Here is a 72,089-nt window from a genome sequence, read left to right as displayed (position 1 = left end):
CTTGTCGGGGCCCGCTTAGGGCCGGTGCTGGTCCCGCTGAGGCCCGAGATGGGGGCCAGATGGTCGAGATACTTGCAAGAACATATGAGAGTGCACAGGAAGAAAGGAAAATAGAAAAAATAAATAAATAAATATATAAATACATCTGATAGAGTCCAACTTATATACAGAACGTCTAAGGCCCAACGACCCAAAAGACGAAAACCGAGTCAATCTAAAAAAAAAAAACAAAGACTATATGGTCATACTAACCCAACACGCATAAAAAGAAAACCAAGAAGATAACATCATGCCTCCAAAAAGCTACCACCTGGCACCGATACCCGTCACTCTTGGCTCTCAATCTACAGTGGTAAAACAATAGAATGAGCTACAAGGCCTAGCAAGCAGAAATTCAATGTATTGATTTCATGCATTCCAATACATGTTATTAGACATATTCATTTTTAATCTTCACATATCATGTATTCCTTATTGGACAAATAAAATAAGCATGATACATAAACCATATACACATGATTCATATCAAGATCAACAATAATCTAAATTTAGTAGTTTAAAACATTACTGCAATTAAGTATCAGATATGGTCAAATAATCATGCAACCTACAGAAACGCCACCACTAGGGTTTTCTGATGCGCAGCGCTCCTACCTTACTCTCGTAGGACAGATGCCACCATCACGGTAGTCCGATGCGTAGCGCCTCATATACACACAACACCCCAGCGCGCTTAAGGTTTTTGATAGGCACTTGCATTGCAAGATACGGCCCTCTCATGTTCCCTTATGATGAGAGAGAGCTACACTACCAAAGGAGTCCCAATGAGTAGTGTCGCACATAAGTTTTTGGGGGTGAGACCTCCCAAACACACACACTCCTAACTCTCATCCTATCATAGATAGCAGGGAAATATCACAGCTGCCAGCATGTATATCTCATCAGATCAAAGCAGTAGCATGTTTTCATGCGCATATATCTTATCAGAAGCATGTTACCATGCATCGATTATATAACAGAAACATGTCTCCATGCACACATATCTTATCAGAAGCATGTCTCCATGTACATGTATCTTATCAGAAGCATGTCTCCATGCACATGTATCTTATCAAAAGCATATCTCCATCCACACATATCTTATCAAAAGTATGTTACCATGTATATATCATAAAACAGAAACATATCTCCATACACACATATCTTATCAGAAGCATATCATACATAATCACCATAAACATCAACATGTCCAAAGCATGTTATACATATAATCATAATAAACACCAACATGTCTAGAGCATGTTATACATATAATTACAAGAGACATCACTAGGTCATATTATCATGACTTTTCAATTCAAGTGACATTATCACGTCAATAGCACTCTACATATCAATGTAATAGACATCACTATGTCATTTTATCATGCTTATCTATTCAACAGACCTTATCATGTCAATAGTATGCTACATATCGATGTAATCTAACAAGAAACAAATTGCATAACAAGCAGTGGAGTAACAATCATGAACTTCTCATAACAAGACGTGTGTCATCAAGTTTTCAAATTACACTCATGACTGAGTAAGTGATCAGGGTAGATAAAGATCAGGGTAGATAAAGAAATTATAGGCCACCGCTCAACAATACAAGTTCATGGATTCAGTCCGAAAGCTTTCGCTTGAGATGGGACACGTTTAGGGTCCGAAAACAATATTTTTCTGGTTTTCTAAGGCGACCTTTGCCCACTAAAATGAACTTAACTTCAAAAATACACAACATTAGGTCATGGGACCTATTTTTAGAGAAGCTAGGCCCAGAAATGCACAACTTTCATTTAGAAAGTGAAGCCAAATAAAAGACCCAAGTTAGTCAAACTACCTAATTCTATAGGGGTAACTTCTGTTTCATGCAGCATAAAATATGGACTGATACTCCATTAGAAAAATGACTATAACTTTCAAACTATAGGGGATTTTATCATGAGGATAAAACCAACTTTAAACTAGACTCATTTTTTTGACATTACAAAGCGATTTCATCTCTTTCTAATAAGTTTTGGTCAGTTCAAAGCACCACATAAAAACATGTAAAATCCCTGGAATTTAATTCTCAAATCCATCATACTCTTATACAAGGTATAAGACACTCTAATAATTCATTCTAAATACTAAAAAATTCTCAGTGAAGATTGTGATGTTTTCAATATTACCAATCATCAAAACAATTTTGATATTTCTACTTCATATGAAAGCGACCGTCGAACACCGCCACGCGAGAACACTGTCCAATGAAGAGGAGAAGCGAGCCTAGAGGGCGAGAGGGGGAGCCTAAGACAAGGAAGGGGTGATCACCTAGTGCACTAAGGGAGAGAAAATGAACTAGCCAAAGTACAAGGGTGAGGGTGAGATTGATTAAAAGAGATATAAGACTAAATGAAGGGGTTTAAATACAATTGAGGATGATCATGCCCATTTTTAAGGGAGAAATTGCCACATGTCAATCGTGCATATAGGGTCGCGTTTATATGCATGCATGTGTCCATAGCATAGATGCATGAGGGTTCATATAAATATGCATGAAATGGGTATGAGGGTGCCACATGGCACACATGCACATAATGTAGAGATTTCATTATGTATGCATGCATGTGGCCATGGGTATGTATGCATATGAACATCATAGTGCATGTGGGTGTGTGTGGGTGCCACATGGCACTCATGCATGTGTGTGATCATCATTAAGCATGGATGTGTGTGTACATGTGTGTAATGATGGTGCATGGGTGTGAGTGTGCATGAGTATAATGATGGTGCATGGGTGTGTGTGCAAGAGTGTAATGATGGTGCATGGGTGTTGATTGACTAATCATAAGCATTGGAAAGCGTTTCCACATGCCTAGGGATATGCACTGGCGCGACGCGGGGGTTCAAATTTTAAGTCCATAGGGTGGTCAGACTACACAGACCATAACTTTCTAGCGCTAACTTGGAATCAAGCGTGTCGCATACCACTGAAAAGTTTGAGGTCTCCTCTATGACAAAGACCTAAGCGGATCCAAAATGGTGAGTTCTACACCAGCCGAGATTTTTAGGCCCCTACAGAGTCTGACAAGGTCCGAAATCAAGATCGGGCAAAAATTTTAATTGGTACAAAAAACATGAGGACAAAATACATAAATAAAGCACGATAAAAAATCTCAATCCTTACATCACCTTAGGTACAATCTCTAGCTGTTAGTAAGAGAAAGTGTTAAGGAAACTAGGGTGGGTTTATGGAAGGCACCTAAAGAGGGATGGGTCTAATTGAACTTCCACGGAAGTTCGTTGGGGAATCCAGGCCCAGCTAGAATTGGAGGTATTGTTCGAGACTATATAGGGAATGTTTTTCTTAAATATTTTGGGCGAGGGAGGATCACAGTCAATGAAGCAAAATTGAGATCCATGCTCCAAGGTGTTAAATTGCTCAAACAATTTAACAAACCTATGGTGGTGGAAGATGACTCGTTGAATGTTATTAGGTGGATCAAGAAAGAGACGGAATTACCGTAAAGACTACATGAATTGATTAGGGATGTGATTGAGGAGTGCTATAGTATGACAATAGCTATGATGCATGTATATAGAGAATCTAACATGCAGGCAGATCATTTAGCGAAAGCTGGAGTTGATGCTGAAGAATTAAGGAAAAATTGCATACCCTAACTCCCCACCTTATTTCATGGTAAATCCTATTTTTATTTTTCTTTCATGAAGCATAAAAAAATCCCTAAAGATTTCACCGTACCACCTCATCTTTTATCTCCCTCATTTATTCACTTTTAACCATAAAAATTAGTCCCAATAAACTTTTTATACAATTTCAACCTAATATGAGAGAGAGAGAAAAGAAAAAGAGAGAGAGAGAGATAGGGAGCCCTCCACGTGGTATTGAGGAGCTGAAAAGGTAAAAAATATAATAAAAAAATATTTTTGAAACGTTTTTGGGTTAAAAGATATAATGGGGTGGGTTAAAAAAGTTTTTGAAACTTTTTTGGAACGTTTTTTTGTTGAAATGGTATAAAAAAGTTTGTTGAGGCTAATTTTTATGGTCAAAAGTGAATAAATGAGGGGGATAAATGATGAGGGGGTATGGTGAAATCTTTAGGGATTTTTTTTTGACGCTTGAAAGAAAATGGAAGGAGGATCTACCATGAAATAAGATGGAGAATTAGGGTTCTGTACGAAATTTTCTCAAGAATTAAATGTTGTAATTCTTTAGATTTTTTACCGCTTTCTTAATTTCTCATATGTAATGATGTATTGTAAAGGTTGTTGATAACTCTTGTTTGGTGTACTAGTTAATGTTGGTGCAATAAATTTGTTATTGGTTCCAAAAAAAAAAAAAAATTCATGTGAAGTATATTTCCCATAAAATAAATTTTTGTTGCTATGAGAGCATATGGATGTACTTCGGAAGATACATTTCTATCATGAAATAGGGCTAAATGCAGTGAATCTCAAGAGAGGAAAACATGATGGAGATAAAAAGAAAAATATAGTGAATCTCAAGAGAGGAAAACATGATGGAGATAAAAAGAAAAATATAGTGAATCTCAAGAGAGGAAAACATGATGGAGATAAAAAGAAAAATATAGTGAATCTCAAGAGAGAAAAACATGATGGAGATAAAAAGAAAAAGATAATAAGGATTTCAGAGAGACAGAGAATGAGCTGGGTCAGGGAAGTTGGTTTAGTGAGGAGAGAGAGAGTTGGGTTAGAAAGGAGAGAGAGGAGGAGGGGTGAAGGAGACAAATAGGAAGACATTGCCCTCTGTGCGGGTCACAACTTGATGTACGCTTGTTTTATTTATCACTTGGCCTTATAAGAAAATCAGCCTGTGAAATTAATTTTTTAGCTTGTAAGACAAAAATAATTTTTTTGTTTCGGGCCTCAAATTAGATGAGACGATTTTTGGAAAAAACATTTTCGCCATAAGTTTTGGATCCAAATAGCGAAAATCAGCAATTTCCTAAGAAAATTATTTCTAAAATAGTTTGCCAGGGATCCAAATGGGGAAAATAAGGCATGGTGTTGGAAAAAAACTTATGACAACTTGAAAATCTGTTTTCAATATGGAGTGGAGAATTTGAAACTCAAGAAATAGTGCATGTTTGGCGGATATGTGAAGAGTTTGGTTTTTCTAGAAAAAAAACTTACTAAAGCATGAAAATCTAATATTACCTTGAATGTTGAATTTTTTGAAGCTCCAAAATATTATATGTTTGGCACATGTGAATATTTGAGATGGAACACCTAGAAAAATGGTTACAAAATAGGTCCTTTTAGAGCGTAAAATCTATTTTTCCACAAAAATATTTTCCATCTCACCAACGTCCATCTTTAAAATGTACCCTTTTTAACCTAGGTCATGAATCTCTAAAATTTTAGATTAAAAAATTCATTTTTTTGATGTTTTAATGGTGGCCCGCATATGTACAGTATGAGTCGGCTGACTCAAAGAAATCCCATCCTCTAAAAAGCGTTTCATGTTTTTGGAGCATTTTCCAGTGAGATCTAATTTTTTTTAGGCTTTGTTTCTCATTTTAATTCATTATACATATGTATGTGTGTGTCTGGGTGGGGGGAGGGGGGGTGGGGGTGGGGGTGGGGGAGGGTTGGTGGTGAATAATATCATGTCATTATGCCATTATAATACAATGAAACCATTATTTTAGAAAACCATATATGTGGTATTTGTGTGATCTAAAATTTTACATACACTCTCTTCATTTCAATAATCAATCTAAAAAAAAAAACGAATGTATCTAAACCGTCCATTAGGTGAATTTTAAGATTTAGGCATATATGGATTCAAAATCAAAATTTTCTTTTTTAACGTTGTTAATCTAATGATAATAAAGTAATCTAAAAAATTTAAGAAGAAAAAACATTATTCTAGGGCTTAGATCTATGAATCTCACCAAAATGGATATTGTATGTTAATTGGGCTAAAAAAAACTCTTTTTAGGTTTTTTTTTAATTTTATTTTATTTGTAATTGTTCATTACAACGGAAAAAAGTGTGTATTTCAAAATTTGGGTCAAATAAATGACCTTAGTATCGTTTTTGAATATTGTTTCATTATATTACTATACAACCTTTGCATGAAATCACTTTTATTTTTATATATATATATATATATATAATCCATGTAGGAAAGGTCTTCCCAACGCCTGTAGGCGAAAATGAACAGTGATTTAGCCTACCCTCATCACCATCCAAAGTTCATCGCATGGTCACGATTGTTCGATAGTGTTTCATTTTTCATTTTTTTTTTACAAATCAGAATGATTTGAAATTTGGAGCGTGTGTGTGTGTGTATATATATATATATATATATATATATATATATATATATATATATATATATGTTTGTCTAGCGTTAACAACTCTTAAAAATATAAAAGTTCAAATTAGAAGGGGTTATGATGGGTGTATTTATCAAAACAATCATTATTTTTATAAAAAAATTATTTAAATAGGTAATTTTACCATTAAGTAAGAGCAAATTTGAAATTTTTATAAAAGTACAATGTCAGTATGGAAGTTAGTATCTTGAAACTTTATTTGTAAAGTGCCTTTGCCCTTTAGCGAAAATTTAATTTTACCCTAGATGAAGATAACAAAAGTATCTTTTATCTTACAATAATATTTACAAAATTATCTCACAAAACTAACTTTTTAAAAAAAATAAAATACAAAATTAATAAATCCACTCTTCACAACTTACTCTATCTTAAACCTTTGTAATTTGAAGAGTAGTGAAGTTTCGAATATATATATATATATATATATATATATATATATATATATATATATATATATATAAAGATAGAATAGGCCCATTCGCGTATTTGGATGTGGCACGCTAACGGCCCGGATTGACGGGGTTAAAATGAAGGGTCACCATTCAAAAGTTGAAACTCTAGCTGCAGAAGGGAAACTCCATTGGAAATGGGGACAGCTTAGACTTGCAAACTCCCGCCTACACTCCGCCTACTGTGCAGAGATGGCAAGCAGAGATGGCAAGCAGAGATGGCAAGCCTACCTGCCTCAAACCCTTTTCATACTCCATCTCTCTCTCTCTTTCTCTCTACCGATGCATCTACTTCCTCTCTCTCTCTCTCTAAACCACACGAAATCAACTATCATTCCCTTTCTCTCTCTAAAACCAGACGAGCCCTATCTCTCCCTCGCGCCCTCTCTCTCTCTCTAAACCAGGAATGCAGAAGTCTCTCTCTCTCTCTCCATTTTTCTCTCTATATTTCTCAAACTATAGGAGCCGTAATATACCCTCGTGCCCTCTCTCTCTCTAAACCAGAAATATAGGGGAGGCCCTACCAAACTGACATATCCCTCTCTCTGCGCCTCTCATACGAGAACAGAAGTGAAAGCCCTATCTTAATCGCAGTCACAGAGGTACGAATAGAACGGATTATTTATGTATATTTGGTTTGAAAACCCCGTGATGGGTTTGTAGTTATGGATTACTGGTTTGAAAACTCTATGATGGGTTTGCATATCACGTATTTCACTACTGTGATGGGTTTGTTCTAATGTTGTAAATCTGCGCTTTTTGCTATGAAAAACAGGATATGGGTTTGTTCTAATGCTGTAAATCTGTTTTTTGCTTTGCAAAATAGGAGATGGGTTTGTTCTAATGCTGTAAATCTGCGTTTTTTGCTATGAAAAATAGGATATGGGTTTGTATTAGTACTGCATTTTCAAAATATCAAGCCCAAAGATCGTAAATTTTCTATATCTACACAAAACGTGGCTTTAATCCAAATAATTGAACCAGAAATATAATTCTTTAATGAATAATGAATCCAATGAACCAGATTTCACAAAAATCAAAGATTTAATCTTCAATTGGAGGCCTGTGACCAAATGCCCAATATAAAATTGAAAAAAAAATACATGTTTCAGATTCAATTGGAGGGCTATTTCTTTTTCAATGGCATTTTTTTTTTTTTTTAATACATTAGTTGTCCCATTATCATTGTTATTTCAATGGAAATGCTTACTGTTAAAGTTCATATTATCCTTGATATTTCAATGGAAAAGTATACTGATGGGCCTGAATTTGACTCATATGTGCTCATCTTATTTAACTTTCATCACAATTTTTTAGGGCTATTTCTTTTTCAATGACATTGTTTTTTTAATTTATTAGTTGTCCCATTATCATTGTTATTTCAATGGAAAAGGTTATTGATGAAGTTCCTATTATCCTTGATATTTCAATGGAAAAGTCTACTGATAGGTTTGAATTTGATTTATATGTGAAGAATTTTGAGTATGTTGGGTACTTTATGCACAATGTGTGCTGTGATGGGCTGATGAACTTGTGAATTTTGGGTTATCTTAATGCCTGCTTTGGGGACTACGGGTTGTGGTTCCTAAAAGTGATTCTTGAGGTAAGGAGACACAGTAACATGCGCTTGATTAGCTATATCCCATAATGTGTAGGTATGCACTTGATAAGCTATGTGACATAATGTTTCCTCTAACATTGCTTTCTATGAGTGTACGAAGCAAGTCTAGGTTGTCTTTTAGTTTGTCTTCAACCTTCCCACATGGCTCTCTTATGTTACCGTCTTGTGCGAAGAGTGAGCTTACTCTATATCGCAATTCCCATAATATCCTGAAAGGAGATCAGGAGAATATACTCTCGGCTATCATATTTCTTATATTAGCATGGTTATATAAGTTGACATCCAAAATTATTTGGTTTGGTCACATATCCTTAATCTTTTTGTCCCACTAAAAATTACAGAAAACTAATAGAACATTTCTTAGTTGACTCGGGATTGTAAATTTTGGGTTATCTCACTGCTTGGTTTGGGGACTATGGTTTGTAGTTCCTAAAAGTGATTCTTGCGGTAAGGAGACACAATAGCATGTACTAAAATTTGCCAACCAAAAAGATTTGCTAATGAGCATGTCCATAGCAGTCTCACTAGTAAAACTCCTTAATCTGTTAGGCATGATCAACTTGTTGAAACATTTTTTCAAATAGATACATGAGTTCTGTGTCTTGACACTATTAATGTCATTTGTGAACTACAAAAGCACAAGGCCAATGATGTCTAATCTAGTGTTTAATGCTCATACACATTACTTTAGGAGTTAAGTTCAAATTAATAAGAGTGCACCCCTATTGTCTACAATTGCTTTGAATATAGTTGATCCTATAATGGAAGTAAGATTATTCAAATAGTTAACTAGGAGTGTTGTTATGTTTATATAAACGTTTGAATACATATATTTATGTAGTTCGTTTTTCTATGTAGGGTCAGTTGAAAAAATTAGGTGAATCACACCGTTTCAGACTGTGTGTCATCTCCCCCTTGCGCAATTGGAGACAACATGGGTGACACCAATTAGCCCATGGAGCAGGTTCCTTATCTTGTAACCCCTCCTAGAAAAGTTACAGAAATGCAAAATGGAGAACTTAACTCCTCAACCAAAGGCCTAGAAACAAATGTACCCCGTGTAGGAATGAATCTTTCTTCAGAGGAAGATGTAATTGACTATTATAAGGCTTATGCATTGGCCAAAGGCTTTGGTATCAGGTTGGGCACTACCCATAAAAAAGGTGAAAGGATTAATAGAGAAATTAATTGCTTTAAAGGAAGGATTTTGCAAAATGAAAGAGCAGGTCTGTGTAAAGAAACTCCCTGAATCAAGGTGTGGGTGTAAGGCTAAGCTAGGACTCAGTAGAAAAACGGATAATGAGTGGGTTGTGACTAGGTTTATTGATGATCACAGTCACAATCTAGTTATTCCAAGAAAAGCTTGTCTAACTCAGCTACTGAACATTGTCTAGTGCCACAAAGTTGATGATAAATTCAATGAGTACGGCAATGGTTAGGCCAAGACATATTCATAGAGCTAGCTGGAGGGATGGAGAATGTTACATATACACAAAAAGACATCGAAAATGAAATTACTAATGCCAGAAGAAAACTAAGAGGAGAAGATGGTAGTCTAGTTATGCAATGACTCTATAAATTGAAAAAATCGAACCCATCTTTTTTCTATAGATTGAAATTAGAAGAAGACGATCACATTCTCAGCATCTTATGAGTAGATGCCACATGTAAAGTTTCCTATCGATACTTCTCTGATGTGGTTACATCTGATACCACATACAAACCAAACACTTTTAGTATGTCATTTGCTTCCGTACTTGGTGTAAATTACCATTGCAATACAACCTTTTTTGGATTTGCATCATATTTGATGAGAAGGTAGAATCATTTGTTTGGGTATTTGAAAATTGGTTAGAAGCAATAGGTGAATAACAACCTAGTGTTATTATCACTTATCAAGACCTTGCAATTTCAGCTACAGTGAGACAAGTTTTTTACCAGAGTGAGCATCATTACTGTAAGTGGCATATGCTATCGAAAGGTAAAGAAAACTATGCCATGTCATGGGCATGCATCCTTCTTTTTCATGTACCTTTAGGAGTTGTATAGCTAGACCAACAGTAGAAGAATTTGAAAATGGATGGAAATTGATGATTGAGAAATATGAGTTGGAATGCAATGAATGGCTAAATAGGGTATATGGTTGTCACATGCAATGAGTAGATGCATACTTGATTGGCAGGTTCACAGCGGGTATTACTTTTACCCCAAGAAGTGAAGGGATGTACTTGACCTCCAAAACAAGCCTACGTTCATTATTGGAAATATGTGCCAAGGTGCAAGATAAGAAAGTACGAAAAGAAAAGGAACTCGACTTAAAAGACATTACAACAACTCCAATCTTAAAAGCAACTTCTTTATTTGAGTCACATGCATCAAAAATCTATACTCAAAAGATTTTTAAGATATTTGTGGAAGAGGTTGCCAATTGTATGAATTTGATGAGTGAGTTAGTTGATGAAAATGGACAACTTGCCACTGTTAAGGTGTCAAATATGGGAACCAGATCTAGATCATACTTAGTGGAATTCAATCCCCATGAGAAGAGGGCTAATTGCAATTGTCACTTATATGAGACGATGGGTCTTCTTTGCAGGCATGTGTTGAAGATTTTAATGATGAAAAATATTTTTGAAATCCCTCCACAATACATAATGAGACATTGGTCAAATAACGTAAAGAGGGGGGTTTTTGTTGATGAAAGAGGCAAAGAACTTCATGATACATCTGCACTACCACGCTCCATTCGATAAAGTGACATCATGCAGGCTGTTCGATACCTTGCTCAGCGTGTGTCAAAAAGTGTGGAGGTTCAAGAATTTGTAATATCTTTAATACACGATGATATCATAGAGGTTAACAGTAAATTCGGTTTTAAGCGACACCCACAGGTTGACATTATGAGCCATGTCAATAATGAGAAGAGTGATACTAGTTGTAGTGACACTCCAAATGGAAGTTACAATTGTCAGAATGTTCTTGATCCTCTACGAGCACGGGCAAAGGGACGGCCGACAAATGCAAGAAAAAAAGCTCGAACAGAGGGATGGAAGCCAACGGAGAAGTCTAGGAAATGGGCAGTTTGCCTGGGCAGTGGGCATGACATAAGAAATTATCCATCATTCGCTATTGAAATGTAGTAATCCATACATTTAGATTCTTTTGATTTTTAATTGTATAAGCTTTTCAATCTAGATGTATTAGCATTTCCATATGATGTTAGTCATTATGAATACATTATGAAATGCTAATATTGCAATTTCTTTTCTTACTATAGGGTTATTTCCAAGGTCCGTCGTAAGATTCAGTCTCATAAGAACGTGGGACATGAGCATTGATGGTAAGCAACATTATGTATTATGCATGTATGTATGAATTAGTTTTAAATATTTTATGTACTCATGGTAAGCAACATTATGGTAGGCAGCATTAGAATTTTCTGGTACGCATGGCTCATAATGGATCTTCATAACTCCACACGATATCAAGTATAAACTAAAATTTGTATGTCTATCATTCTTATGTATTTTAATCTATGTTTGACCTCTCCCTCTTTCTTAAGAATTTAATCATTGTAACCTTTCTCTCTAAAGATTTATCTCTCTCTCTCTAAATACCCAACAGGTCCTCAGTCTCTCTCCATGTGTTCCATGCTATTATCATTGTGCATTTTGGTAAACGATCAACACTATTCTCTTTTATTTTAGTTTGTAATAGATCAAGAATATACTTATTATTGTAGGTTGAAAAGATGCTCAACAGAAGATGCGGAAAATTTTTGCCAAAGATTCAAGAGTCTTTTTTTGTTACACGCTCCTTGCTATAGTTCAAGAGCTATTTTTTTTTACATGCTCCATAGTTGTGATAAATGTGGTGATTGTGTTGTATAAAAATGGGGCAGTAAAAAGTCATTTTTTTGGTAAAATTGAGTTTTGTAATGGATATGTGTGGTGAATATGGTGATTGTGTTGTATGGAAAAGGGTACAGCACAGAATCATTTTTTTGGCAAAATTCAGTATTGTAATGGACATGTGTGGTGACTGTGGTGATTGTGTTGTATGAAAATGGGGCAGTAAAGAGTCATTTTTTTGGTAAAATTAAATTTTGCAATGGATATGTGAGGTGAATATTGTCACAGTCAAATATGAACTTCATCTAAAAATACTACATTTTGCAAATTGATATTCTTTCAAAGCTCCATTTATTTGGATGCCCTATACATGTCCGAAATTTATGAAATTTTTAATGAGCTCCCCAAGAAAACAATAGCCTACTGCAAATTGCAACAGCTGAGACACTCCTTGTTTTGGATTTATTTAGCCCCCTTAATGTCATCAAAATTGCTTAAAATGTATACATAAGATGCCAAAACATTCTTGTATTCACATGAAAAAATTGGTTTGGAATGGAGACCATGAAGGTAACCGCTTCAAAAACAGGGTTTTGGTATAATCCAATATTCTTATACAATATGTGGTGAATAAGGTGAATTTCATAAAATACAGGAATATGTAAGCATGGACTTGTAGTTCTTTTACAATGGTCATGGTTTCTTTTTTCAGTAAAAAAAAGAAATGAGGATTGGGCCCCTTAACAACAGCCGCCACAGAGAGAAAGAGAGAGATAGAGAGAGATGGAGAGAGAGATAGAGAGATATTCCATTGCATTCACCTACCCCGCTGGTGTTAGAAAATTGCATATCAATTGCAAAATAAGTACAATAAATTCTAGTTTCAAAGCAATTGCATGATACCATTACATAATTAACAATACCATGTAATGTTCGTTGCCTCAGTTTTACTGGATGAGTGATTATGGATTTGGTTGTTCCTTGATAAATATGTGATCCAATATTGTTTAGACTATAGCCATTACAACACTATTTCAAACCAAATCACATTTCAAGGTCATTGCAGCAATGTTTCAAACCAAATCACATTTCAAGGTAGTCTTCTTCAAGCAGACAAATCATATTGACTTTAATTTACTCTAATGTAAATCCAATATCAACACCAATAATTGTTTCATGGGTTGTGACACCATCTAGTGATATCAAACACTTTTCAACAAAGGTAATACAAACATAATCGCATTCACTACACACAAGAAAAATATAAATTGTTGCATATGTCCTAAAGTATCAACAATTTGTTATTGAATGACCATCGGTTCAGGCTTGACCATAATATGCTCTTGCAATTCTTGTAACTGATTGTTTTGGTGTATATCACGACGCCACAACTTTACATCATAATTCATCCCTTCCATATATACATCATACCTTTGGAAAAAAGTACAATTTGGACACCAGTAGTACATTCTTCCTAGGTTAGATCGGGAGCTTGATATACATCAGTTACATTGTAAGCTGCATCGTGGACAGGTTCGCCGTGGATATCCTTCAGCACTAGTGGAAATTGATGAAATGCTGCCTAGTTCAAAGGTCTAGACCTGCATCCCAATTTCATAAGAAGTAAACAAATGAAATTAATTATTTACCCCAGATAGCATGAAACAATGGAAAAAAAATTCTCACACTGAGTGCTTTTCTTTCAAGTCAAACAATAACAATGTGCAGATTAAAGAAATAAGCTTATTCAAATCAGATATGTTTGCAAGCAAACAATAACAATTTATACATGATGGGCATAGTACGAATGAGTAGGTACAAAAGAAATCATGAAATCATGTGGTATGGTTTGGTGATCCAATGGAAAGGCTAGTAGACAATACAAATGAGCAGCACAGAAATAGCTCAAGGTTTTGGAGAGAAACCAATGATGATATACATTTAATTAATATAGATATATACCTTCAAAAATAAGCTATAATCTCCTTATATATAACATACATAAGACGATGAATAAAATAAAGAGATTTCAATCACTAACAGATACATTCAAGCTAACTAGCAGCTAGAGCTAAGACAATAGCAATGGATGCTCCCATGGAGGGAATTGGTGAAGACATCAACACATGGTGAAACAGAAGTTACATGGTACGACATGATATCCAATTGCTAACATATTTTCCTCTTTAATACATAGCCTTCATTGACAACGAGAAAGAGTAGACACAAAAGATAAACAAACAATGTCGAAACAAATAATAGATCCAGAACATAGTCAAGATTATTCACTAGAACAAAAAGACTCTTTGAGAAATCCATTTATGGCTGGCAAGTCATTGCCTCATGCCAACTAATGCCTGAATGAGATTCCAAACAAGCAACTGAGATCAATAATGAATCTTGTAGTTTGCAATCACCTATGAGTATAGCATCTACCTTCATGCATGTCTAAGCTAGCACTTATTGAATGAAATGGCAGCTTCAATGAGATTGCTATGAGCACTAAACACTAGATTAGACACCATAGGCCTTGTGTTTTTGTAGTTCACATATGACATTAATAGCCTCAAGAAACTGATGTATCTATAAGAAAAAATGTCTCAACAAGTTGACCATGCCTAATTGATTTAGGAGTTTTACTAGTGAGACTGCTGTGGACATGTTCATTAGTAAATCTTTCTGGTTGGTAAATTTTGGTGCATGCTATTGTGTGTCCTTACCACAAGAATCACTTCTAGGGACCACAACCCATAGTCCCCAAACCACGCATTAAGATAACCCAAAATTCGCAAGTCTTATATAACTTACGAATATCCTCCAAAAAATCAGCCCATCACATCACACATTGTGCATAAAGTACATAACATACTCAAAATTCTTCACGTATGAATCAAATTCAAGCCCACATATGAATCAAATACTTTTCCATTGAAATATCAAGGATAATGTGAACTTCAACAGTAGACTTTTCCATTGAATAACAATGATAATGGGACAGCTAAGGCGTTAAAAAAAAATTCCATTGAAAAAGAAATAGCACGCCAATTGAATCTGAAACATGTATTTTTTTTTCAATTTTATTTTGGCCATTCGGTCACAGTTCAATTGAAGATTAAATCGTTGATTTTTGTGAAATCTGGTTCATTTGATTCATTATTCGTCAAAGAATTATATTTTTGGTTCAATTATTTGGATTAAAACCTAGTTTTGTGTAAATCTAGCCCCAAAATTTAGGATCTTTGGGCTCGATATTTTGAAAATCCAATACTAATAAAAATCCATCTCCAATTTTTCATAGCAAAAAACATATATTTATAGCATTAGAACAAAGCCATCTCCTATTTTTCATAGCAAAAAACGCAGATTTACAGCATTAGAACAAACCCATCCCCTATTTTTCATAACAAAAAACGCAGATTTACAGCATTAGAACAAACCCATCCCCTATTTTTCATAACAAAAAACGCAGATTTACAGCATTAGAACAAACCCATCTCCTATTTTTCAAAGCTAAAAAAATAGATTTAGAGCATTAGAATAAACCCATCTCCTATTTTTCATAGGCAAAAACGCAGATTTACAGCATTAGAACAAACCCATCACAGGGTTTTCAAACCAATAACCCAGAACTACAAACCCATCACAGGGTTTTCAAACCAAAAATACATGAATAATTCGTTCTATTCGTACCTCTGTGACTACGATTAAGATAGGGCTTTCACTTTTGTTCTCGTATGAGAGGCGCAGAGAGAGGGAGACGTCAGTTTGGTAGGGCCTCCCCTATACTTCTGGTTTAGAGAGAGAGAGGGCATGAGGGTGCATTAGGGCTCCTGTAGTTTGTGAATGATAGAGAGGAAAATGGAGAGAGAGACTGTATTTCTGGTTTAGAGAGAGAGACGGCACGAGGGAGAGATAGGGCTCATCTGGTTTTTGAGAGAGAAAGTGAATGGTAGTTGATTTCGTGTGGTTTAGAGAGAGAGAGGGAGTGGATGCATCGGTAGAGAGAGAGATGGAATATGAAAAGGGTTTTAAGCAGATAGGCCCGCCACAGTAGGTGGAGTGTAGGCGGGAGTTTGCAGGCCTAAGCTGTCTCCATTTCAAATGAAGTTCCCTTCTGCAATTAGAGTTTCATTTTTGAAATGGTGACCCTTCATTTTAACCCCGTCTATCCGGGCCGTTGGCGTACCCCAACCAAATACGCGAATGGGCGTAGTCCATCTTCTCCCATCTCATATATATATATATATATATATATATATATATATATATATATATATATATATATATATATATATATATATATATATATGGAGCGCCTAGTCTCTAAACAATCAAATTAAACTATATTTCTTTGGGGTCCTACTCGCATGGGTGTGGGAGAGTGCTTAGTCTCTAAACAATCAAAGTAAACCATATTCCTTTAGAGTCATACTCGCGGGAGAGTCTCGTAGTATCATTACTCATATATATATATATATATATATATATATATATATATATATATCGTGTTCCCCTAAACGGCTCTTCCTGGCCTTGGCGGGTACTTTGCCTAGACTTGTCCTTTCGTCTCTTATCTTAACTCTAGGACCAACTTTCTTAGATGCAAATTTAAGTAGGTTTCTACAGTAATAATGCAACTCAAACTCAGACATTAAGAGTTAAAAATAAGAAACAGATTATTATAAATGATATTGAAGATCATATCCAAAATTGGAATATTCCTAAGGTACCAATAAAAGATATTTATAAAAAAGGATCATTTAAATTCAAATTAGGTTATGCTATAAAAACCGTAAAAGAAATTCTTTCCGTAACTCAAAACCAAGAAGACTTTCAAGTATTATCAAAAAAAATTATTGAAAAACATAAAGAGAATAATTATAAATATTTGCACATTGGGTTAATACAAATAGCTATTAAACCTTTAACTCGACTAGAGTTAAATACCTCAGTGCTTGTATGCCTAAGAGATACAAGACACAATAACTTCGCAGATTCACTCCTAGGTATGGTAGAATCCAGCCTATGTAGTGGACCAATATATTTTAATTGCTTTCCAAATTTTTCTGTTTCTTTAACAGACCCAAACATATTAGATATATTATTTATAAATTTGAAAACTCATGGCTTTAATATGACACATGGTTCTCAGAATTTAACAATAGTATATAGAATTTATTATAAAGTAATAAATACCTTTTGTCCTAATATTATGCAAGTTGATAAAAAAGATCAAACTATATTATTTCAAACAAATATAAAAAAATCACATACAATTGTACCCAAAACAATTACTCGGTCCGATATTATTTTACCTCAATCTTGGGCATTACAACATGCAAACCAACCTCAAGAAGCACCTAAAAATAATATTCCAAACCAAATAATCGAATATCCCGATGGAAATATTGAAATAAAATTCCAACAATCTAGGGTCAAAGATGATATCGATATTAATAAGAAAAGAAATAAAAAACCATTAATACCTCCTAGAAAATCCTGTCATACTACTCTTGATGTCATCATACTTCCTTCTGCTTCACAACCTACACCATCTTCAAATTTCCAACTACAAGGAGTAAGAAGAACGGCTGATCATGTAGTTCTTCCTACATATATTCCGGAACCTAATATAGAGGAATTTCAAATACTTACATTACAAATAGAAGATGATACATAAGAAGAGATAAATACTAATAATACATATGATGATGAATATCTAACAACATATTTAGCCTCTAAATTAGAACGAAAAAAGAGGAAAATTAATATTGATTATCTTAAAAAAGATTATCTTTCTTTAGAAAATCAAAATATTAGGAAATGGTATCTTCAAACCTTCCAACCTAAGTTAATAGAATTACTTCATAAAAAATACAATAAATTTCTCAAAAAAGAAAGAGAAACAAAAGGATTTTTTATCTGGTTAAGAGAAATATGTATGCAATATAAAATTAATATTCCTTCATTCGATAATCTTCAAACTTTAAAAGAAAAAACATATATCAACACGGATGGTACTACTACTGCTAGTACACACCTTCCTGAAAAAAATATAATACTCAAAGGAGTAACCCCATCAAGTAAAGGAGAACCACCACAATCTTTATATGATATAATAGCCACACCATATAAAGTCTTACCCAAAGAAATAGATAAAAAGCAAGAGCTTATTTCCCATATTGTGGAACAAAACAATTATACTAATTTATATATGCAGTATTTAGGAAAACAAGCAGAACGTATAAAAAGATTAGTTTCGAATGAGGTAACTCCTTCCCTTCCTAAAGCAGTCCTGTTTAAACCACCTCTAGAACTTAATAAAAATAAATTTCATATTGGTGACAATAATAAAACCTTAATAGATCAGTTAATAGCCAAATTAGCTCAATTAGACATAAAAGGAATTCCTTCTCCCAAACTCAGTATTCTTATGCCAAATATACCTGTTCCATTACCAGAATCTTCAGATAAAGGAAAATAAAAAATACCAGAGCATGAAACAATGATGCTCCAGGAAGAACCAATTATCGAAGACACCATACAAAACCAAGAAAATGCTTTTATGGATACTACACCTATTGATATAAATCGAATAATCTATGGTAAAACTTGGAAACCAATTACCGCTTTACCATATTATAAAAGACCTACACCTGTTGATGTCCAGCTTGAAGAAGATGTCATACAACAAGTTGTTTCTTATTCAAGAAGATCAATAGTTAATTGGACAATAGATGGTTTATCTGAATTAAAAATATTAGATGTCATGAGACACATGACAATGTTTGCTTCTGCAAACAAAATGGCAGGCAATCCAGATCAAGAGGTTGCTAAAGCAATAGTCAATGGATTCACTGGCTGGTTAAGAGGATGGTGGGATTTCTATGTCGATGATGAAACCAAAAATAGAATTCTTACCAATACAAGACAATGGACCGCCAGGAATGAACAAAATCAAGAATAATTTATACTGAAAGTGATGCAGTAAACACCTTAATATATACCATTACACTTCATTTTGTAGGCAGTACGGCATTATTAGCAGCAAGATCAGAAGATCTGCTATCTAATCTTCGTTGTCCTACATTATCCCATTATAAATGGTATAAGAATGTCTTTTTCTCAAGATTATTAATACGGGAAGATTGTCAATCAGACCATTGGAAAGAAAAGTTTATTGCTGGTCTATCCTACTTATTTGCAGAAAAAGTCAAAGACAGACTTAGAAAGAAACACAATGGAATTATAGTATATTCCGCCTATACACTTGGAGAACTCTCAGCAGAAATATGTGCTGAAGGATTAGCTTTATGTACTGATCTTAAACTCAAAAGACAGTTAGATAAACAACAAATTATCAAGCGTAAAGAACTTGGTGATTTCTGTAAACAATTTGGATACCATATAGATAGGAAAAATACACATGAAAAGTTATATAAGAAAAAGAAAAAATATAAAAAAGATAAATATAAATCCAAATCAAATAAAGTACATAAACAATATAAAAAGTCTAAATAGAAATTTATAAACAAATTTTCTCCAAATACAAAAAATAAAAAGAAACTTCCAGTATGTTATAAATGTGGAAAAATTGGTCATTACAAACACCAATGCAAATTAAAAAAGAAAATAGAATCATTGCAATTAAATGATTCGATCAAAGCAAAATAATATAATATAATCAATTATGATTCAATATCTTCAGATTCTACTGAATCACATATAGAACATATTCAGGATGATGACTTATTATGGACAGAATCGTCTGATTCTTCGACAGATACAGAAACATCCAATTCCATGGAAGATGCTAATTGTACTTGCCTTATACCTACACATAATCTTCATATGCTTAATCAAGAAGATAATTTAATATTAGATATTATTGAGAAAATTACAGATCCAGAAGAAAAAAGATCTGTAATCACTAAATTTATTACATTAACTAAAACAAAAGCAAAAATACCTCCAATTAGTAAAACACCTGATGAATACAATTTTGCTTCTATTATGAAAAGAGTAAGTGAACAACATACTTCTCAACATAAAGAACTTTCTATTTCAAACTTAAAGCAAGAAATCAAAGAAGTCAAAAAAGAAGTATATCAATTAAAAAATAGAATTAAGACTTTAGAATTACAAAATCTATCTCAACCAGAGACAGATATAGATGAACTAGAATTCGATCAGCTTATGACGTATGATCCTGATCCACCAGAAGATACACCAGAAACTTCAAAAGCCAAACCTCATCTGGTAACAATTCCCTCTGTTAATTTAATAGATAAAATTATGATTAAAAAATGGTTTGTTCAAGTCAAGATAATTGTAGCAAAAGATTATAGCTTTCAAACCTCAGCCTTAATAGATTCAGGGGCTGACCTTAATTGCATCAATGAAGGTTTAGTACCTTCAAAATATTTTGACAAAACAACTCAAATCTTAAATACAGCAGATGGTAGTAGACTCTTTATCAATTATAAATTATCTAATGCTTCTGTCTGTAATAACCATCAATGTATTAATACACCATTTATTATGGTTAAAGGATTAAGTCAAGCAGTTATACTTGGAGTCCCATTTCTTGCACTCTTATATCCTTTATCAATAGATCAAACAGGAATATCTTCGAATTATCAAAATGTACCAATACACTTTGACTTTATTCATAAACCAAAATTAAAAGAAATCAATAATGTCAAAAGCCAGTTACAGAATAAAGAAAAATTTCTTTGTACTTTAAAACAAGAAATTAAATATAAATATATAGAGAACAAATACGAGATCTTTTGATCCAACAAAAGATTCAATCAATCCAACAACAAATAGAAACCTCCATATGCAGTGAACATCCCAATGCTTTTTGGGAAAGGAAAAAGCACAGTATTAGTTTACCATATGAATAAGGATTTGATGAAAAACAAATACCTACAAAAGCTAGACCAATACAAATGAACACTACTTTAATAGACATGTGTAGAAAAGAAATTGATGACCTCCAAACAAAAAAGTTAATACGACCAAGCTCATCACCTTGGAGTTGTGCAGCTTTTTATGTCAATAAAAATGCTGAGAAAGAACGAGGAGTCCCTCGATTAGTTATTAACTATAAACCTCTTAATAAAGTTTTAAGATGGATTAGATATCCTATCCCTAATAAAAAAGATTTATTAGATAGAGTAGCCAATGCTTGTATCTTTTCCAAATTTGATATGAAATCTGGATATTGGCAAATACAAATTCAAGAACAAGATAAATATAAAACAGCATTTAATGTGCCATTTGGACAATATGAATGGAATGTAATGCCATTTGGTTTAAAAAATGCTCCATCAGAATTTCAGAAAATAATGAATGATGTATTTAATGCTTATTATCAATTCATGATAGTTTATATTGATGATGTCTTGATCTTCTCTGAATCTATAGATCAACATATCAAACATATTAATACTTTTATTCATGTAGTCCAGAATACTGGATTATTTGTATCGGCAAAAAAGATAACTTTATTTAAAACCAATATTAGGTTTCTAGGGCATATAATTCATCATGGCACCATTATTCCAATAGATAGATCCATACAATTTGCTGATAAATTCCCTGATCAAATACTCGATAAGAAAGAACTTCAAAGGTTCTTAGGATGTTTAAACTATGTAAGTGATTTTTATCCTAATCTTGCCATAGATGCTAAACCTTTACATGATAGATTAAAAAAGCATCCTTTACCATGGACAAATATTCATACTAAAGCAGTTCAACTAATTAAACAAAAGGTAAAAACTCTTGTTTGCCTTTCTCTTCCTCATCCTACTACTTTCATGATAATAGAGTGTGATGCCTCCGAAATAGGCTTGGGTGGTATTCTCAAGCAACGCATTGATAATCAGGAACAACTACTCAGGTATACTTCTAAAGCCTGGAACCCAATCCAGAAAAACTATTCTATGGTCAAAAAGGAATTACTGGCCATTGTTCATTGTGTTATAAAATTTCAGAGTGATATTCTCAATCAACCATTTCTCATACGAACTGATTGTAAAGCAGCTAAAGATATTCTGTAAAAAGATGTTCAAAACCTTGTTGGTAAACAAATATTTGCCCGTTGGCAGGCTATCCTGTCCGCCTTTGATTTTACCATTGAACACCTTCCCGGGTCTTCCAATTCTCCTCCTGATTTTCTTACCCGTGAATTTTTGCCGGGGGGGCAACACTGACGCCAACGACGAAGAATCACCACTTTCACTTGCACTACAACTCTTTGCAGCTAATAAAAATAATACTACTCTATCACATCCACCTACTCTCATGGGTTCTCGTAGCAATTCTCGCAACGAAAAACGCCCACTGAATATAATACCATTTGAAGGTGAATTCCCCCCTTTGGCAACCCTTTCACCTTCCAATTCTCCTATTCACCAAATAACCTACCCAGAGGCTAATACATCGACTCCTTCTTATTCTCAAGCACAATCCAAATCAAATCAGAAGCTTAATTTTCCTAGGTCTTCATACATTGAAAGAGCCTATCTTATGGACATCACCATTAATGATCACCATATAAATATGGACCCTATCAAACTTGCTCCATTATACTTGATAAACCATTTAAACCCAACCAATGGAGTCAAAACCAGAGAATATTATGAAGTAATTCTCATGGAAGCAGGATCCATATCTGTTGTCCATTACTACCAACAAAATACTAGAGTCATTGCTTACTCCAAAGTCCAGATTAAGAAACTACTATCTTATGATGAGTGGGGTTGCAATCTTGCTCAAGGAAAGAAATTACATAATCCTGATTTTTCATACAAATATTATAAATATGCCGAATACATAGAAGCTTGGCATAAAATGTTTTATTATCAAAATCCAAACAATACTCATAGTTGATATATCCAGTTCAGATTACCTATTTTCGAACGATTCCCTAACTGGTTTAAAAATTGGTTTTTAGTTTGGGGATCAACTACTTCAATTTTACCTCCTGCTTTCCAAAAAGTGCAGGAACAATTTGTGCAGTTCAATAATAGTGATAATAATACTGACAATCATCTATACTTTGTGGCACTATATCAACTCCCATGGATTATGAAATGAGAATATACCATCTCTGTTAATAATACAGCCGACCATACCTACATTCCAAGACTGGGCAAAACCATCTCAATCAAGTGGTGAGACATCTTTAATATGGATCCCACAACCATAGTTCCCAAAAGAATACCTCCACAAAAACCTATATATAATCCCAGTCCAAGTGACCATAATACAGCCAATACTTCATTTGACTTTTCTACGTATTTACGAAATATGCTCCAAGCAAACCCAAATGCTTTCAAAGAAATGCTAGAATAACAAATGAAGGAGATCTTTACAGAAGCAGGAAGAAAACCGGTCTCATTAGATGAAACCGTACAATCTTCACCATTACACACCAATAAATATTTCCCACTTGAAGAAGCAGACCCAGAAGAAGAAGAAACAGACCTAGAAGAGGAAGACCCCAATGAATTCAGCCAAAGACCATAAAGATGCTACACAGTACCAGGTCACCTCAAAGATACTATATGCCCTTCACATACGACAAAAGAATGATGCCTTTCACTGTGCTGCCGACATATACGACAAATGATTGATGCCCTTCACTGTAGTCGCCAACATAAGAAGACAAAATGCCACTATTCAAAGATGCTTTTTCACTGTAGCCACCGACATAAGAAGACAAAATGTCACTGTACAAAGATGCCTCTTTAAGCATCTTCTTTTCCTTTTTTTGTCTTTTTCTTTTTTTGCTTTTTTTCTTTATGTCTTTTCCTCTTCCTTTTAGTCTCATCAAGTCATCTCACTTATTTACTTCCTTACGAAGTAACCTCCTCCTGCCTATAAAAGGGAAGCCTCTCCCTCATTCTAAGCAGGTCTCTCTCCGAGCTTCTTCCCTCTCATACTCCGCTCTGCTCTCTCTCTCTGCTCTCCCTCTCTCTCTCTCTCTCTTTGCTCTCTCTTCATCTGCAAGCTCTCTTCATCCCTTTGCTCTCTCATATCCTTGCTCTCTACTCAATACCATCACAGCTGTCCCAACCTCACAGCAAGAACCTGCTTCATGCTATCCAGGTTTTCCCTATCTTTTTGATACATCAAACCAGGTTCTCACCTATCTTATTATCTCAGTTTTAGTAGTTTACAAATGTGTGAATGTAACTTCCATACACTCCCATCATATTGTCCCCACAACTGGAAGTTATTCTCCAGTTATTGTATCTGTAAACAGTAAGTATTTGTTATATTTCAGTCAGTTTACTTATATTTCAATCAGATTATGTTTGAGTTGGTTTGATTATAAGTTGTAATTTATACTGTGATACATATATAAGATGATCTAATGCAGTTTAAACTTGTCTTCAGTATTAAAATAGGTGAACACACACACACATCATGGTTTGTGATTGATATTTCCGTTATCCCTTTTTATTCTAATAATCTTATTTTGCCTTAATTATATTCATATATTACAAGAACTAATCAAATATAATGGTATGCTATTTGCTTACTTGTTATAAAATAGTTGGTTCAAATTCACTGTAGATCTTGGCGCGTTTTGGTATCAGTATATATATATATATATATATATATATATATATATATATATATATATATATATATATATATATATATAGAGGTTATGTTAAGATGTTCACATTATGGAGTAATTTATCATTGTACTCAACAAATTTTGGACATTTTTATATTCTTGTTTCGTATATGAAGCATTTTTTTAATAAAAAGTATTTTTTGTCATTAGAAAGGGTGTGACGTTATCCACATGAGATGTTACATCACCCACATAAAGCACACTAGTGGCATTTAATTATCTATGTGGGTGATATCACTCCTCATATAAATGAGGCCACATCCCTCTAATGACCAAAAATACTCTTACTAAAAAAATCTTAATATACAAAACAATAGCATATATATGTCTAAATTTGTTTAATATAATGATAAATTACTTCATAGTATGAGGACCATAATATAACCATATATATATATATATATATATATATATATATATATATATATAGGAAAAGTCTTCCTAACACTTATAGGCGAAAATAAACAGTATTTCACCTACTTTCATCACCGTCTAAAATTCTTCGCACGGTCACGATTTTCCGGTAGTGTTTCATTTTTCATTTTTTTTTACAAATCCAAATGATCTCAAATTTAGAATATATGTACATCTTATTGAGTCGCACCTAATAAAAGTATGTTAAAAAAATATTTCGTGAAATAAATTGATCAAAATACGCCTGAAACATTTCGGGATTATTTTGGTTAATTTTTTCATGTAAATATTTTTTTGATATGTTTTGTATTTGGTTACTATGCATCGGTTGCAGGAAATCATTGCCATATATATATATATATATATATATATATATATATATATATATATATATATATATATATATGCAACAATGTTAAAAATCCATCTAATGGCCATTTGGTTGATAACTTTGATCCAAATTTTGAAATATACACTCCTTTCATTCTAATGAACAATCACAAAAAAAAAAAAAAAAATTGAAAACACAACCTAGAAAGTATTTTTTTAGGCCAATTAACATAGGCTGTTCATTTTAGTGAGATGCTTAGATCTGGGCTTTAGAAGGATTTCTTCATTTCTAATTTTTTTATATGGCTTTATTATCATTAGATGAACAATGTTAAAAAATAAATAAAACAATAAAATAAAATGATTTTGAGTTTATAAGACTACGATATTGAAATTCACAAAATGAATGGTTTAGATTCGTCTTTGATGATGACTCATTTTGACCATATCTAGGGTTCAAATTGAACTTTTTTTTTTTGGGTATAGATTATTGAGATGAAGAGAGTGTGTGTGCAAAATTTGGGGTCATACAAATACCACAAACATAGTTTTCTAGAAGTGTCATATATATATATATATATATATATATATATATATATATATATATATATATATATATATATATATATATATATATATATAGAGAGAGAGAGAGAGAGAAAGAGAGAGAGAGAGAGAGACAGCCTAGGCTCTAAACAATCAAATTAGACCCTATCTTCAAATAGTATCGAGAAATGTAGTTTTAATATTGAAAATATTTGTGATAGTCTTAAAATATATTTTCATCTTTATTTATGAAGTTTAAAGTTTCAAAATTAGTGTAGATCGATAGATCTATGAAAATCTTGAAAATTGATGGCACAAAAATGCATTACAAAATACACTATTTCAAATCCTTAAATCTCTTTTTTTCTCATGTCCATGCATCTTGATGTCTAGATGATCAATTTGATGATATTTGGGCATCAAAACAACGTCTTCTAGTAAACATTTTTAGGTAGGCTCTATATTAACTTTTTCATAATATATTTGTAGGTTCCACCTATCAGGTAACCTAATTTCATTCAAAGTGATAGTCTTGGGAGTAATTAAATTAGATTTTTCAATATTAGTATGGAAAAATACTATTTGCCCCTTTTCATCAATCCTTTTAACATCTAGACAAAGAGTAGTCATAGCCTTACAAGATATTCTATAGACTATGGTTAGATTTTGGAATCCAATTTTTATTTGTTAGAGAGACTGAAAGTTTGAAAAACAATTAAAATAAATACGTCCTTCATTGAGACATGATTCTACAATTCCTAACTAGGAATCAGTGAATTTCTTGTGCCTACAATCTCTTAAACATAAGAGTACAGAATTATTTAACCATGTTCTGATTAAAGGTTTAATAGCAATGTGGATTAAACAGATATGCAAATAGTTGTACCTTTTGTTCTTATGATATTCAATTAGAGATTTGGACATCAACTCGAATCTATTTTGAGATTCGTTAACAGGGATGGTTTTCTCGACAATCTTTATAGTATAGTCACTTTTAAATTCAAAATATCACTTTTTATAGACATCACATAATGGAACTTTAGCGATATTCCAATTTTGAAGTTGTTTTTCTATATTGTTTATTACTACTTCTTCACCATTATTTATTCTAAGCTTACTACTAGTAGTAGAAGACTATTATCAGGGGTATTTCGGTTATTTTATGTTTTGAAAAATATTTATTTTATATTTTTTATTGTGCGATCAATTTTTTAGTAAACACGCCCCAAATTTCATTACGATCTGATTTTTAGAAAAAAATATTAAAATTCAAAGAGTGATATGTATTTTGAATCAATTGATGAAGATCTGACAACTGAGATTCCACTTACACTTATTATTCACTATTTGTTGCCAATTGTTTGTTAGCTTTTTCTATATATATATGGGCAAGCTTTCTATGCTTTCCCTACAACAGAAAACTTATATACTTCCCTTTATCCAACCGTCCATTTTGAATGGAGGGCTAAGATTAGCCCAATCAAAATGTCACATCTCCACACTATTTTATTTTTAATATTTTTTTATAAACTATTTTGACATCAAATTTTGTACGTCCAATCCTCAATTAAACTCGCACTAGTGAAAAAAAGAAAAAATATTTTCAATAAAAAAAAGACCAAAATACAGCTGAAAGTTTCAAGGGGTATTTTGGTCATTATATTTTATCAAAAATTTATTTTTAATATGTGTGCCCTAATGAGAAGATGGCACGTACAAAATTTTATATTCATACAATTTGTATAAAACAAACTAAAAATAAGATGTCGGATCTAAGATCAAACAGTGAGGGACTCTCTTGGATGGCTAGATGGTAGGGGAAGCATAGATCTTCTATGTTGTAAGGGAAGTATAGAAACATTTCCCTATATATATATATATATATAAAAGAAGATGCTAGGATCAGCCCACTAGCTAATAGAATAATATAAGCCCAATAGCCCAGATTGAATCTGGGTCGATTTGACAGTCAGAACTGTATTTCGATAATATCATTTTAATATTTTTATATAAATTCAAATAATATGAAATTTTTTGCATTAAATATTCTTATTAAGATACACCTAATAAAAATATCAAAAAAATAATTCGTAAAAAATAAATTGACTAAAATACGCCTAAAATTTTCAGAGGTATTTTGGTCAATTTATTTTTTAAGAAATATTTTTTTGATATTTTTATTAGATTACAAAATTTTTTAAAAATAGACACTCCAAATCTCAAGTTCTTTGGACTTTTATAAAAAAAATTAATATTCAATTACAAAATACAATAGTGATCACTAGATCGGCCCAGATTTAATCTCAGTCGTTGGGTTTATACTATTCCATCAGCCCATGGGCTGACAGGAGCCTTATCCATATATATATATATATATATATATATATATATATATATATATATATATATATATATATATATATATATATATACCATTTTCGCCCAAAATCTACCCTAAGTAACAACGTATCAGTAATATGAAAAATTACAGTAAATATGAAAAGATTGCTGAATTATAAACTACTAACTGTTGAAGAATAGTGATATAATATAAAAACATAAATAAAATGATTAAGATCGGAAGTACAGAAATATCAAATATGATCCACGACGTATGCGTATAATCACAAGATTTAAATGTAAAGACAAATTTAAATTGCATAACTTACTGGTTACATATACAGAGACTTACAAATTTCTTCCACTCAGGAGGATAATAAGAGGGTAAAGAAGATAGATTACAATCACACATATTATATTTTTATCTAAAAGAAGTCATGGAAGTTACCGACTTTGATGATGTACAAATGTCGATGACTTGAATAAAATCTAACCTACTGTCTATAGATACTGTCTTACAGAATGGAGAAGAAGGTAAGAAGAAGAGAAAAGATAGTATGAGAAGAGATAGTATGAGAAGCTATGCTTGCTTTTCTTCTTGCTTGGAGAGGCTTGGTCTTTCCTTGAATGCAGTCTGCTCTTTCTCTGGCCGAGGTGGTTATTTATAGGGGACTTCTGATGGGGAGTATGTGGTTGGCAGTGATTGCTTCGAGGTGAAGGAAATTCATGTGGCTCCTATGAGTTCCTTGTGGAGGAAGGAATCTGAAGATAAGGTTGCTGATGGCGAAGGTGGATACGTGGCGGAAGCAGGAAGGCTTTGAGCGTCGGTGATGGCGACCGGCGAATCTTTAGTACTGTGCGAGTGGTGCTTGTGGGGCAGCTTGAGAGAGAAGGAGACAAGCTCGTGACGTTTTATTTTGTCTTATTAGTGAATAGTACGGAAGGGGAATCTTTACTGTGCTTCTGGATGTGACATCAAATGAGTTGCTTCAATCTTTTACTGTTGGGAAAGAATTTTGCACTATTTTTCTGTCTTGTAGTGGTCGGACGAAGGGCAGCTTTACTTATTGCTCTGTTGTCGTTTTATGCAGAAGGATAAAATGGAATCTTTATGCTGTAGCAGTCATATCAGTGTTGGAAAGGGGAATCGAACCGTCGGGTTAGAAGAAGGAAATCGGACCGTCGGGTCGGGCTATTCAGTCTGTGGGCCTCTGGCTAAAATCTTCCAATAGGGGATTCCCGGATTGGACTGTTTCTTCTGAAGTTACTGGCCTGGTTGTATCAGGAGCAAAGACATGGAGTAGTGTTTGCTCTATTTCTTCAAATGTAGCATTAGGATGTGTTTGCTTTAGTTTTTTTAGGTAAGCTGAAAAGGTAGGAAGACTGACTGTATTATTTGACACTGGTTTGAGGGTTTCAGGTTGTGGAGGCATTCTTTTCAAAGGAAGTGTGGTAGGATTAGTACTAAAAATGTCCCACCATTTAACTTTTACAGTTTTGCCTAATTGGGGAATATATTCATAGTTGTTGGTATTATTTTCAGAAATTGAGTATTCCCACTTAAGAATCCAAGGGATTTGATATATTGCCATAAAGTAGAGATGATAATCATCTAGGTCGGTGCAAGTATTATGTTGAGCAAATTTTGTTTGTAGGTTCTGAAAAGCATCAGGCAATATTTGGGTTTGAGATCCCCATATCAGAAACCAGTGGCGAAACCAACTGGGGAATCTTTCTAAGACAGGAAGTTTGAATTGGATATACCAAGAATGAGTATTATTTGGATTTTGGTAGGCAAATACTTTATGCCATGCCTCAATATATTCAGAATATTTATAAGATTTATATGGAAATTCTGGATTTAGTAACCTTTTTCCTTGGAGGTGATTACAACCCCAATCTTCGTAGGAAAGCAATTTTTTGATTTGGAATTTTGAATAGGCGTATAATTTGGTAGTTCCTTGGTAGAAGTGAACAATGGATACAGAACCAGTTTCCATGAGAATGGCTTCATACCATTCACGGGTTTTAATGCCATAGGATGAATTCATGTGATTTGAAAGGTAGAGGGGAGCTATTTTATATGGGTCGAGCAGGGCATGATCATCAGAAATGATTGTCTCTGGTAAAAAAGCAGTGTCTATATAAATGGATTTGGCAGAGGATGAAGTTTGTTTTTGTGGGTATGATGCCGGGGAAAATGCCGGGCTTGGAGTGGATAATGGACTTTGTGGAGGAGTCTGTATGAGATATTCTGGTACATTAGTGGATCGAAGGGGTGACATAGGTGTTAGGTTGAGAGAGGAATGGATGGGCATAAGAGGCCCATACCTATTACTTGGGACTAACTCCATTGGATGTTTTCCTTTGGGATCTGAAGAATGAGGATTCATATTTGTATTGCTATTCTTATTTGAGAAAAAGAGTTGCAAACCGTAGGAGGAAAAACCGTAAGATGAGATGGTATTGTCCTTAGGTTGTAGTATATGGTCCCCCCTGCAAAAATTCACGGGTTAAGAAGTCAGGCAGAGAATTTGAAGAACCGTGAAGATGTTCAATAGAAAAGTCAAAAGCAGATAAGATAGCTTGCCAGCGGGCAAATATTTGTTTTGATACAAGGTTTTGGACATCCTTTTGCAGAATGTCTTTGGCGGCCTTGCAGTCAGTGCGAATTAAAAAGTGTTGATTAAGAATATCAGTTTGAAATTTACATACGCAATGAATAATAGTAAGTAATTCTTTTTTGACAGTAGAATAATTCTTTTGGGTAGGATTCCATGCTTTAGAGGTAAAACGTATTAATTGTTCTTTAGAAGCAATTGATTGTTTTAATATTCCTCCTAACCCTATTTCAGAAGCATCGCATTCAATAATTTTAAACGCTGTTGGGTCAGATAAATTTAAACATGGAAGTTCTTTAGCTTTGAGCTTAAGTTTCTGTACAGCTAAAGTATGAATATTAGTCCATGGTGGAGGATTCTTTTTTAACCGATCATACAAAGGTTTAGCATCTAAAGCCAGATTTTGATAAAAATCACTTATGTAATTAAGACATCCTAAAAATCGTTGTAATTCAGTTTTATCCAGGATTTTATCAGGAAATTTATCAGCAAAAAGTATTGATCGATCAATTGGAATGATTGTTCCCTGATTAATGTTATGTCCTAGGAATCTTATTTTTGTTTGGAACAAATTTATCTTTTTAGCAGAAACAACTAATCCAGCTGTTTTAACTGTGTGAATAAAAGTATGAAGATGTTTAAAATGTTGGTCTATTGATTCAGAAAAGACTAAAACATCATCAATATAAACAATCATAAATTTATAAAAGGGATTAAAGATCTCATTCATTATCTTTTGAAATTCAGATGGAGCATTTTTAAGACCGAAAGGCATAACGTTCCACTCATATTGTCCGAAAGGGACATTGGAGGCTGTTTTATATTTATCTTTTTCTTTTATCTGGATTTGCCAAAACCCGGATTTTAAATCGAATTTGGAGAAGATTACAGCATGCAATAATCTATCAAGTAAATCTTTTTTATTTGGAATGGGATATCTAATCCATTTTAAGACTTTGTTAAGAGGTTTATAATTGATGACTAACCGAGGAACTCCTCGTTCCTGCTCAGCATTTTTATTGACATAATAGGCAGAACAACTCCAAGGAGATGAACTAGGACGTATTAATTTTTTTTGGAGTAGGTCATTTATTTCTATTTGACATGTTTGCAATAATTCGGTATTCATCTGAATTGGTCTAGCTTTTGTTGGTATTTTTGTTTCACTAAAACTAGGTTCATATGGTAACCCTACAATATGTTGTTTTCTATGCCAAAAAGCATTTGGTAATTCATTGCATATTTCTTTTCAATAAAGCTTTTGAGATGTTGTATTTTTTGTATTATCTCAGGAGATTGGAGCTTTTCGCTAGTGAGCTTATGTTTGATTTCAAGTTGTAAAGATCCTAAGAAATTTTCTTTGTATTTCATATTCTGTTTAACAGTATTGATTTCTTTAATCTTTGGTTTATCAAGAAATTCAAATCTAATAGGTGTACCATGTGTATTTGTTTCAAGACCAGTATGAGAAACTGTGACAGGATATAACAGAGTAAGAAAAGGGACGCCAAGGATCACAGCTTGACTGAGTCCTTTGACCATTATGAATGGAGTTGGAAAACAATGTCCTTCAGTGCAGATTTTGGCATTGGATAATTTGTATTTGATAAAGAGTCTACTACCGTCAGCGGTATTGAGGATTTGAGTAGTCTTATCAAAGTATTTTGTAGGGACTAATCCCTCATTAAGGCAATTCAAATCAGCACCTGAATCGACCAATGCTAAAGATTGGAATTCATATTCATCATTTATGACTATGGTTATTAATACAAACCATTTTTGTGTTATTACTCTATTTAAAACATTTACCGAATGTCTATTTGATGATTCGACATGATTCATTTGATCTAAATAATCATTGGGATGATATGATTTGAGTAAATGATTGAATTCTACTATGTCTTCTTCAGTATGTATTTCGGAAGTATTATTATGAAGTTCAAGGATTTGAATCCTTGTTTTTAATTGGGATAATTCTAGTTTTACTGTATTGACTTCGGCTTTGAGGTCAGCAATAGTAGGTTCTTTTTGGGTAGCTTCATGCTGACTGATTCTTTTCATGATATCAGAAAAATTATAATTATCAGGAGGTTTAACCAATGGTGTATGTTTTGTTTTTGTTTTGGTTAAATTGATAAACTGAGTAATTACTTCTCTTTTCTCATTAGGGTCGGATATTTTTTCTATTAAATCTAGAATAAGATTATCTTCTTTTGTTAATGTATGAATATCAGAGGATGTAATAGGGCATCTACATATTTCATTTTCTGTATCTGAACTATTATCTGACCAATCATTATGTATTGTGCCTATAAAAGAAGTATCACTACTAGAAGAAGTAGTATCTGAATCTGAACTTGACGAATCATATAATTGAATAATATCATAGATTTTGTTTCTGATGGATTCATCCAAAGTAATAGAGTCTAATTTTTGTTTAACTTTGCATTGGCTTTTATAATGGCCTATTTTGCCACATTTATAACAAACAGCTAATTTCTTCTTATTTTGAGATGATTTAGAAGCAAAACGTTTTGTAAACTTCTTATATTTTTTCTGCTTGGTTGGAAAAGACTTATAGGTTTTATCTGGTTTATTTCGATGTTTTTTCTTTTTATATACTTTATGGATTTTATACGGTTTGGTTTTATCTATATGACCTTGATCCATATGATAGCCAAATTGTTGGCAAAACGGTTTGGTTTTATCTATATGACCTTGATCCATATGATAGCCAAATTGTTGGCAAAAATCTCCTAATTCCTTTTTGCCACTTAGATTCTGTTTATCAAGTTGCTTCTTGAGTTTCAGATCTGTGCATAAGGCCAGGCCTTCAGCACAAATTTCTTAAGATAATTCTCCTAATGTATATTGGGAATAGTTTATGACACCACTGTTTTTATTTTTGAGACGTTCTTTAACTTTTTCAGCAAATAGATAAGGTCGTCTTGCTACAAATTTTTCTTTCCAATGATCAAGGTGACTATCTTCTCGTATAAGTAATCGGGAGAAAAAGACGTCTTTATACCATTTATAGTGTGATAAGGTAGGACATCGTAAATTAGATAAAAGATCAGCAGTTCTTGCTACAAGTATTGAAGTGTTTCCTATGAAATGAAGAGCAATTGTATATATCAAGGAATTGACAGCATCACTTTCAGAATATACCATATCTTGGTTGTGTTCATTCTTTGCTGTCCATTGTCGGGTATTAGTTAATATTTGTTGTTTTGTTTGCTCATTAAGGTATGAATCCCACCATCCTCTAAGCCATCCGGTGAATCTTGAAACTATGGCTTTAGCTATTTCTTGATCATGACTACCAGCCATTTTACATGCCGATGCATACATAGTCATGTGTTTCATTGTATCTAATATTCTGTGATCAGAATTTCCATCTATATTCCAATCTATAATTGTTCGACCTGTGTATGTAGAAGTATGACTTGTCAGGTCTTCTTCTAATTGGATATCAACTGGGGTTGGTCTTTTATAATATGGTCGAGCATTTATGGGTTGCCAGTGTTTACTATAATTGATACGATTTATATTATCAGGAGTAAGTTGTATTTCAGAAAAAGCTTCTTGCATATTTTGTATTGTATTGGCAATGGGTGGTTCTACAATTTCATTGGTTTGAAGGAGTATTTCTTCTTGTAGAGTCATGTTATCGTGTTCAGGGATTTTTGCTTTTCCTTTATCATTATCAGGGAGAGCTGGGAGAACTATTGTAGGTTTGGGATCTTTTATTTCCAATTTAGATAACTTAGAAATTAGTTGTCCCATAAGTGTTGTATTATCATCTCCAATATGAAACTTATCTTTATTTAAGTCAGGAGGTGGTTTAAAGAATAATTGTTTTTTCTCTTTGTGAGTGGGAATGGCAGGTTGTTATAGATTTTCTAATCTATTTGTTTGTTGTCCTAATGTATGAAGACAAAGGTTTGTATAATTATTCTGTTCAATTATGTGTGGAAGTAATTCTATTCGAGCTATATTTGCATTATTGAGCTTATAAGGTGTGGCTACTGTTTCATAAACAACTATTTGGGTTGATGAAGATTCTACAGTTTGTTCTGGAGTTTTTGTAGTTGGTATTGTAGTAGCAACTCGTTGGATTTTCAGGGTTTGTTCAGGTGGATGTATAGATTTGATAGTAGTCCCTTCTGTGGTATTAAATACTGTATATTGAGTTTCTAACGTATTTATTTAGAAAATATTGAGTTCAGAAAATCTATTACAACCTGCCATTCCCACTCACAAAGAGAAAAAACAATTATTCTTTAAACCACCTCCTGACTTAAATAAAGATAAGTTTCATATTGGGGATGATAATACAACACTTATGGAACAACTAATTTCTAAGTTATCTAAATTGGAAATAAAAGATCCCAAACCTACAATAGTTCTCCCAGCTCTCCCTGATAATGATAAAGGAAAAGCAAAAATCCCTGAACACGATAACATGACTCTACAATAAGAAATACTCCTTCAAACCAATGAAATTGTAGAACCACCCATTGCCAATACAATACAAAATATGCAAGAAGCATTTTCTGAAATACAACTTACTCTTGATAATATAAATCGTATCAATTATAGTAAACACTGGCAACCCATAAATGCTCGACCATATTATAAAAGACCAACCCCAGTTGATATCCAATTAGAAGAAGACCTGACAAGTCATACTTCTACATACACAGGTTGAACAATTATAGATTGGAATATAGATGAAAATTCTGATCACAGAATATTAGATACAATGAAACACATGACTATGTATGCATCGGCATGTAAAATGGCTGGTAGTCATGATCAAGAAATAGCTAAAGCCATAGTTTCAGGATTCACCGGATGGCTTAGAGGATGGTGGGATTCATACCTTAATGAGCAAACAAAACAACAAATATTAACCAATACCCGACAATGGACAGCAAAGAATGAACACAACCAAGATATGGTATATTTTGAAAGTGATGCTGTCAATTCCTTGATATATACAATTGCTCTTCATTTCATAGGAAACACTTCAATACTTGCAGCAAGAACTGCTGATCTTTTATCTAATTTACGATGTCCTACCTTATCACACTATAAATGGTATAAAGACGTCTTTTTCTCCCGATTACTTATACGAGAAGATAGTCACCTTGATCATTGGAAAGAAAAATTTGTAGCAAGACGACCTTATCTATTTGCTGAAAAAGTTAAAGAACGTCTCAAAAATAAAAACAGTGGTGTCATAAACTATTCCCAATATACATTAGGAGAATTATCTTAAGAAATTTGTGCTGAAGGCCTGGCCCTATGCACAGATCTGAAACTCAAGAAGCAACTTGATAAACAGAATCTAAGTGGCAAAAAGGAATTAGGAGATTTTTGCCAACAATTTGGCTATCATATGGATCAAGGTCATATAGATAAAACCAAACCGTATAAAATCCATAAAGTATATAAAAAGAAAAAACATCGAAATAAACCAGATAAAACCTATAAGTCTTTTCCAACCAAGTAGAAAAAATATAAGAAGTTTACAAAACGTTTTGCTTCTAAATCATCTCAAAATAAGAAGAAATTACCTGTTTGTTATAAATGTGGCAAAATAGGCCATTATAAAAGCCAATGCAAAGTTAAACAAAAATTAGACTCTATTACTTTGGATGAATCCATTAGAAACAAAATCTATGATATTATTCAATTATATGATTCGTCAAGTTCAGATTCAGATACTACTTCTTTTAGTAGTGATACTTCTTTTATAAGCACAATACATAATGATTGGTCAGATAATAGTTCAGATACAGAAAATGAAATATGTAGATGCCCTATTACATCCTCTGATATTCATACATTAACAAAAGAAGATAATCTTATTCTAGATTTAATAGAAAAAATATCCGACCCTAATGAGAAAAGAGAAGTAATTACTCAGTTTATCAATTTAACCAAAACAAAAACAAAACATACACCATTGGTTAAACCTCCTGATAATTATAATTTTTTTGATATCATGAAAAGAATCAGTCAGCATGAAGCTACCCAAAAAGAACCTACTATTGCTGACCTCAAAGCCGAAGTCAATACAATAAAACTAGAATTATCCCAATTAAAAACAAGGATTCAAATCCTCGAACTTCATAATAATACTTCCGAAATACATACTGAAGAAGACATAGTAGAATTCAATCATTAACTCAAATCATATCATCCCAATGATTATTTAGATCAAATGAATCATGTCGAATCATCAAATAGACATTCGGTAAATGTTTTAAATAGAGTAATAACACAAAAATGGTTTGTATTAATAACCATAGTCATAAATGATGAATATGAATTCCAATCTTTAGCATTGGTCGATTCAGGTGCTGATTTGAATTGCCTTAATGAGGGATTAGTCCCTACAAAATATTTTGATAAGACTACTCAAATCCTCAATACCGCTGACGGTAGTAGACTCTTTATCAAATACAAATTATCCAATGCCAAAATCTGCACTGAAGGACATTGTTTTCCAACTCCATTCATAATGGTCAAAGGACTCAGTCAAGCTGTGATCCTTGGCGTCCCTTTTCTTACTCTGTTATATCCTGTCACAGTTTCTCATACTGGTCTTGAAACAAATACACATGGTACACCTATTAGATTTGAATTTCTTGATAAACCAAAGATTAAAGAAATCAATACTGTTAAACAGAATATGAAATACAAAGAAAATTTCTTAGGATCTTTACAACTTGAAATCAAACATAAGCTCACTAGCGAAAAGCTCCAATCTCCTGAGATAATACAAAAAATACAACATCTCAAAAGCTTTATTGAAAAAGAAATATGCAATGAATTACCAAATGCTTTTTGGCATAGAAAACAACATATTGTAGGGTTACCATATGAACCTAGTTTTAGTGAAACAAAAATACCAACAAAAGCTAGACCAATTCAGATGAATACCGAATTATTGCAAACATGTCAAATAGAAATAAATGACCTACTCCAAAAAAAATTAATACGTCCTAGTTCATCTCCTTGGAGTTGTTCTGCCTTTTATGTCAATAAAAATGCTGAGCAGGAACGAGGAGTTCCTCGGTTAGTCATCAATTATAAACCTCTTAACAAAGTCTTAAAATGGATTAGATATCCCATTCCAAATAAAAAAGATTTACTTGATAGATTATTGCATGCTGTAATCTTCTCCAAATTCGATTTAAAATCCAGGTTTTGGCAAATCCAGATAAAAGAAGAAGATAAATATAAAACAGCCTTCAATGTCCCTTTCGGACAATATGAGTGGAACGTTATGCCTTTCGGTCTTAAAAATGCTCCATCTGAATTTCAAAAGATAATGAATGAGATCTTTAATCCCTTTTATAAATTTATGATTGTTTATATTGATGATGTTTTAGTCTTTTCTGAATCAATAGACCAACATTTTAAACATCTTCATACTTTTATTCACACAGTTAAAACAGCTGGATTAGTTGTTTCTGCTAAAAAGATAAATTTGTTCCAAACAAAAATAAGATTCCTAGGACATAACATTAATCAGGGAACAATCATTCCAATTGATCGATCAAAACTTTTTGCTGATAAATTTCCTGATAAAATCCTGGATAAAACTGAATTACAACGATTTTTAGGATGTCTTAATTACATAAGTGATTTTTATCAAAATCTGGCTTTAGATGCTAAACCTTTGTATGATCGGTTAAAAAAGAATCCTCCACCATGGACTAATATTCATACTTTAGCTGTACAGAAACTTAAGCTCAAAGCTAAAGAACTTCCATGTTTAAATTTATCTGACCCAACAGCGTTTAAAATTATTGAATGCGATGCTTCTGAAATAGGGTTAGGAGGAATATTAAAACAATCAATTGCTTCTAAAGAACAATTAATACGTTTTACCTCTAAAGCATGGAATCCTACCCAAAAGAATTATTCTACTGTCAAAAAAGAATTACTTGCTATTATTCATTGCGTATGTAAATTTCAAACTGATATTCTTAATCAACACTTTTTAATTCGCACTGACTGCAAGGCGGCCAAAGACATTCTGCAAAAGGATGTCCAAAACCTTGTATCAAAACAAATATTTGCCCGCTGGCAAGCTATCTTATCTGCTTTTTACTTTTCTATTGAACATCTTCACGGTTCTTCCAATTCTCTGCCTGACTTCTTAACCCGTGAATTTTTGCAGGGGGGACCATATACTACAACCTAAGGACAATACCATCTCATCTTACGGCTTTTCCTCCTACGGTTTGCAACTCTTTTTCTCAAATAAGAATAGCAATACAAATATGAATCCTCATTCTTCAGATCCCAAAGGAAATCATCCAATGGAGTTAGTCCCAAGTAATAGGTATGGGCCTCTTATGCCCATCCATTCCTCTCTCAACCTAACACCTATGTCACCCCTTCGATCCACTAATGTACCAGAATATCTCATACAGACTCCTCCACAAAGTCCATTATCCACTCCAAGCCCGGCATTTTCCCCGGCATCATACCCACAAAAACAAACTTCATCCTCTGCCAAATCCATTTATATAGACACTGCTTTTTTACCAGAGACAATCATTTCTGATGATCATGCCCTGCTCGACCCATATAAAATAGCTCCCCTCTACCTTTCAAATCACATGAATTCATCCTATGGCATTAAAACCCGTGAATGGTATGAAGCCATTCTCATGGAAACTGGTTCCGTATCCATTGTTCACTTCTACCAAGGAACTACCAAATTATATGCCTATTCAAAATTCCAAATCAAAAAATTGCTTTCCTACGAAGATTGGGGTTGTAATCCCCTCCAAGGAAAAAGGTTACTAAATCCAGAATTTCCATATAAATCTTATAAATATTCTGAATATATTGAGGCATGGCATAAAGTATTTGCCTACCAAAATCCAAATAATACTCATTCCTGGTATATCCAATTCAAACTTCCTGTCTTAGAAAGATTCCCCAGTTGGTTTCGCCACTGGTTTCTGATATGGGGATCTCAAACCCAAATATTGCCTGATGCTTTTCAGAACCTACAAACAAAATTTGCTCAACATAATACTTGCATCGACCTAGATGATTATCATCTCTACTTTATGGCAATATATCAAATCCCTTGGATTCTTAAGTGGGAATACTCAATTTCTGAAAATAATACCAACAACTATGAATATATTCCCCAATTAGGCAAAACTGTAAAAGTTAAATGGTGGGACATTTTTAGTACTAATCCTACCACACTTCCTTTCAAAAGAATGCCTCCACAACCTGAAACCCTCAAACCGGTGTCAAATAATACAGTCAGTCTTCCTACCTTTTCAGCTTACCTCAAAAAACTAAAGGAAACACATCCTAATGCTACATTTGAAGAAATAGAGCAAACACTACTCCATGTCTTTGCTCTTGATACAACCAGGCCAGCAACTTCAGAAGAAACAGTCCAATCCGGGAATCCCCTATTGGAAGATTTTAGCCAGAGGCCCACAGACCGAATAGCCCGACCCAACTGTCCGATTTCCTTCTTCTAACCCGACGGTTCGATTCCCCTTTCCAGCACTGATATGACTGCTACAGCATAAAGATTCCATTTTATCCTTCTGCATAAAACGACAACAGAGCAATAAGTAAAGCTGCCCTTCGTCCGACCACTACAAGACCGAAAAATAGTGCAAAATTCTTTCCCAACAGTAAAAGATTGAAGCAACTCATTTGATGTCACATCCAGAAGCACAGTAAAGATTCCCCTTCCGTACTATTCACTAATAAGGCAAAATAAAACGTCACGAGCTTGTCTCCTTCTCTCTCAAGCTGCCCCACAAGCACCACTCGCACAGTACTAAAGATTCGCCGGTCGCCATCACCGACGCTCAAAGCCTTCCTGCTTCCGCCACGTATCCACCTTCGCCATCAGCAACCTTATCTTCAGATTTTTTCCTCCACAAGGAACTCATAGAAGCCACATGAATTTCCTTCACCTCGAAGCAATCACTGCCAACCACATACTCCCCATCAGAAGTCCCCTATAAATAACCACCTCGGCCAGAGAAAGAGCAGACTGCATTCAAGGAAAGACCAAGCCTCTCCAAGCAAGAAGAAAAGCAAGCATAGCTTCTCATACTATCTCTTCTCATACTATCTTTTCTCTTCTTCTTACCTTCTTCTCCATTCTGTAAGACAGTATCTGTAGACAGTAGGTTAGATTTTATTCAAGTCATCGACATTTGTACATCATCAAAGTCGGTAACTTCCATGACTTCTTTTAGATAAAAATATAATATGTGTGATTGTAATCTATCTTCTTTACCCTCTTATTATCCTCCTGAGTGGAAGAAATTTGTAAGTCTCTGTATATGTAACCAGTAAGTTATGCAATTTAAATTTGTCTTTACATTTAAAATTTGTGATTATACGCATACGTCGTGGATCATATTTGATATTTCTGTACTTCCGATCTTAATCATTTTATTTATGTTTTTATATTATATCACTATTCTTCAACAGTTAGTAGTTTATAATTCGGCAATCTTTTCATATTTACTGTAATTTTTCATATTACTGATACGTTGTTACTTAGGGTAGATTTTGGGCGAAAATGGTATATGTTGTTTTCTATGCCAAAAAGCATTTGGTAATTCATTGCATATTTCTTTTTCAATAAAGCTTTTGAGATGTTGTATTTTTTGTATTATCTCAGGAGATTGGAGCTTTTCGCTAGTGAGCTTATGTTTGATTTCAAGTTGTAAAGATCCTAAGAAATTTTCTTTGTATTTCATATTCTGTTTAACAGTATTGATTTCTTTAATCTTTGGTTTATCAAGAAATTCAAATCTAATAGGTGTACCATGTGTATTTGTTTCAAGACCAGTATGAGAAACTGTGACAGGATAAAACAGAGTAAGAAAAGGGACGCCAAGGATCACAGCTTGACTGAGTCCTTTGACCATTATGAATGGAGTTGGAAAACAATGTCCTTCAGTGCAGATTTTGGCATTGGATAATTTGTATTTGATAAAGAGTCTACTACCGTCAGCGGTATTGAGGATTTGAGTAGTCTTATCAAAGTATTTTGTAGGGACTAATCCCTCATTAAGGCAATTCAAATCAGCACCTGAATCGACCAATGCTAAAGATTGGAATTCATATTCATCATTTATGACTATGGTTATTAATACAAACCATTTTTGTGTTATTACTCTATTTAAAACATTTACCGAATGTCTATTTGATGATTCGACATGATTCATTTGATCTAAATAATCATTGGGATGATATGATTTGAGTAAATGATTGAATTCTACTATGTCTTCTTCAGTATGTATTTCGGAAGTATTATTATGAAGTTCGAGGATTTGAATCCTTGTTTTTAATTGGGATAATTCTAGTTTTACTGTATTGACTTCGGCTTTGAGGTCAGCAATAGTAGGTTCTTTTTGGGTAGCTTCATAATGACTGATTCTTTTCATGATATCAGAAAAATTATAATTATCAGGAGGTTTAACCAATGGTGTATGTTTTGTTTTTGTTTTGGTTAAATTGATAAACTGAGTAATTACTTCTCTTTTCTCATTAGGGTCGGATATTTTTTCTATTAAATCTAGAATAAGATTATCTTCTTTTGTTAATGTATGAATATCAGAGGATGTAATAGGGCATCTACATATTTCATTTTCTGTATCTGAACTATTATCTGACCAATCATTATGTATTGTGCTTATAAAAGAAGTATCACTACTAGAAGAAGTAGTATCTGAATCTGAACTTGACGAATCATATAATTGAATAATATCATAGATTTTGTTTCTGATGGATTCATCCAAAGTAATAGAGTCTAATTTTTGTTTAACTTTGCATTGGCTTTTATAATGGCCTTTTTTGCCACATTTATAACAAACAGGTAATTTCTTCTTATTTTGAGATGATTTAGAAGCAAAACGTTTTGTAAACTTCTTACATTTTTTCTGCTTGGTTGGAAAAGACTTATAGGTTTTATCTGGTTTATTTCGATGTTTTTTCTTTTTATATACTTTATGGATTTTATACGGTTTGGTTTTATCTATATGACCTTGATCCATATGATAGCCAAATTGTTGGCAAAAATCTCATAATTCCTTTTTGCCACTTAGATTCTGTTTATCAAGTTGCTTCTTGAGTTTCAGATCTGTGCATAGGGCCAGGCCTTCAGCACAAATTTCTTAAGATAATTCTCTTAATGTATATTGGGAATAGTTTATGACACCACTGTTTTTATTTTTGAGACGTTCTTTAACTTTTTCAGCAAATAGATAAGGTAGTCCTGCTACAAGTTTTTCTTTCCAATGATCAAGGTGACTATCTTCTCATATAAGTAATCGGGAGAAAAAAACGTCTTTATACCATTTATAGTGTGATAAGGTAGGACATCGTAAATTAGATAAAAGATCAGCAGTTCTTGCTGCAAGTATTGAAGTGTTTCCTATGAAATGAAGAGCAATTGTATATATCAAGGAATTGACAGCATCACTTTCAGAATATACCATATCTTGGTTGTGTTCATTCTTTGCTGTCCATTGTCGGGAATTAGTTAATATTTGTTGTTTTGTTTGCTCATTAAGGTATGAATCCCACCATCCTCTAAGCCATCCGGTGAATCCTGAAACTATGGCTTTAGCTATTTCTTGATCATGACTACCAGCCATTTTACATGCCGATGCATACATAGTCATGTGTTTCATTGTATCTAATATTCTGTGATCAGAATTTCCATCTATATTCCAATCTATAATTGTTCGACCTGTGTATGTAGAAGTATGACTTGTCAGGTCTTCTTCTAATTGGATATCAACTGGGGTTGGTCTTTTATAATATGGTCGAGCATTTATGGGTTGCCAGTGTTTACTATAAAATATACGATTTATATTATCCGGAGTAGGTTGTATTTCAGAAAATGCTTCTTGCATATTTTGTATTGTATTGGCAATGGGTGGTTCTACAATTTCATTGGTTTGAAGGAGTATTTCTTCTTGTAGAGTCATGTTATCGTGTTCAGGGATTTTTGCTTTTCCTTTATCATTATCAGGGAGAGCTGGGAGAACTATTGTAGGTTTGGGATCTTTTATTTCCAATTTAGATAACTTAGAAATTAGTTGTCCCATAAGTGTTGTATTATCATCAAAATAGAAATTATAAATATCTACATATAGGATTAATACAAATAGCAGTCAAACCCTTGACTCGATTAGGATTAAATAATTCTATCTTAGTTTGTCTAAGAGATACTAGGCATAATAGATTTTCAGATTCGTTATTAGGAATGATTGAATCTAGTTTATGTAGTGGACCAATATATTTCAACTGCTTTCCAAATTATTCTGTATCATTAACAGACCCAAATATTTTAAATGTTTTATCTTTAAATCTTAAAACACAAGGATTTGATATGGTGACAGGTTCTCAAAATATAGCTATTGTTTATAGAATATATTATAAAGTAATGACTACATTATGTCCAAATGTACTTCAAATAGATACTAGAGGACAAACAATATTTTTTCAAACTAATATGGAAAAATCAAATACAATTATACCAAAAACAATATCATGGTCAGATGTTGTTCTACCCCAAACATTGGCTATCCATAATGAAAACCAACCATCACAAAACCCTATTCAAAATATTCCAGACAAGATTAATGAATACACAGATGGAAATATTGAAATACAATTTACTACAAATAATAGAATCTGGATAATACATCAATCCCAGATGCATCCATCTCAAATACCTCGCGAAACCATTCTTTTCGAAATCCAGAACCTCCAAGAAAATCTATTACCAATTATACTAGAATCCCTCCTATAATAAACATTCCATCAACACCAAAACCACAGATTGAGGGACTTCTGCGAACATCTGATAATATCATTATACCCCAATATAGACAAGCTGAAAAAGAACTTGCTGAGGCAGAATTTATTCAAGTATTACAGCTTGAAGAAACATTCACCCTAGATGATATTATCAAAGATTTTTTATCTCCGGAAAATAAAAATATTAGAGAATGGTATGTGAAAGAATTTAAACCCAGGCTAGTAGAATTATTTCATTCTCAATTTAACAAATGGAGCAAAAAGGGAAATAAAGGAAAATGCTTTTTTGACTGGTTAAGAGACACCTTAAACCAGCACAATATTCCTATTCCTGACTTTGAAATAAATACGTTAGAAACTCAATATACAGTATTTAATACCAAAGAAGGGACTACTATCAAATCTATACATCCTCCTGAACAAAGCCTGAAAATCCAACGAGTTGCTACTACAATACCAACTACAAAAACTCCAGAACAAACTGTAGAATCTTCATCAACCCAAATAGTTGTTTATGAAACAGTAGCCACACCTTATAAGCTCAATAATGCAAATATAGCTCGAATAGAATTACTTCCACACATAATTGAACAGAATAATTATACAAACCTTTGTCTTCATACATTAGGACAACAAACAAATAGATTAGAAAATCTATTACAACCTGCCATTCCCACTCACAAAGAGAAAAAACAATTATTCTTTAAACCACCTCCTGAGGTTGCGGATAATGACAACTCAGGACGACCAAAAGTCCAGCGTTTTCCCTAAGCGGCTCTTCCTGGCCTTGGCGGTACTTTGCATAAGACTTTTTCGTCTCGTGTCTTAACTCTCGGACCAACTTTCTTTAATGGATTAATTTATGAAGAATCTGACAGATACCACAACTAGTAAAACTAATAGAACTCTAAGGATTAAAAACAAAGAAGAAATCATCATTAATGATATTGAAAACCAAATACAGATTTGGAACATTCCCAAGGTTCCGATATCAGATATTTACAAAAAAGGTACATTCGACCTTAAAATCGGATATGCCATAAAAACAGTAGAAGAAACTCTCTCTGTTACTAGTAACCAAGAAGATTTTCAGTTATTATCTCAAAAAATCTTACAAGTTCATCAAAATAGAAATTATAAATATCTACATATAGGATTAATACAAATAGCAGTCAAACCCTTGACTCGACTAGGATTAAATACTTCTATCTTAGTTTGTCTAAGAGATACTAGGCATAATAGATTTTCAGATTGGTTATTAGGAATGGTCGAATCTAGTTTATGTAGTGGACCAATATATTTCAACTGCTTTCCAAATTATTCTGTATCATTAACAGACCCAAATATTTTAAATGTTTTATCTTTAAATCTTAAAACACAAGGATTTGATATGATGACAGGTTCCCAAAACATAGCTATAGTTTATAGAATATATTATAAAGTAATGACTACATTATGTCCAAATGTACTTCAAATAGATACTAGAGGACAAACAATATTTTTCCAAACTAATATGGAAAAACAATTATACCAAAAACAATATCATGGTCAGATGTTGTTCTACCCCAAACATGGGCTATCCATAATGAAAACCAACCATCACAAAACCCTATTCAAAATATTCCAGACAAGATTATTGAATACACAGATGGAAATATTGAAATACAATTTACTACAAATAATAGAATTCTGGATAATACATCAATCCCAGATGCATCCATCTCAAATACCTCGCGAAACCATTCTTTTCGAAATCCAGAACCTCCAAGAAAATCTATTACCAATTATACTAGAATCCCTCCTATAATAAACATTCCATCAACACCAAAACCACAGATTGAGGGACTTCTGCGAACATCTGATAATATCATTATACCCCAATATAGACAAGCTGAAAAAGAACCTGCTGAGGCAGAATTTATTCAAGTATTACAGCTTGAAGAAACATTAACCCGAGATGATATTATCAAAGATTTTTTATCTCCGGAAAATAAAAATATTAGAGAATGGTATGTGAAAGAATTTAAACCCAGGCTAGTAGAATTATTTCATTCTCAATTTAACAAATGGAGAAAAAAGGGAAATAAAGGAAAATGCTTTTTTGACTGGTTAAGAGACACCTTAAACAAGCACAATATTCATATTCCTGACTTTGAAATAAATACGTTAGAAACTCAATATACAGTATTTAATACCACAGAAGGGACTACTATCAAATCTATACATCCTCCTGAACAAAGCCTGAAAATCCAACGAGTTGCTACTACAATACCAACTACAAAAACTCCAGAACAAACTGTAGAATCTTCATCAACCCAAATAGTTGTTTATGAAACAGTAGCCACACCTTATAAGCTCAATAATGCAAATATAGCTCGAATAGAATTACTTCCACACATAATTGAACAGAATAATTATAGAAACCTTTGTCTTCATACATTAGGACAACAAACAAATAGATTAGAAAATCAATTACAACTTGCCATTCCCACTCACAAAGAGAAAAAACAATTATTCTTTAAACCACCTCCTGACTTAAATAAAGATAAGTTTCATATTGGAGATGATAATACAACACTTATGGGACAACTAATTTCTAAGTTATCTAAATTGGAAATAAAAGATCCCAAACCTACAATAGTTCTCCCAGCTCTCCCTGATAATGATAAAGGAAAAGCAAAAATCCCTGAACACGATAACATGACTCTACAAGAAGAAATACTCCTTCAAACCAATGAAATTGTAGAACCACCCATTGCCAATACAATACAAAATATGCAAGAAGCATTTTCTGAAATACAACTTACTCCTGATAATATAAATCGTATCAATTTTAGTAAACACTGGCAACCCATAAATGCTCGACCATATTATAAAAGACCAACCCCAGTTGATATCCAATTAGAAGAAGACCTGACAAGTCATACTTCTACATACACAGGTCGAACAATTATAGATTGGAATATAGATGGAAATTCTGATCACAGAATATTAGATACAATGAAACATATGACTATGTATGCATCGGCATGTAAAATGGCCGGTAGTCTTGATCAAGAAATAGCTAAAGCCATAGTTTCAGGATTCACCGGATGGCTTAGAGGATGGTGGGATTCATACCTTAATGAGCAAACAAAACAACAAATATTAACTAATACCCGACAATAGACAGCAAAGAATGAATACAACCAAGATATGGTATATTCTAAAAGTGATGCTGTCAATTCCTTGATATATACAATTGCTCTTCATTTCATAGGAAACACTTCAATACTTGCAGCAAGAACTGTCGATCTTTTATCTAATTTACGATGTCCTACCTTATCACACTATAAATGGTATAAAGACGTCTTTTTCTCCCGATTACTTATACGAGAAGATAGTCACCTTGAGCATTGGAAAGAAAAATTTGTAGCAGGACTACCTTATCTATTTGCTGAAAAAGTTAAAGAACGTCTCAAAAATAAAAACAGTGGTGTCATAAACTATTCCCAATATACATTAGGAGAATTATCTTAAGAAATTTGTGCTGAAGGCCTGGCCCTATGCACAGATCTGAAACTCAAGAAGCAACTTGATAAACAAAATCTAAGTGGCAAAAAGGAATTAGGAGATTTTTTCCAACAATTTGGCTATCATATGGATCAAGGTCATATAGATAAAACCAAACCGTATAAAATCCATAAAGTATATAAAAAGGAAAAACATCGAAATAAACCAAATAAAACCTATAAGTCTTTTCCAACCAAGCAAAAAATATATAAGAAGTTTACAAAACGTTTTGCTTCTAAATCATCTCAAAATAAGAAGAAATTACCTGTTTGTTATAAATGTGGCAAAATAGGCCATTATAAAAGCCAATGCAAAGTTAAACAAAAATTAGACTCTATTACTTTGGATGAATCCATCATAAACAAAATCTATGATATTATTCAATTATATGATTCGTCAAGTTCAGATTCAGATACTACTTCTTCTAGTAGTGATACTTCTTTTATAGGCACAATACATAATGATTGGTCAGATAATAGTTCAGATACAGAAAATGAAATATGTAGATGCTCTATTACATCCTCTGATATTCATACATTAACAAAAGAAGATAATCTTATTCTAGATTTAATAGAAAAAATATCCGACCCTAATGAGAAAAGAGAAGTAATTACTCAGTTTATCAATTTAACCAAAACAAAAACAAAACATACACCATTGGTTAAACCTCCTGATAATTATAATTTTTCTGATATCATGAAAAGAATCAGTCATTATGAAGCTACCCAAAAAGAACCTACTATTGCTGACCTCAAAGCCGAAGTCAATACAGTAAAACTAGAATTATCCCAATTAAAAACAAGGATTCAAATCCTCGAACTTCATAATAATACTTCCGAAATACATACTGAAGAAGACATAGTAGAATTCAATCATTTACTCAAATCATATCATCCCAATGATTATTTAGATCAAATGAATCATGTCGAATCATCAAATAGACATTCGGTAAATGTTTTAAATAGAGTAATAACACAAAAATGGTTTGTATTAATAACCATAGTCATAAATGATGAATATGAATTCCAATCTTTAGCATTGGTCGATTCAGGTGATGATTTGAATTGCCTTAATGAGGGATTAGTCCCTACAAAATACTTTGATAAGACTACTCAAATCCTCAATACCGCTGACGGTAGTAGACTCTTTATCAAATACAAATTATCCAATGCCAAAATCTGCACTGAAGGACATTGTTTTCCAACTCCATTCATAATGGTCAAAGGACTCAGTCAAGCTGTGATCCTTGGCGTCCATTTTCTTACTCTGTTATATCCTGTCACAGTTTCTCATACTGGTCTTGAAACAAATACACATGGTACACCTATTAGATTTGAATTTCTTGATAAACCAAAGATTAAAGAAATCAATACTGTTAAACAGAATATGAAATACAAAGAAAATTTCTTAGGATCTTTACAACTTGAAATCAAACATAAGCTTACTAGCGAAAAGCTCCAATCTCCTGAGATAATACAAAAAATACAACATCTCAAAAGCTTTATTGAAAAAGAAATATGCAATGAATTACCAAATGCTTTTTGGCATAGAAAACAACATATTGTAGGGTTACCATATGAACCTAGTTTTAGTGAAACAAAAATACCAACAAAAGCTAGACCAATTCAGATGAATACCGAATTATTGCAAACATGTCAAATAGAAATAAATGACCTACTCCAAAAAAAATTAATACGTCCTAGTTCATCTCCTTGGAGTTGTTCTGCCTTTTATGTCAATAAAAATGCTGAGCAGGAACACGGAGTTCCTCGGTTAGTCATCAATTATAAACCTCTTAATAAAGTCTTAAAATGGATTAGATATCCCATTCCAAATAAAAAAGATTTACTTGATAGATTATTGCATGCTGTAATCTTCTCCAAATTCGATTTAAAATCCGGGTTTTGGCAAATCCAGATAAAAGAAGAAGATAAATATAAAACAGCCTTCAATGTCCCTTTCGGACAATATGAGTGGAACGTTATGCCTTTCGGTCTTAAAAATGCTCCATCTGAATTTCAAAAGATAATGAATGAGATCTTTAATCCCTTTTATAAATTTATGATTGTTTATATTGATGATGTTTTAGTCTTTTCTGAATCAATAGACCAACATTTTAAACATCTTCATACTTTTATTCACACAGTTAAAACAGCTGGATTAGTTGTTTCTGCTAAAAAGATAAATTTGTTCCAAACAAAAATAAGATTCCCAGGACATAATATTAATCAGGGAACAATCATTCCAATTGATCGATCAATACTTTTTGCTGATAAATTTCCTGATAAAATCTTGGATAAAACTGAATGACAACGATTTTTTGGATGTCTTAATTACATAAGTGATTTTTATCAAAATCTGGCTTTAGATGCTAAACCTTTGTATGATCGGTTAAAAAAGAATCCTCCACCATGGACTAATATTCATACTTTAGCTGTATAGAAACTTAAGCTCAAAGCTAAAGAACTTCCATGTTTAAATTTATCTGACCCAACAGCGTTTAAAATTATTGAATGCGATGCTTCTGAAATAGGGTTAGGAGGAATATTAAAACAATCAATTGCTTCTAAAGAACAATTAATACGTTTTACCTCTAAAGCATGGAATCCTACCCAAAAGAATTATTCTACTGTCAAAAAAGAATTACTTGCTATTATTCATTGCATATGTAAATTTCAAACTGATATTCTTAATCAACACTTTTTAATTAGCACTGACTGCAAGGCCGCCAAAGACATTCTGCAAAAGGATGTCCAAAACCTTGTATCAAAACAAATATTTGCCCGTTGGCACGCTATCTTATCTGCTTTTGACTTTTCTATTGAACATCTTAACGGCTCTTCCAATTCTCTGCCTGACTTCTTAACCCGTGAATTTTTGCAGGGGGGACCATATACTACAACCTAAGGACAATACCATCTCATCTTACGGTTTTTCCTCCTACGGTTTGCAACTCTTTTTCTCAAATAAGAATAGCAATACAAATATGAATCCTCATTCTTCAGATCCCAAAGGAAAACATCCAATGGAGTTAGCCCAAGTAATAGGTATGGGCCTCTTATGCCCATCCATTCCTCTCTCAACCTAACACCTATGTCACCCCTTCGATCCACTAATGTACCAGAATATCTCATACAGACTCCTCCACAAAGTCCATTATCCACTCCAAGCCCGGCATTTTCCCCGGCATCATACCCACAAAAACAAACTTCATCCTCTGCCAAATCCATTTATATAGACACTGCTTTTTTACCAGAGACAATCATTTCTGATGATCATGCCCTGCTCGACCCATATAAAATAGCTCCCCTCTACCTTTCAAATCACATGAATTTATCCTATGGCATTAAAACCCGTGAATGGTATGAAGCCATTCTCATGGAAACTGGTTCCGTATCCATTGTTCACTTCTACCAAGGAACTACCAAATTATACGCCTATTCAAAATTCCAAATCAAAAAATTGCTTTCCTACGAAGATTGGGGTTGTAATCCCCTCCAAGGAAAAAGGTTACTAAATCCAGAATTTCCATATAAATCTTATAAATATTCTGAATATATTGAGGCATGGCATAAAGTATTTGCCTACCAAAATCCAAATAATACTCATTCTTGGTATATCCAATTCAAACTTCCTGTCTTAGAAAGATTCCCCAGTTGGTTTCGCCACTGGTTTCTGATATGGGGATCTCAAACCCAAATATTGCCTGATGCTTTTCAGAACCTACAAACAAAATTTGCTCAACATAATACTTGCACCGACCTAGATGATTATCATCTCTACTTTATGGCAATATATCAAATCCCTTGGATTCTTAAGTGGGAATACTCAATTTCTGAAAATAATACCAACAACTATGAATATATTCCCCAATTAGGCAAAACTGTAAAAGTTAAATGGTGGGACATTTTTAGTACTAATCCTACCACACTTCCTTTCAAAAGAATGCCTCCACAACCTGAAACCCTCAAACCAGTGTCAAATAATACAGTCAGTCTTCTTACCTTTTTAGCTTACCTCAAAAAACTAAAGCAAACACATCCTAATGCTACATTTGAAGAAATAGAGCAAACACTACTCCATGTCTTTGCTCTTGATACAACCAGGCCAGCAACTTCAGAAGAAACAGTCCAATCCGGGAATCCCCTATTGGAAGATTTTAGCCAGAGGCCCACAGACTGAATAGCCCGACCCGACGGTCCGATTTCCTTCTTCTAACCCGACGGTTCGATTCCCCTTTCCAGCACTGATATGAATGCTACAGCATAAAGATTCCATTTTATCCTTCTGCATAAAACGACAACAGAGCAATAAGTAAAGCTGCCCTTCGTCCGACCACTACAAGACAGAAAAATAGTGCAAAATTCTTTCCCAACAGTAAAAGATTGAAGCAACTCATTTGATGTCACATCCAGAAGCACAGTAAAGATTCCCCTTCCGTACTATTCACTAATAAGACAAAATAAAACGTCACGAGCTTGTCTCCTTCTCTCTCAAGCTGCCCCACAAGCACCACTCGCATAGTACTAAAGATTCGCCGGTCGCCATCACCGACGCTCAAAGCCTTCCTGCTTCCGCCACGTATCCACCTTCGCCATCAGCAACCTTATCTTCAGATTCCTTCCTCCACAAGGAACTCATAGGAGCCACATGAATTTCCTTCACCTCGAAGCAATCACTGCCAACCACATACTCCCCATCAGAAGTCCCCTATAAATAACCACCTCGGCCAGAGAAAGAGCAGACGGCATTCAAGGAAAGACCAAGCCTCTCCAAGCAAGAAGAAAAGCAAGCATAGCTTCTCATATTATCTCTTCTCATACTATCTTTTCTCTTCTTCTTACCTTCTTCTCCATTCTGTAAGACAATATCTGTAGACAGTAGGTTAGATTTTGTTCAAGTCATCGACATTTGTACATCATCAAAGTCGGTAACTTCCATGACTTCGTTTAGATAAAAATATAACATGTGTGATTGTAATCTATCTTCTTTACCCTCTTATTATCCTCCTGAGTGGAAGAAATTTGCAAGTCTCTGTATATGTAACCAGTAAGTTATGCAATTTAAATTTGTCTTTACATTTAAAATTTGTGATTATACGCATACGTCGTGGATCATATTTGATATTTCTGTACTTCCGATCTTAATCATTTTATTTATGTTTTTATATTATATCACTATTCTTCAATAGTTAGTAGTTTATAATTCAGCAATCTTTTCATATTTACTGTAATTTTTCATATTACTGATACGTTGCTGCATAAAACGACAACAGAGCAATAAGTAAAGCTGCCCTTCGTCCGACCACTACAAGACAGAAAAAAAAAAAAAAAAAATATATATATATATATATATATACTAGTAAGGGTAAGCAGTATTTCCGCGACAACAGCTCCTATAAGCTAGGCTTAGGGTGCGCCTCCTGCTGTCATTTCAGTGACTCATAGGGCTTCCCTCAGCTCAGACTAGTGTCGCCACCTCTCCCAGGACTAGAATGACTATCCTTGTCTGATAGGTCTACACTCATCCCTGAATGTCGTCAGGTACTGTTAACTTCCCCGCCATTCTTGTAACCGTCACCTTTAATCCGTGCAAGTGTGTCCGCAACCTCTAGAGGTGGATGAGAAAGAAAGGATTTCTTGGAGCAACCTCCTAGGTTCCAGACCCAGCAGTGTACTTTCCCATATGAGCATTTGATACATGTATAGGTTCGTGGAAGAGTTACAAGGTCACCACTACTGAGGATCTTTCCCCCGCCCCTATATATATATATATATATATATATATATATATATATATATATATATATATATATATATATATATATATATATATATATATATATATATATATATATATATATATATATATATATATATATATAGGACAAGTCTTCCTAATGCCTCTATGCGAAAATGAATAGTGACTTCGCCTACCTTTATCACCGTCCAAGTTACATCATGCAGTTACGATTGTTTGGTAGTGTTTTATTTTTAAGTTTTTTTTTTATAAATCAGAATGACCTAAAATTTGGAAGGTATGTACATCTTACTGAGACTCATCTAATAAAAATATAAAAAAAATTATTCAAGATAAAAATTGACCAAAATACCCTAAAAACGTTTTAGGGGTATTTTGGTCAATGTTTTTCATGTAAAATATTTTTTTTATATTTTTCAAAGATTCCCCTATTTTCGATGAATACACGTTCCAAATTTCAGGTCATTCCGATTCGTAAAAAAAAATATAAAAAATAAAAAATTATCAAGTAATCGTGACCGCACGATGAACTTTAGATGGTGATGAGGGTAGGCGAAATTACTGTTCCTTTTCACCTATAGGCGTTGGGTAGTTTTTTTCATATATATATATATATATATATATATATAGATATATAAAACTGAGGGGCAAATTCTATAAGACAGTTGCGAGGCCAGTTTTGCTCTATGGGGTAGAATATTAAGTGGATAAAAAACAATATATTCATAGAATAATTATAGTTGAGATTAGGATATTGAGATGGATGAGTGGCAAGACAAGAACTGATAGAATTTGAAATTAATCCATTCTAGAGACTTTAGGTATGACACCAATAGGCGATAAGATGAGAGAGAGTAGACTTAGTGGGCTGGTCATGTGTGGCGCTGACCAAGTACAACACCTGTTAGGAGGTACGAGTTAATTCAAATGGAATGCTAAAAAGAGCAAAGCGTAAGCCCAAAAAGACGTAGTTGGAAGTAATCCGTAAATATATAGAGACTTGACCTCACTTAGGGCCCGTTTGGCCCGTTTGGGTACCTGTATTACCATTACGAGACACTGAATTACAAGGAAATTTGTCATTTCTTACGTTTAGGTAGTTTATAGTATACAGGAAATGAAAATGTAACTCCCAACAACATTCCAAAAATAGTGAAATTAGAGGCAAAGAAATCGATTACATAGCCGTGACAGGCAATATGGATCCGCCTTAATTATAAACTCCACCTCATTCACTTGAAGTCCGCTTAAAAACACCCTTCCTCTCTTGCTCCGCTTAAAAACATCCTTCCTCTCTCATACACACATTGGGTTCTTTTGTGCTTCAATGACCTTGGCATTTTGAGGTTTTAAACAAGGGTGATGGATGAAATGGCTAAATGGCGTCATGTTTTTTTTGGTTTCAAGGACCTTGAGCCCATTTTAGGAATTTCAACAAGGGTAGACGAAATGGCTAAGTGGGGTCCTTGACAATGCTTTATACCCCATCCGGACCCAACCCGGGACCTGGCCTAGGTCTGGGTATGGGTCAAGAATTGGACCCAACGGGTCGAATCCGGGTCCAAATATTGGACCCGAACACTACTTGAGTCTGGGTTTGGGTCTATGTGGACCCGGGGCGACCCAAATAGTGTTATTATATAATATATAATATATAATATTTAAATAAATATAATTATGTATTATTAGCGATAATATTTAAATAATACATATGTATATTTAATAAAACATTTAAATATATTTAAATTATTTATTTATTTTTGGGTTGGGTCCAATCAAGACCAGTTAGGTCCAGATCCTTTCTTTTTTTTTATTTTGTTTAGTTTGGGTCCAGCCGTACCCAGACCCAACCCGAACTGTTGCCAACCCTATGGGATTGTATCTAAATACTCTGGTTTAATTTCAACTGATATTTTATCTTAAAAAAGGAAAAAATATAAAGAATTGTACAAAACAAATTATATTTTTTTTTTTTGAAATTGAATCAAAACAAATCATATTATTATAGTTAAAATTCAAGCAATATTTGCAAGCGAAAATGACAGTAATACATTTCCCAAATTTATCCTAAATGTAGCTAAACAGTAGCAATGCACTTCACAAGATGTATCTAGATGCTATACAAACAACAATAATTCATTTTCAAGTAACGTATTACTTCAGTAATACAGTAATGTATTACTTCAGTAATACAGTAATGTATTATTTCAATAATCCAGTAATGTATTATACTAGTAATGTATTTCACAGATAATGCATTTCCAGATACCCAAACAGCCCTTGATAGCATGACCTTTAAAATGACATACCATGATTCTTACAGCCCACCCCAATTAATTGAAAAAAAAGTAATAATAATAATGGTAAAGGTATACCGTTGCATAAAATCTCTCTCTCTCACTTTCTCTTTCTCACCATTTCGCATGCCATCTTGCCTTTGTGTTTTCACAAATAGATGTGTAAATTGGATTTTCAGATGTGTCCATGCACATATTGGGAGCGACAAATCTAACACGTTTTGAGAGAGAGAATTAGGCCCGGAGAGAACCAAACATAGAGAGGGAGTTGGGCCCAGCTAAGGGTGAGAACAGGCCGAGCCGGGGCTGGGCCAGCCTTAGCCCCCCATAGCGCTGTCTTATGCCCTGACCAACCCGAACATAACCAACGCCAAGCCAAGCTATAAAAGAAAAATTAAAAGAAAAAGTGACAAAAAAAGGTTGGGCCGACCCGAAACAGCCCTAGTCCTAGTCCCATGGCCACAATTTGTCGCCCAGACCGTACATTTCAGGGCCGGGCCACTGGGTTGGGCCTGGCACATTGCCAACCATAGGCCTAGAGAGAGAACCAAAACATCTTTTACGGTTTCCTCTCTCTCTCTAACAACGATGGGTAGTCGGACATGAGCGTATCATCAACGCATGTGCCTTAAATTCGGATCCTCCCTACGTGTGCAAAACCAACGCCCAACTAATTCTATTCATTCCTCTCTGACTTTGTATTCATTTCCTCCTTTTTTTTTTTGTATTTCAGAATAATGAGTATTTTCTTCCCCTGTAAATGTCAATTTTAAAAAACAAAAAATCATTGATCAACAAGAAACAAAAGAGATTAAAAAGACCAATTAAAAGAAGCAGAAAACCATGCCCCTCTCTCTCTAGATTGGGTTTCTCTCTCTGCATTTCAATCCATGCCAAGCCATTGATCCTGCTCAGGTAAACATATGCGCAAGAATCTAATTTTTTGCTTGTTTAATGCCCAAAACTTTAATTTTTCTGCTTTTTATTTTTGTTCAAAGACCTTAATGTCATTGTTAATTTATTTGGAATGTCAATTCAGGGATTAAGAATGCATACAAGAAAGAAATAAGGTTTAATTCCTTAGGTTTTGTTGCAAATGAGATCTCCACCACCGAACAACGACAGCCATGGCACCAACAAAGCCCTTCCAGGTCTTTCTTCGTCAGTGTATTTGCCATTTTTGGGGGGTTATGCATTCGAATTTGATCATGTTGTCTGTGAAAGCAATGTTAGGAGACTTAATTGTTTGAAATTGTTCTCTTTTATCTTTTTCATTGAAACTAATGTGTATTTATTTTAAATGTTTTATTGGATCAATATACAGTTTGTGGTTAAGAATTGTACATGTTTTATGCGGGATTCAACTCGATATAATTATTTTTGTTTTAAGTTTGCTGAAACCGGGAAACTGGATTATTGCAATTAGAATTGGTTCTGGAATTTTATTGGGGAAAATGGAAATGAGTATTTCATTTTCCAACAAAAAATGTAGGCAAAACTGTCGGTTTGAATATAAAAGACAAGACCCACGACTACAAAAATGTCTTTCCTGATTCATTCTTCGAAAAAGGAGCCTTATGAAGCAATTAGCGTGATATATGTGTTTCCTTATTCATCCTTCGAAAAAAGAGCCTTACGAAGCAATTAGCCTGATAATTGTGATAGTATAGTATTTAATTGGAAGAGAACAATTCTATGGCAAAGGGCATGTGGAACAGATGTCTTAGGACAAATCTCTATGATACATATCCATGAACCTTCTCAGATATACTTGAAAGTAGCTATGGTGGGTGTCTATTGGTGGTCATGGCGTAAATTCAATCACTAAGAGCCATGATGTAAACAATGTTTGCTTGCATTATTGATATTGGTTTGCATTTCTGTCTTCTTAAAAACAGAGCATGGTTTCAGCAGCAATAAGTTGGTTAGCCTTATTATGATGTGGACAATCCATGAAGTAGATAATGTGCCTTTATAACTCTCTAGTTATCAAATTATATAATATTGCTATTGCTAGACATATATTGTTATGGTCTAGAAATAACTGCGAAATTTATAACATGCATGACGATTGTCTAGATATGTCAAAATGGAAATGTATCAAGCAATCACCTAAGTATAACTAGAGATTGCTGCACCATTTTGTGAAAATCGCTTTACATCTAATACAAGTGAGGTATTCAGTGTCTTGCTATTTGTAGGATACCATCCATAGATAGAGACATTGGATTTCAAGAAATATATCCAAAAGGAGACTTAATAAGTTCAAACCTGAGATGTGGGCAGTGGCTGCATTTTTCAACACCTCAACAAATCAATCCCGAGGCCAATACTGGTAGAGTTAGGTGAAGCCATGACGATGGTTTGTATGCAAACAACTGATGCCGTTTTCCATTAGCATATAATATGCATTATTCTCTTTAAGGTGTCGTAGATCCAAATTACACACAGAATTAGAGATAAAGCAGGTAAAATATGGTTGTCGTTGCCAGCAGGTCAAGTTTCTCCTCAATAAAGGTGAGCACATTTTTGTACACCAGAGGAATTGGCAACAAAAGTGCCTTATAGCTATCTACATTACCATGTGCTTTTGTTTTAACACCATACACCCTACAACAAGTAACAACCTTTTCACTAGCCAAAAGATTAATACATTGTTTCCATGAAAATTATCTAGCTCTTCCCACAGTGCTTAGTTCTTCTAGGCTTCTTGGAAGAAGCTCGAGAACTCATCATGACCTTGAATAGTTGCAAGGAGGAACTGCTGGGAGCATATAAATGAACAATGTCTAACACAATGGCATATAAAAGCTCGAGAACTCATCACCTTGCAGGGTTTTCTGGTATGTTATCTCCAAGGAGACTGTTCGGTGACAAAGACAGCAACATCCTTCTCTCGTTCTCAGTCCCAATTGGGATCTCTGATTCTATAGTTGCAGAAGCTTCAGCTCTAAGGGAAGTACTGAGAAATTTCGACGCAGTGTGGGGTCACTCCCTTATCATTGAAGGCGATTCTTCCTGTGTGATTTCCTGGGCATCAGGTTCGGCTCCCTGGCATTGGAGACTCGACAACACTTTCATGGAAATTACACATCTCAGTAGGATCCATCTCGTCACGTGGAGACATATATGGAAAGAAGCAAATGGTGATGCTGACACCCTAGCCAAAGCAGCTGCATCTATCTCTCAAGCCAATTTTCCTACTTCAAATCAGAAATGTATAGCATTTTGTGGCAGCTATGCTTTTTGCATGGGGCACCCGTCGGTGGGTAGCCTATTTTTCGATTGAAACCACTTTGTGGGTTTCAGCCCCTCTTCCTTACTTGTAATTATTTTCTTAATTTCAATAGAGTTAACATTTTCAAAAAAAAAAAAAAACTAGGTGATAGTCGGAAAACCTTACAGGAATTGTAAGAATATATATATGGTGCTAGTGAGTGTATACCTTACATTCTAAGGCTAAATGAATTTTCAGCCATGATAGGAGATGTTCCAAGGTTCATAAAGTTGATACAATATATGACATTTGCAGAAGAGAAAATTCCTCCCGGGGTGGAAATTATGATCAGGTGTTTAAAGGAAATATTTCAGTGACAGATCCAACATTTATTCTCTACTTCTTATGGTGAGTTGTTGTGCAGGAGTTGTTTGTTGATATTGATGAGGACCATAAACTAAAGCTGGGTCCTACATCAAGCAAATATTACTGCAGGGATGAAATGCTATTGCCTAATGGCATGGAGCTCTCTATCTCAACCTCTAGGTCAAGTGGTTTGCAGCTTACCCTGTCAATATCAAAATGAATTTATCACAAAACAGGCTAGGTCTTTGGAATTCCTCAACCTTTAAAAGTGGGATAATATTATGAGAAAAATGTGTTTCTTCCTTCTCCAGTGTTTTACAAATGATGAATGCAGGGTTGAGGTGTCTTTAAAAAACAATGCATGAGGTAATTCTCTGATATTTGAAATTGGAAATTCTTCATGGGACATGTTAACTGTTAGGTGAAAACATGCACATGTCCAATGTACCCAATTTCTTTTTCCTTATCGATATTGCCATACATCTAATATCATTTCTTGTTTGTGCTGGTCAGCCTTGAAGCCAGAAGGTTGACTTTCAAGTTTCGACATTATGAGATTAGATTTCCATTCCTAGGATATTGAGAGATTGGTCTTTCTTCCGTTTTGAATGAATGCCACTTGTAAATGTAGAGAACATTATGCAACACAGCCTCAAATTTTCTTATCAATTTCATGCGCATTTAGTCATGTTTGGAAATTTTCAAGAATGCATCCCTTTATCATGTACATTTTGAAGCTCTTACTATGTACAGTTGACCTTTGCATCAAGCATTATACATTGTATCATGTTTCTGGTTATAGCTTGTAAACCCCATATATCACCTGCATAAATGATTGGGGAAGAATGTTCATAATGTTGCATCTTTTAGAGGTAAGAAGTACTTTGTAAAGATTTTCAAAGTATGTGTTGGTGTATGAAAAAATGCTTTAAGTCCCTTTGGTTTGCTTTTCAACATTTAAAATTTTGTGATCGCCTTCCGTTTACTTTTCATCCATCTTTACATGTAAATCAATTCCTTGTGAATAGGTACATTGAGAAGATTGGAGGACCTAATGTGTCAACCAGGCAATAGGTTATGTGCAGATTGTGGTTCTGCAGATCCAAAATGGGTGTATGTATCAAACATTAGACAATTTTATAAACTTCATTTTCTAGTCCTTATGTGGATGGTTTATACAAGTTTCTATTACTCATTTTGTTGCAAGGGGAATTCCTAGAGATGAAAAATTATTTTCAAACTTGTTATGTTGAACCCTACATGCCACTTCATCTGATTTTTTCTAGAGATTGAATTAATCATGTAATTGTCTTTTTTGATAACTTGTCTTAAATCAAAGATGATGAGTAAATTCATGATGGACTTGGGAGTTTTCTTTGTGCACTTTCCATGATAGTGAAAAATTCCAAGACATACGAATTTATAATTTGGTATTATTTTTGTACTTTGACAAAAAAAAAACTGCTTCAGTATATCTACCCTTGGTTTCTCTAAAATATCTGACCATGAAAGTATCAGCAAGTAACCAAGAAAAAAAACAAAATTCTGAAGCACTGACATAACTATGGTGCAAACCAAAATAGAGTTTTGGAAAAGCCAATAGCGTATAACCACCAAGGATGTCATATGGTTCCAAAGGATGAACAGGATATGGATAGTTCCAATAAGATTTCATTCTTGAACAAAAATCCATTTTGTGATTTATTCCATCTATTCCATGGCTGGAACAAAAGTGGATACATGTTACACCACGATTTTGAGTCAGAAGTCCAATTGCTTACAAAACAAAGAAGAAGAAGAAAACGAACTAATATGTTAATGCCTCGTGGCATGTGTAAAATTATTATATGTATGAAGTGATATTGGAAACTTCTGCTCATGCTGATGGATAAGAGTTTTTGGAATGAGATCCAATGATCATTCAATGTCACTGAGTATTCTAGTTTGCTTTTAGATATTTTGATCCATAGATATACTAGATTAAGGCTGTGTATTTTCGTTATCTTTCCTAAATAAGCACTGCAGATTCTTAAGATATAAATAATGAGACTTAAAAGCTACAATTGATTATGTCCCATTAGTTCACCACAACTATTATGTTCTGAGATTCTCATTCACTTTGCAATCTCGTCCCGATTCATTCTTTAAGTAAAACTCCTCTCCATTTACTCAGATCAGGTATTGTGTGAAGGCATGAACATGTATATTTCTTGTAATGAAAATGGTATTGATCTTAACTTTTCATATCTTGAAATCAATGAATAAGTTTTTATTTGTGCCCCTTTCTGGGATGGGTTTTTATTATTCCATTATTTGACTCGATTTATATATGTGATTCTAGTCAGGATGTTAACTAACCAATTGAATTTGGTTGGAGATCAGATCAGTAAATCTTGGAGTATTCATCTGTATCAAATGCTCAGGCATTCACAGGAGCCTTGGAGTACATATCTCGAAGGTTTGAAAAAATGATTTGTCTGTATAACTGATTATGTCAAACCACTGATCACCCATAATTTGCTTTTTATCATGCACAATATGAAAGATAACAATCTTTCAATTTGAACAGTCAGTAAATGTGGTGGTTTTAATTTTTAAATGAGTAGAATATTACAAAAGAAGTTTTAAGTGAAGAAATTAGCATATATATCAAGATTCAATAGGAGGAACTGTCCTGGTACCTTTGCTCCACCTAGCAAGAAAACTTTTATTCTCTAGGAAAACGCCCATGTTATGGCAATTTCAAGAAGTTGGCTACTATCTTGTGGTGTAAGGTATTTGAAGAAATGGAGTAAATATTGCTGTATATCATAAGCCTATGTGTCTATTGAGAAACCATTGTCTATCCACCATCTAATGAAATGATGATGCTGGTGGAGAGAGAGTGTAATGATGAAACTTTATACTGTACACGTCTTGCAACTTTGACTAATCTGGTAGACTATAACCCGTCAATGCTTCTCTCAGCTAATGGAGGCACACAGCAATGCCTCCCATGACAATCACTCTGCTTGATTAGCTTGGAATCTAAGTTTTTGGTGCTCCAAAATGCTGAAATCCAGAAACCAAAATTTCCTTGTCATCTTAAAATCAGGGTTATCCTATTTTACACCTCAAATATCTGAAGGTCTTTTTTCATTCTTCCAATATTTGTAGAAGCTTTACTTCTGGCTTACCTGGAAAGGATAACAACTTCGCAAAAGTTGATAGAAAATCATCTAGATCAAACATTTCAGGAAATTCATCTAGTTAAATGCCCAACAATCCATTTCCTTTCTTTGAATTTTTGTTCGCCCTGATCAGCTCTATGTCCAATATAGAGTTTTTATAGTTGGAACTGATCAAGTTTTCAAAACAGTGAACCCAACTCACTGGTTAACCATTTCCAGTTTCACATACAGGGAGGTGAACTGCATTGATAGCTTTTTTCATCCATGATAAAACTGAAATCTTCTACAGCTCATATCAAAATTAACATAAACTTGATAGAAACTGGATTCTGAAAAGAGTTGTTTTTTTTTTTTTTCCCTTCATACATCTTTCTTTATGTATAGAATATAAGGAGTAAATATTCCTTTTTCTTTTTCTGCATTAGGTTTTATCTGCGAAGCTGGATGAATGGACAGAGGAACAAGTTGACTCTTTGGTCGCTATGGGTGGAAATGTGGCAGCAAACTTGAAATACGAAGCTTCTCTTCCTCCAAATTTTAGGAAACCAAGACCAGAAGCCTCCACACGTGAGCGCTCAGATTACATCAAGTAATGACTTTCTTTTCAATTTAGTGAAACAGCATATTCCCTTTTTTTCCTTGTTGCAAAGAAACATAACATGTTGAAAGCAAAATACAATTGCTTGTGCATTCAGGAGAAAATATGAGCTTCAAGAATTTTCAAGTTCTAATGTAAAAATTGCCCCCTCAGCACCCCTTATTACAAGCTCCTCTTGCCAGAAAGCTTCTTCCAGTAGGAACTTGGGCTCTTCACAAGACAAAAAACAAGTTGAGAAACAAAACCCAAATGCTCGCTTTCAAGGGCTAGGTCATGCTTTTCGGAATAGCTGGAGAAGAAAGGAATCTGAGCAAAAACCGCCAATGAAGAACTCAACAGTATGTGTATCAGTTATACAACAATGTTGCTTAGATTTTAGAAATAATATTTTCTTTTTGTAAGATTTAATGAGGATAGGTTGGAATGTGACCCAAAATCATGGGCATCCACATCTACAAACATACATATATAAAGTGATGGAAGATGCTGGATAGAGAACGGGACCCAGCATTTGTGTCTGTTTTACTGGGTCTCACTCTCTCCAACATAATCCATTACTTCCATGGACAGTAATGACACAATGAACCGAGTTTTTTCCATATTTCATCCATTGGATTACAGTATAGGTTTATATGCGTGTGGGTATGTTTGTCAAGCACAGATCTAGAATAGCTAATGGCTTGAACCGTTATGCTGAATCTATGTAGATGGGTATGGTTGAGTTCGTTGGCTTGATTAAGGTCAATGTTATCAGAGGCACAAAACTTGCTATCCGAGATGTGATGACTAGCGATCCTTATGTAATCCTCACAATTGGACACCAAGTAAGCCTTTATATATTTAGATGGTTATGTCTTTGTTATCTTATTTAGATGGAAACCGCTGATAAAAAGATGGCTTTGGATCCCCGGTTACTAAATCCATGTTGATCTGAGGTGATGCAGTCAATGAAGACACGTGTAATAAGAAGCAATCTAAACCCAGTTTGGAATGAACAGATATTGCTATCAATACCAGAACCAGTCCCACCACTCAAGTTGGTAAATTGTCATACTTCAACTGCATTTACTTATCAATTTATGAACTAGTTTCACTTGCAAGTCTTTTTATGGCACTTGCAATGTGTATTTTTTATTCAAAGGACTCATTCATACACCTCTTAGTTAAAGATGTAACACTACATAGTTATTAAGGTATCTAGGGCAAATCGTGTTTCACAAATCCTCAAGTTAATAACACTGATAGTGGGATATTGCTTCATGGTTACCAATAAAAAATGGGGAATGAATGTAGATATTGCTCAGCTCAAGCTGCATCTGCAGATATGAACATGATTGGAAACATGCTAGAAGAGTAATGAAAATGTAATAGAAATTTATAAAAACTGCCACCTACCACCTACTTCTCTTCTTTCTGAGCAATATGGTCTTACTATCCGACTGTTGCACTGCCATGCTTCCAAAATGTGGAGTTCAAGGAGGTTGCCTAATTAATTAAATTTCCAAACCTCTGAATTTTCTCATTTGATTAGAAACAAAAGAGCTTGTATGTCTTTAGCAACATCCAAAGTAATGATTTCATTACATTATCACCTTATACTTTAGCGAAGTCCAAATTTATCCTGTGGAATGGTACCATACACTCAACAATTTAGTATCTCATACATACTGGCAGTCCAGGATATACAAATAACCATGTAATTTTAAGAAACTGAGCTTAATATAAAACATTAAACAAAAATGGTTCATGAATTTAATTTTCTATGCTTTATTCTTTAGTTCTCATGTGTGAGTATTTCCACTTTTTTTTCTTTGTTTTTCATTTTTTATTGACACGAAACTAATTAGTCATCGCTTGCAATTGCAGCTAGTGTATGACAAGGATACTTTCTCAACGGATGATCATATGGGTGAGGCAGAGATCGACATTCAACCCTTGGTCTCGGCTGCTAAAGCCTACGAGAACTCCACAATAACGGATTCCATGCAGCTTGGGAAGTGGCTAGCTTCTGAAGACAACACCCTCATCAAAGATAGCGTTATCTCTCTTGTGGATGGAAAAGTAAAGCAAGAGATTACTCTTAGGCTGCAGAATGTGGAGCGTGGGGAATTAGAGATTGAGCTCGAGTGTGTTCCTCTAAGTCAATGAGAACAAAGATCATCCACCATCCAATTTACCTCTAACCACTTGGTATATTATAGAGAGTACTTGGTATATTATAGAGAGTAAAAGTTGAGATTCATCATTTCATCTTGCTTAGCCTGTGGTGTTCCAGAAAGGGTACCGGAAGAAGCGGGAATGATGGAAATGGAAGGGAGAGAAGAATGTGGAATGCGACCAATGGTTGTATTTAGAGTTTAGTGAAGAGATGTGGAATGCAAATAAAGATCCCTGAGATTTAACTCCCTGCAATATCTGCCACTTTTGTGTTTTTTTATTTGATTATCTGGCAATTACGTTGGTTGTTTTCAGGGCAAGCTGTAAAAATTTTTGATGATCTCATTAAGAGTGATACTACCGCTTTATCGAATTATAACTGTCTTAATTACTTTTCTTTTTCTTTTTTCCTGAAGAAGAACCATACTTGATTCTATCCATTCTATTGCACGTGATCTTTCTCACTCTTCTCTGGAACTGACCAGAGATCGTATTAGAAAAATATGAATAGAACACATAGTTCAAAATGCATTATGTAGTAAAATATTTATGCATTTTTCTTTGTTTCTTTTTTCTATTTTCATTCATTAGTTTGCCTTCTCCCACCTTCAATGACATTATTTTTGCAGAACTGTCTCCCATGCTTTAGTTACTGTATATAAGTATCGAGTTTGCCAATATAAGCATCAAAATATCATGACAAATTTCATCCACCAAAAATATTTGTATATATAAGCATCAAAATATCCATCATCAATTTCGTCCACCAAAAAAATTTACTCCACGCCAAATAATTGAATCTAAAGACATTATATAAAACAAACACACACACAAAAAAAGAAAGATAGAGAGAGAGAGAGAGAGAGAGAAAATCCTGTATTACTGGCATTGGGTCTTTCACACATTATCAATTCTAAGGGAAAACACCAATGAAGAACACTGGTTTTCTCATGAAAATCAAACAAAATGTGGCACATTCATTTATGTCCAAGAAAGAACTCCAAAATAGGAAAGAATCGCTCCTTCATGCAAAGCACAAGTAGTGCCAAACAAGCATCTTTATACAGACAACCAAACAAGTACTTCCCCTACAACAACTCCCTCTCCCTTTATCAAAGCTTGCACAACTCTCTAATGGTTTCAAGTGCTTCTTTTTCTTTTTTTTTCTTGTTTTTCTTATGCTAAAACAATTCCAACTAAAATCTAATAACATATCCATATTCATGACCAGAAAGAATTTTCAAGGCATACCCTTTTTATCTTTCAGCTAGAAGCAGCATTTGGGGCATCGAACTAGCCCATTCTCATTGCAATTTGGACATCTATACAACTTTCCATCATCAAAGCAAAGCTTTCGGCTTCCATGGCAGTCATCACAGAGCACAAACCTTGCATCTCCACACATTTCACAAACCAAAGCAGGGTCTTGTAATGGAATTCCCTCTATGTACCTGCTCAACTCACCAATTTCATGGAGAGCCCGAACCTCCTCTGCGCCTCCTACGTACTCTCCTCTGATGAAGAGTTGGGGCAGAGCCACAGAAGCTCCAAAGATGCTCTGCAACTCCTTCCTGTAAGCAGAGTCCATGGAGACATCCCTCTCATCCACTGAGACCCTGAAACCTCGAAGGATCATCCTCACGGCACAACAATCTTCATAGGTCTTTCTGATCCCCCTCAAGCTTGTGAAGTAAAAAACAATCTTGTTGTCACCAGAGGGTGGGGGCTTTAAAGTTTTCAGGTCCTTATCCAATGGCAAGATCTTTGAGCTCGAATGAGCTTTCGGGTCCTTCTCCAACGAAGAGACCTTCAAGCTGGAAAAGGATATGGGCTCAGTCCCTAATGGCGAGACCTTTGAGCCCAAAATGGTTTTTGGGTCATCCCACAAAGGAGAGGCCTCTGAGCCCAATTGAGCTTTCAGGTCACTCCGCAAAGGTGAGGCCATAAGGCTGCAAAGAGCGCTTGGATCAGTCTGTAATGGTGAAACCTTTGGAAAAGCCATTGAGTCCTTATGTAATGGCGACCACTTCATGCTTGAGAACTCTTTCGAGTCATGCTCGGTCTCAAGTTTGCCCCTGGAGATTGCAGAGAAACTCTGGGACTGGTTCAGGACCTTGTGGGTGGTGCGGTTATTGCGGGCAGCAGCAAGCATGAGGCTCGAAGCCACGCTGGGGTCCATTTCTTCGATTAGAGACTCTTCAGTCAAATGCATCCACAGAGGCCTCGTTGAAATCCTTGAAGGGCTCTGCTTCGACAATGGGACGTTCGAATTTTGGCAGAATTTCTGGGTTTCTGATTGAAAGTTACGATCTTTCTCTAATTCCTCTTTGATTTGAGCCTTCTTAGCAATTTGAAGATCAAAGTTCTCCCAAAATTTCGATCTATCCAATTCCGAATTCCACTCCAATTCCTCTCTTCTTTTTGTCTGCCCATTTGTAGCAAAGCTATGGTCTTCAATTCCTTCCATGAGTTTCAGGGTATTGACGCTCTGGGGCGTGCTTTTATTTGGGCTTTGTGGTGAGAATTGAGATAAAGAATCCATTACCAAAGAACCATAGGTGGTGGATGTGAGAGAAACAAGGTGATAACTCTCCCCTTTCTTTGATGGGGGATGGTGAACTGGACCAGGCAACGGCATGGACATGCTTCTGTTGACAGGGGCCATGGATGCTCCAACTACTCTTCCATATAAGGTCTCTCTAGAGCTTGTGCATCCCATTTAGAGAGGGAAAGAGATATAGAGAGAGAGAGACCCACTTTGAAAAGACCCTCTTCACGCCAACACCCTTTTCTTTGTCTTGCAGAAAACAGGACCCTTTGCTTGCTTTCCTTATTGGACACACTCTCTCTCTAAAGCTTTTTCTGGGTCTTTCTCTCTCTTCTCTCTAAAGCTTTTTCTGGGTCTTTCTCTCTCTTCTCTCTAAAGCTTCCTCCTTTTTGGGTCCCTCCCTCCCAGTTCCTCTCACAGGAACCTTTCCTTTCTTGGGTTCTCCCCCCCTTTTCCTTTTCTAATTCTGAAACTGTTTCATTAATTTATTGAGTTCTCTCTCCCTCCAGGTTTCCTCTCTCTAAAACAGACTTTGAGTTTTTGCCCTCTAAACAAGACTCTCTCTCTCTAAAACAAGACTGTCGTATATGAACTCTCTCTAAAACAAGACTCTCTCACTCGAAAACACGACTTTCTTCCATGGACTTTGACAGCACAGCTGGCGTGTGATAAAGAGCGCTTATGGATGTTGCAGAGATAGAGAGAGAAAAAGTAGTGGGGCCGGGAGAAAGAGAATGGATTGAATTGGAAGAAAGGTTCGGTGTTTGATGGGTTTTGTATTGAAGAAGGTTACATGTTTTTTATTGCTTTTTGGATTGTGTGAAGTTAACTGGGCACTTTTATTTTATTTTATTTTTTTATTGAATAGTGGTTGAATTGCCCTTATTTTTCTTGAAGATCCCTGCCTTTTTTAGTGACCCTTTTCTTTTCTTTCTCCGTATAATGATTTTAATTTATATGATGGAAAAAAAAATTATTTATGATATAAAGAGAAAATAATAATAAAAATAATAAAAATAAAAAATAAAACAGATTAAGAGGTTATATCATCTCTCTAATTTCATATCTTTGTAAATCCTTTTTTCAAATCTCCCTTACCTCTCTCTAATTATATAAATATAAAAGAGATGATCATCTAATTCAATGACATTATTGCAACATTAGAATATAGTGAAGAGTTTTCCTAAACATTGAAAATTAGTATCGAGTAATAAAGAACATATAATATTGGAAGGAATTCAATCTTTTTTGTCCAACATCCCCAACATAGAGAGCATCCTTACCATATCTTTTACCAATAAACAAAATAAAACAAAGTAGAAGCCAAACTTTAGGTTTAAGGTCATTGTATTTTAATTAGGAAAACGTTTATATAGAGCCTAGGCTCTAAACAATCAAATTGGAGCCTACTTCAAAACATTCACTAGAAGAGGTTGTTTTGATGCTTGAATATCATCAAATCGATCATCTCGACATCCAGCTGCATAGAAGACGTTGTTTTGATGCCCGAATATCATCAAATTGATCATCTCGACATCTAGATGCATTAGAAAAAAATGAATTTCAAGCTTTGAAAATAGTCCATTTTGTAACGCATTTTTTGGCTGTTAATTTTAAGATGTTCAAATTTTCATAGATCTGATCGGTTTAGACTATTTTGGAAGCTTTAAATTTAATAACTAAAGATGAAAATATAATTTAACGCTACTACAAAACTTTCCCACATTGAACCATATTTCTCGATACTATGTGAAAGTGGGGCTCAAATTTGATTGTTTAGAGCCTCGCTACAAACTGCACCCTTTTAATTATTGAGCACATATACTATACTCCTTAAGGACTATAGTGCCCACCTAGTCCCTTAGTCAAAAGACATTTGGGAAACGTTGTCAGTTTTAAATTTGGGAACCACTTAACTAAATGATTATTTTCAAAATAAAAAAATTTAATTTTGTTAGATCTCTCCCTTCAAAAATTCGATGGTCTATGTTTAATCAATGTGTTATTTTTTCAAGTGCATTGAGAATGCAATTAGGACTTTTTTTTTATTGAAGTTAACCTATGGGTTGAAGAGGTGATTTCCCCATTACTTGAGGTCCTAAAAGTAATCATTTACCAGGGAGTAGCTGGATTGTATACTCCTGCAGGAGCATAAATCTTTTGGCATGAAAATGTTCCCCACACACTCGGTATTTTATTTTGATTTTTTTTAGAAAAAGAACAACTGCGCCTCAGCTTTTATAATGTTCAATTTTCTTGTTGGTTAATTATTTTATTATTTATTGTCCTAAGCCCGGAGTGAGAAGTAACGGGCAAAGCGCGTTGGGCTCCAGCAAGTAACCAACATCTCTTTAGGAAACGCGGTTGGTCAATTTTCATTGAATTTACCTCACATGGCTTTTATAGACGCCACCTCAAACAAATATAATGCAGTGTACAGCGTAGCCCCGTGGGAGTACATAGCCAGGCAAACAATAAGTGAAGAGACAATAAAAAAGAAAATAATAATAAAAAAAAAGAGAGAGAGGATGAAGCCTGGCCGAAGTGGTCCGGCACTGGCCTTAGCCCTAGCTCGATCCTCCTGCCATAGTTTGTGGCTAGGGCCCACAGCTTTTGGGCTGGGCCACCCCCTGGCCCATTGCCAACCCTACTCCTGCACAATAACTGATGAGGAAGATTTTATAGAAGAATCGGATTTTAATTTCATAATCATTAGGTCTTAAAGTATTTTCTTTATATATATATATATATATATATATATATATATATATATATATATATATATGGGAAAATGGGCTTGGCCTCCTCGCCTATATGGTTCAAATGGGCCCAATGGCGCTGATTTAAAGCTTTGGAATAGAGGGCTAGGATGGGATCCCGTGGGTAGTTGCTTTAAACGTTTAAAACATATTTTAATAAGAATTTGTCAGATAGGGTATTGACACCCGAAGAGAAACAGAAAGAAGCTCCTCTCGATCTCTCTACGTATTCTCTTTCCTTCTGCTCTCTATGTGGGAGAGAGAGGGAGTACTCTTTTTTTCGTTTCTCTGCGCGTGTCAGCACTTATCTAAAAAATTCGTATTAAAATATGTTTTAAACGTTTAAAGCAACTACCCCGTGGGATCCCATCCTGGCCTTCTATTCCAAAGCTTGCCATTGGGTGCATTTGATATAGGCAAGGCGGCTGAGCCCATATTTTCCCTATAAATATAAATATATATATATATTATATTATTAAGCAAAAATTAAGAGATAAACATGTATCACAAGATTGAAAAAAGGCCGCATGCGTAGAGATGGGTACGGTAATGGATGACTAAGAGTGAG

At 34.2% G+C, this 72,089-nt stretch overlaps 2 protein-coding genes and 2 long non-coding RNA genes across 6 annotated transcripts; 2 read left to right on the top strand and 2 right to left on the bottom strand.

The window, feature by feature from the left end:
• Positions 1 to 7,066: 7,066 nt before the first annotated feature.
• Positions 7,067 to 12,578, top strand: LOC105421943 (uncharacterized). The gene is made up of 3 exons (XR_967196.3): positions 7,067 to 7,461; positions 11,758 to 11,820; positions 12,223 to 12,578. It is a non-coding gene; the product is annotated as an uncharacterized LOC105421943 (long non-coding RNA).
• Positions 12,579 to 13,435: 857 nt separating this feature from the next.
• On the bottom strand, positions 13,436 to 16,558 carry LOC105421944 (uncharacterized). Its single transcript, XR_967197.3, has 2 exons — positions 16,022 to 16,558; positions 13,436 to 13,932 (listed from the first exon to the last, which is right to left on the bottom strand). It is a non-coding gene; the product is annotated as an uncharacterized LOC105421944 (long non-coding RNA).
• Positions 16,559 to 57,285: 40,727 nt separating this feature from the next.
• Positions 57,286 to 66,587, top strand: LOC18444622 (Calcium-dependent ARF-type GTPase activating protein family). 3 transcript variants are annotated; one of them, XM_006854690.4, is made up of 9 exons: positions 57,286 to 57,621; positions 57,746 to 57,857; positions 61,318 to 61,402; positions 62,672 to 62,747; positions 63,885 to 64,048; positions 64,155 to 64,395; positions 64,765 to 64,881; positions 65,002 to 65,097; positions 65,924 to 66,587. In XM_006854690.4, exons 2-9 carry the CDS (start codon positions 57,803 to 57,805, stop codon positions 66,203 to 66,205), a joined length of 1,116 nt encoding a protein of 371 aa, XP_006854752.2. In that variant the 5' UTR covers positions 57,286 to 57,621; positions 57,746 to 57,802; the 3' UTR covers positions 66,206 to 66,587. The 3 variants fall into 3 exon arrangements, with proteins under 3 accessions (XP_006854752.2, XP_088708889.1, XP_088708897.1); XM_088852763.1 differs by having other exon boundaries at positions 57,353 to 57,621; positions 62,677 to 62,747; XM_088852771.1 differs by lacking the exon at positions 57,286 to 57,621 and having other exon boundaries at positions 57,841 to 57,857; positions 62,631 to 62,747.
• Positions 66,588 to 67,157: 570 nt separating this feature from the next.
• Positions 67,158 to 69,583, bottom strand: LOC18444539 (Glutaredoxin family protein). The gene has a single exon (XM_006854691.4). The coding sequence runs from the start codon at positions 68,931 to 68,933 to the stop codon at positions 67,482 to 67,484; it is 1,452 nt and encodes a 483-aa protein (XP_006854753.2). The 5' UTR covers positions 68,934 to 69,583; the 3' UTR covers positions 67,158 to 67,481.
• Between the last annotated feature and the right edge of the window lie 2,506 nt (positions 69,584 to 72,089).

The sequence above is a fragment of the Amborella trichopoda genome, chromosome 1 (genome assembly GCF_054954075.1).
Source record: "Amborella trichopoda isolate Santa Cruz 75 chromosome 1, AtrichopodaSantaCruz75HAP2 v2.0, whole genome shotgun sequence".
In the NCBI taxonomy this organism is placed as follows: Eukaryota; Viridiplantae; Streptophyta; class Magnoliopsida; order Amborellales; family Amborellaceae; genus Amborella; species Amborella trichopoda.
This window is presented reverse-complemented; position numbering and strand designations above follow the sequence as displayed.

What these genes read in the sequence shown, in the direction of transcription:
- LOC18444622 (XM_006854690.4), top strand. Translation starts at nt 57,803, where the DNA reads ATGAGATCTCCACCACCGAACAACGACAGCCATGGCACCAACAAAGCC. An exon ending in GAGCGCTCAGATTACATCAA is followed by an intron (nt 64,049 to 64,154) that starts GTAATGACTTTC and finishes TTGTGCATTCAG; the next exon opens with GAGAAAATATGAGCTTCAAG. An exon ending in CGCCAATGAAGAACTCAACA is followed by an intron (nt 64,396 to 64,764) that starts GTATGTGTATCA and finishes GAATCTATGTAG; the next exon opens with ATGGGTATGGTTGAGTTCGT.
- LOC18444539 (XM_006854691.4), bottom strand. Translation starts at nt 68,933, where the DNA reads ATGGGATGCACAAGCTCTAGAGAGACCTTATATGGAAGAGTAGTTGGA.